This window comes from Notolabrus celidotus, chromosome 17, assembly GCF_009762535.1.
Source record: "Notolabrus celidotus isolate fNotCel1 chromosome 17, fNotCel1.pri, whole genome shotgun sequence".
Lineage (NCBI taxonomy): Eukaryota > Metazoa > Chordata > Actinopteri > Labriformes > Labridae > Notolabrus > Notolabrus celidotus.
Genome location: NC_048288.1, coordinates 6699552 through 6770401, shown reverse-complemented (window position 1 = coordinate 6770401; position 70850 = coordinate 6699552). Strand labels below are relative to the sequence as shown.

At 40.7% G+C, this 70850-nt stretch overlaps 5 protein-coding genes across 7 annotated transcripts in view; 2 read left to right on the top strand and 3 right to left on the bottom strand.

Annotated features, from left to right (window-relative positions):
- arxa (aristaless related homeobox a) overlaps window positions 1-7468 on the bottom strand; it is a 7479-nt gene extending 11 nt beyond the window's left edge. Inside the window, exons 1-5 of one of the 3 annotated variants that reach the window (XM_034706802.1) lie at window positions 6805-7468; window positions 5958-6519; window positions 4516-4561; window positions 2721-3052; window positions 1-2045 (exon numbers count right to left, since the gene is read on the bottom strand). The exon at window positions 1-2045 is cut by the window's left edge and continues 11 nt beyond it. In XM_034706802.1, coding sequence (XP_034562693.1) covers window positions 1784-2045; window positions 2721-3052; window positions 4516-4561; window positions 5958-6519; window positions 6805-6994 — 1392 coding nt within the window. In that variant the 5' untranslated portion in view covers window positions 6995-7468 and the 3' untranslated portion in view covers window positions 1-1783. Of the gene's footprint in view, window positions 2046-2705; window positions 3053-4515; window positions 4562-5957; window positions 6520-6804 lie in introns of all 3 variants that reach the window. The other 2 variants (XM_034706803.1, XM_034706804.1) reach the window with 2 other exon arrangements.
- A 16150-nt stretch (window positions 7469-23618) lies between these two features.
- hgd (homogentisate 1,2-dioxygenase) lies at window positions 23619-32233 on the top strand. Its single transcript, XM_034706805.1, has 14 exons — window positions 23619-23961; window positions 25209-25280; window positions 25596-25684; window positions 25787-25892; window positions 26440-26499; window positions 26587-26678; window positions 26812-26846; window positions 26970-27049; window positions 27326-27425; window positions 28562-28686; window positions 30409-30513; window positions 30618-30744; window positions 31155-31336; window positions 31418-32233. The coding sequence occupies exons 1-14, from the start codon at window positions 23947-23949 to the stop codon at window positions 31559-31561; spliced, it is 1332 nt and encodes a 443-aa protein (XP_034562696.1). The 5' UTR covers window positions 23619-23946; the 3' UTR covers window positions 31562-32233.
- Window positions 32234-32250: 17 nt separating this feature from the next.
- Window positions 32251-37895, bottom strand: ndufb4 (NADH:ubiquinone oxidoreductase subunit B4). The gene is made up of 3 exons (XM_034706806.1): window positions 37673-37895; window positions 34884-35027; window positions 32251-32385 (listed from the first exon to the last, which is right to left on the bottom strand). The coding sequence occupies exons 1-3, from the start codon at window positions 37847-37849 to the stop codon at window positions 32323-32325; spliced, it is 384 nt and encodes a 127-aa protein (XP_034562697.1). The 5' UTR covers window positions 37850-37895; the 3' UTR covers window positions 32251-32322.
- Window positions 37896-45320: 7425 nt separating this feature from the next.
- LOC117829223 (sialic acid-binding Ig-like lectin 14) lies at window positions 45321-48371 on the top strand. The gene is made up of 6 exons (XM_034706821.1): window positions 45321-45390; window positions 45661-46041; window positions 46169-46474; window positions 46558-46818; window positions 47069-47156; window positions 47989-48371. The coding sequence occupies exons 1-6, from the start codon at window positions 45321-45323 to the stop codon at window positions 48038-48040; spliced, it is 1158 nt and encodes a 385-aa protein (XP_034562712.1). The 3' UTR covers window positions 48041-48371.
- A 2955-nt stretch (window positions 48372-51326) lies between these two features.
- On the bottom strand, window positions 51327-57548 carry LOC117829188 (sialic acid-binding Ig-like lectin 12). Its single transcript, XM_034706779.1, has 7 exons — window positions 57479-57548; window positions 56828-57208; window positions 54704-55009; window positions 54360-54620; window positions 53756-53840; window positions 52370-52406; window positions 51327-51671 (listed from the first exon to the last, which is right to left on the bottom strand). Exons 1-7 carry the CDS (start codon window positions 57546-57548, stop codon window positions 51513-51515), a joined length of 1299 nt encoding a protein of 432 aa, XP_034562670.1. The 3' UTR covers window positions 51327-51512.
- Window positions 57549-70850: the final 13302 nt, after the last annotated feature.

The following is a 70850-nucleotide window of genomic DNA, read 5'->3' as shown; positions in this document are numbered from 1 at the left end:
CACCTTTTATTAATATTTCTATAGTATTCTATTTCACATTGTTTTATTTCCTGGTTTAGGCCTATGTGAGTCCTAAAGGAATTTGAAATAATAATAAAAATTAACTCATTTAACCAGTGTAATTTATTCAAATTAGCATTGTTAAACCAGGAAACTTACAAACACTTAAAAAGAAAAAAATAACTTTCCTTCACTCAGTTCCTCCAGGGGCAAATTTGACATAAATAATCATCTAAAAAGCTAATAATTCATAAACACAGGTGAAAGTCTACACAGGGCAACATTCATTAAACACTACACTGAGTGCAAATGATCTCCTGAAATATACACGACCTTATTTTCAAAATCATCCCTTTTTCTTGTACTTTTTTTTCTTTTTACACAGTATGTACAGTTTTCTTTCACACAGTCAGGTCATTAGAGACACACAGCTCAGATCCAAACTCTGCTCGCATGTCTGAGGAGTCAGACTTGGCTGAAATGCCACTGCTGTCAAAATAAAAAAGGATAGGATGGGTCTTAAATTGCAGCAAATGTACAAAAATCTAAATTGACTCTGGTTTGATTCAGAGATTAAAAAAACATACGGGCTAAAACAGTGGCATCGCCGAGTGTGTCTGGTAGACAGGCGAGCATGCAGAGGAGTCTGGCTTGTGGAGAAGGCTATGGAAGGTCTATGGACAGTTTTTCCTTTGGTTCTGGGGGGGTTTGTGGGGAGGGGACCTCCTCCAACGCGCCTTTATTACAGATGCAGACCGGCTCAGCCCACATCAATGCATACAGATTAAGCAGAGTTAATGTTGAGCACTCGAGTTGTCCACATTTTGAAGTAGCACAAGAATCCTTTCTGAGAGTCCGGGTTCCCCTGCAGTTCTTCTGCTTTTGTGCATGTGTGTGTGTGTGTGTTTGTATTTATGTGTGTGTGTGTGTGTGTGTGTATGCGCTTGTGTAGACCTACAGATCCCTTACTAAAATAAAAGCTGCTGAAATATTCTGTTGCAAGCTAAAAATTCTGTTTTTGAAATATTACTGCAATGTAAAATTGATCTGGGATCCAAAATACTTCCAAATAAATAACTGTCATTAGAACTGATGTATTATCGTTTGGGTGGCATCTAAACTTTTATAACTGTCACATCTGAAATCTTTAGTAGAAAGAGACTAAAATCTGATAAATTATCAAAGAGAACAATATTTCCTTTTTAATGGAGCAAAGCAGAAGCTCAAAGTGGCATCACATAAAAACACTGAAGTGCAATCACATCATCTGTACTCCAGTAAATGGTTTTCCTTATTGACAGTGTACTGAGTGATTTGTATTGTAGGTAGTCTTTGATAGTTAATATGAATTAAATGGGGCAAAATTCAAGCTCAAAAAATGTTTAAAATAGATATTTTCAAATATTAATTTTGTGTACGAGTAGTTCAAGTATTTAAAAATAATTTGTCCTCTGATTCAGAAAAGGTGTGTGTGAAGTGTAAAGCAGTGTAACAATGGCTGTAGTTAACTCTCTCACACACACACACACACACACACACACACACACACACACACACACACACACACACACACATTGTTTTATGTTGAAGCCAGTGCGCTTTTCAATTTGGTCGTGCTATTTTGTCGGGGAAACATGAGGTAACAGGGACGTTGGACATGGGAAAAGGGGACATCAGCCTCCAGAGGTATGAGTGGGTTTTGGGAAGGAGGAGGGGGGTGTGTGGGTGTCATGGAATGGGACGTGGGCCCGGGACAGGGAGGCCTACAGCTGGTGTCGAGTGTTCAGCACACCTCCTTCCCTGCGGCTCCAGTAGGCAAGATGTTCAGCTGGGTGAGCTGAGCCGAGTGTTCCTTGGCCTTGAGGCGCAGCGCGGCGATACTGGAGGCCCTGCGGTCTGCTGAGGAAGAGGAGGAAGAGGAAGTTGATGAAGGGTCAGGAAGGACAGGTCCCGCGTGGGAGGGGTTCTCTACAGGTGGGGCGGGCTGACGAAGGAGAGCTGCGGCGGTGGAAGCACTGGTCAGGGGTCCCATACTTGAGAAGAGCCTGAGAGGAGATCGGTATTTAAAAATCTGTAACACTTTTGGATGATTGGCATGTCTGCGATCACCTGTGTTTAATTATTTCTTGAAAGAAAGCCAGATTTGTTTTTCCTTTCTTAAGTCTGGACCATTTTTTGGAGCTGCAATGACTCAGGTATTTTCTGTATAGAAGAGGAAAGCCACTTCCTTTTACTGCCTCTGAAGCTGTCTCAGCTCATCGATTGCATGCTGACTTTCCTCATATAAAAGATAACTCTGAGTTAATGTTGCTGCAGAACACAGAGAAGGGGAGTTGGCTGTAGCATAAGGAGGGTGCAGTGCCACTCCTCACAGCTTGTCTTGCAGAGTCACACGTTTGCTTAATGTGCTAAGATATTTCACAGTGTGATAACAGACCACTGTGAATGTTTAGCAGTGTCATATTAATAATTGGACTCTGTGAGATAAACAGCATTTGCCACAGAGTTATTGGACTTGCAGGGTGTGTTTGTAGTTTAGTATAAGCTTGGCTGCTTCTGTGCATTTTTCATACATACATGAGCTTAAAGGTAAAACTGTCACACTGAGTAGAAAATAAGGCTGAATGTGGAGGTGTACAGGTATAAAAGTAGTTCTGTTGCAGTGTACATAAAAGAACATATTGAAGGATAGAGGCATTCTGTACCTGGGTGTAGCTTACCTGCCAAAGGTGGGTCCAATAAAGGCAGGGTGGCGAAACATGGCCGCTGTACCAAGGAAAGTGCCCAAGCCTAGTGGGGTGGCCAAAGATGGAGCCGCGCCATTATGAGGTGGAGGGGCCAGACCTGGGAAGGCGGCAGCTGCAGCTGCAGCCGCTGTCCAGGCGGACTCAAGGGCGGGGTGAGGGTGATGAGGGAAGGGCCCTCCCTCCAGGTAGTGGCTGAGAGGGTGGCCTGCTGCCAGGGCGCCAGGGAAGGGGAGGCCTGACGGGTGGGCCTGCACACCGGCCTTCTCACGCTTCCTCCACTTGGCTCTGCGGTTCTGAAACCAGACCTGAGGAAAGAAGGAAGGTTGAGTAGGAGCAAAAGTTTCACATTTTCTTTTATGTAATTAAATTACATTAATTAATTATGGTTATTTAAATAAAATATTACAATAAGGTTTAAAGGCGAATTCAATATGTAAGTCTGCTTTTTTGTGTGCAAAAGGAGACCTTTCATCTCCTCAACTCTGCTGCATGTTGTGTCAGAGCAGTCTACTAGTTGTCTGCTTCAGGTGGTGGCCAACAGGCGGAAAGTCAACGGTAATTACACGCGAGGTAAACCCTGCCGCTCACGGTCCTTTAAATCTACTTTCTGTCTAATTAACACCCCTCCACCCCCTCACTCCTCCACCCTCCGTGTCCCAGTGGACGGGCTTCAGGGTTGGGGGGGAGAGATAATTAAGAGCCGTGTTAACAAAAGATCCAGAAAATTACCGCTGAACTGGCTCCAATAACAATTAATGCGCTTTAAATTAAATTCTTAAGAGATGTAGAACAAGTGACTTCCATCCCGGAGAGTATTTAACTTTCCCACGCATCCTCTGCTGGCCAGTTTGCTCTGCAGACGCACAATGAGCAAAATGTCAACATGAGGAAAGTGATTGAACAGGGCGAGCTTGAGCGACACACATTATTCCCAGAGGACTGTTTAGCATTACACAGCCCCTCGGGAATTTATGAGTTTTTATCACCTCCCTGATGGCGCCCGTTAAGTGATTTGTTCACCTACGGCCCCCTTAAAGAGACATCTGTTGTTTTACCGTGGGCCATAACCCTCGCGGAGCTTTCCACCGTGTTTGAACTGTCTCTCTGGTTATGAGGCCGAGCTTTCGACATGCAAGACACGCTTTCAGAGCAGAGCAGAAAAAAAGAGGGGGGAGGAAAGGGGGGAGCAAACACCTTTAATGGTCTCTCATTCGCTCCCAAGTGCAAAGCATCGGATCAATGCAGGTCTATTGCAATCACATAATGGGAAATCAAATAGCATTATCCCTCCCCTCTTTCTTTCTTGCCCTCCCCTCCCTCCTTTCCTCCATCTCTCACATGTTTTTACGCACACACACACACCTCTTCCTCGCCCCCCTCTCTCTGTGTCTGATGGGAATTCAAACACCATCTCATCACCAGGAACATACAGTGTTTGCTCCTGCACTAAGTGAGCTTTTTATGAATCGCCAGCCTCGCCTTAATTGCCACTAAAACGTCCCACGTCCGCGCGTAATAACATTCAATAACAGGAAAGACCTTCCCCGCGCGGCGCACGAGGCCATTTAACACATTTTAACTGTAATAAATTACTGCCTCAAATTGGCCTGTAATCGTTGATCCTCAATCAGTGACGCATATCACCGGTTATTATCCAGCAGGGACTTTTTATAGACGACATAAAACATTAAAAGGTTCTTGCTTTCCTCCCAAATTTGATTTACTAGCTCCCTTTTTTAAAATCTCAGATAAATAGAGAGGCACTTACTTGCACGCGGGCCTCAGTGAGATCCAGCCGCATCGCGAGCTCTTCTCTGAAAAGAATACAAAATAAAAGAGAGGAAGAAAAGATTTAAGGTTACAGGCCACAGTTTGGAAGCAAAGCAGAATAGTTGTTTGTCCCCTCCGGTTGTTCACTGTCAACAAAAGACGACAGAAATAGGCTTGATTTTTTTTCATGTGCTGCAGAAAGACGCCATATAGCCATATTCTATTTTCCCTGTCACAGATGGGTAGAAATAGGCCCTAGTGATTGTTAGATTTTTTTTTCCATAGCACAGGCCTGTCACTGTAACAACATAATGGGGGAAATAATGACATCTAAACTAGCCTGCCACAAAGCAATCGACGCTGCCTTCAGCTGCAAGATGGGCCTGCAGTGGAAATTAGACCTACAAGTCGCCTAAAGGTAAATCGATTGGAAAATATTAATAATCTCGATGGTGAAAAAATGTGTATGAGGCAAGGTCATACTTCAACAAAAAATATGTATTAATTATTAAAAAATAATTTGCTTTAATTCTATCTAAATAGGAATTTTATTCAATGTCCTATTGCAAGAAAAAAACCTCAAAATGTAAGCTTTTTTTTTTTTAAATGTTTCCACCTGCTTTAAAAGCATCTGCATTTTTTCCTTCTCTCACTCTGTTTTTCTTCACGTGTTTACACCTGCCCTTGGGCTGGAAAATGTTGTTTTCAGTATTCAGTTGAGTGTATTCAGTTTCATGTTCAGCATGTAACTTGATCCGCGTTGGTTAATTTTTCCTCCTGGAATAACTCCGCAGTCCTCAGTTTCTACTGCAGCGGATACAGGTAACAAAACGTCTCCATTGTTAGCACTTACAGGCCTTTTGTGTTCACTAATGCACGGCACGGCTGCAGCTGTAGTGTTGGGGCATTTCTGACGTGTGATGCACTGTGTGTCCATAAAGAAGTGTGGAATTACTGCAAGTGATTCTGGAAAATTTTAACGGGGTCGGGAAGTGGGTCCTTCAAAAATAATTGCAAATTATAAATAAAATGATTTAAATCACCACTTCAATGTGGAGTTCGCAGATTGAACCTTACATGCTTAATCGGGTTCTGAGTCTACTTTTAATGTTCTGCAATGATCACGATGATAAAGTTAATTGCTTAAAAACAGGCCTATAATATTTATAATAATGTGGCCTGATTGAAAAATAGCTAAATTAGCAATGAAGTGCATGTAAATTAAAATTAAAGGCCTCGTTGTTGTGCTTGCATTTATTTAAAAAAAAGTATAATTATTATAATAAAAGAAGGAAAGTATTTCGATAATGATATCTCAAGTTAAGCACAATGTATACAAGGTAAAGTAACAGAAAATGAAGAAATATGTATCAGCTGTAATAAATAAATAAAGGTCATTAAATGTGGAACAATAATTGAAATAGTGAGAATAGTTCATACCTGGTGAAGACGTCGGGGTAGTGTGTCTTCTGGAAAGCTCTCTCCAGCTCTTCCAGTTGATAACTGGTGAATGTAGTCCTGTATCTTCTCTGCTTCCGTTTCAGCATCCCTTCCTCCGAGTCACTGCCCGCCGACAGACACACGCTGTCCTCCCCGTCCCTCACGTCCCCATCCCCGGCGTTCAAGCTCTCCCTCTCCTCGTCCTTCGGGGACAGAGCGGCCGCGTCCCCGCAGCTCTCCTCCTTCCCCGCGTCCTCCTCGAACTTCAGCGGGCCGAGCTCCACCAGCCCCAGGCTGCCGTCCTCCGAGCCTTCCCCGGGGCTCTGGTCGCCTTCTCCCCTGCTCAGCGACGCGTTCTCCCGGTAGGACTTGCTGCGGCTGATGCTCACCTGTGGAGCCTGGCTGATTTTGAGGCTTTCGCTGGCTTGCTCCAGGAGGAGCCGCTCCCTGTCCAGAGTCTCTGCGTGCTCGTGGAGGTACTTCCCGCCGGGTCCGTACAGCCGGCGGAGCTTTGGTGGCAGGTGCATGTCGGCGCTGAGGGCGAGGGGGTCTTTGGTTGGCCCTGAAGAAGAAGCATCACAAACATGTCAAAATAATGGATAACAAAACCGACCGAGTGAGTACAAATACATTTAAAATATAGATAAATACCCTAAACGTTCTCCACATTTACACTACCTGTGAAGTTTAAAAAATCTCAACTATGAAAATCCACATTATTCCACATGAGAGAGGCTGCTGTTAGCAACAAGACTTTCAGCTCAAAATTACTTGTGTTTTTCTCTCATAATGTCCCGCAAATACAAACCCAGACTTACAGTTTAATAAGACTTCAGAGAGAACTTACTGTCAGCCGTCTTGTCGAGCTCCCCTCTGCCGGGCAGACCCGTCAAACTTTGCGCCCCTATCAGCCGGACCTTACAGGGACTCCGGCGGCCCAGTATGCTGTCTATGCAGTAAGAAGAGAGCAGCGTCGGGGATTTACTGCTCTTCCTCTCGGCCCGGTCGTGGATATCTTCCTCAAACTGACCGCTCATGTCGACGCTTCGGTTCGTCTACTTTCGGTTACGCCTGTCAGTCTCCCACTCTCACCCTCGCGCTCTCTCTCACTCTCTCTCTCTCTGGCGCAGGGTCCGGTGCTCTCTTCTACTCCTTCTTCTTCTCTTCTTCTTCTTGTTCTTCTTCTTCTCCTTCTTCTTTCTTCTCTCCCTTCAGGCCGGTGTGACCACTCACCACCTCCTCCTCCTCTCTCCCTCTCTTCCTCTCTTCTTTCACTCCTCTGTCACACTCCACTCTCAGCTAATGACAGACAGCGGTTTGACTGCCTCGCGCTACGCTCCGGTGTGCCAGGCGCTTCTCAGCTCCACGCGCTCGCTCCGCGTCGTGTGGGTTGTTGTTTCTCCGCCTGATTGGCTCGTGTGTGTGTATGTGGGGAGAGAGGCTGCGCGGAGCTGCTTTATATATTTTACGATTAAAGTTAATTTGAGGGAAAGGTAACAAAACCCGACATGGAGTAGTTATTTTTCTCGGTGGAACGAACTCTGATGTTAAGAAAGCAGAGCACCTTTTAATCAGGTTTTTTTTTGTGGCAGGTTTAATTTTCACCTTTCTTGACGTTTAAGGCCTGTGTTTACAACTATTTTATAGCTCTAAGTGGGACGAGCAAAAATCCGTCAGCACTGCACTGAAAAGCTATGATATTAAAGAGATTTTGGGGTATTTCTCCACAAGCACCGGTTTTCTTTACTGCACTAATGAAGTGAAACACTGTAACCATAATGCAATAACCATCACAATGACTTCTGGGCACTCCGAACATAATAGAAGAAAACGACAATGTTTTATTATAAACACTTTGACGGATGACAAGTGGGGAAAATAAACAAGTTATGGTTGAACAACAATTTGCTACTTTACTTTCAGGGCCATTTTCAGTGCCCATTGCACTGCCAGACTGTTCTGGCTAACTGGACATGGGACAGTTAAAGTGGGGCTGGTATATGTTTGTTGTAGACCTTGTATTTGTTCTTTTATGACTGCTGTAGCAACATGCCCTTCGTACTGCAACAAGTCAGAGTGTCTGCTGTTCAGTGTGGCAGTCTTCATTCACACTTATGACATTAACAGTGCTGTAATGTCTCTATTTCCACAGGATGTTCATTCTTTATCTAAACCCTCTTTTTAAGGACACACGTAATAATTTAATATAATTTATTCTGTTCGGATAATACAAAAAGATAACACTGTCGTTATAATATTGTTAGTCCTATAGTGCCTAACATCTATAGTATAGTATCCTAGCGTTATAAGCAATTCTAGCATATTATTGTTATTATTTATCTTATATAAAGTGCGTTTACTAATAATGATAGTAATTATAGTAATATTACTATAAAAAATATAGTGAATATTTTTTAAATAAAATATATTACCAGAACGACTTAATTTTGAACTGTAAACAAATATTTTATTAATAAATGCAAATAATAATCGACATTTTGAAAGAAAATGTGATCACCATTATCTAAACGATTTTTATTTCAGTACCTACAAAGTGTTTCGATGGTGTACATTTTTTTCTATTTTTCAGAACGTTAAAAACTATCCCTGGAATCCAAATACCAAGTTAAAAAAAGAAATCTGGCACGGAGTTTGTGTTCAACCCAAAACAGCACCTGCAAGAGCCAAGCATGTCAGAGACTGAGTCACACAGAAACATCAACATTTTTAACCAAGACTGTTTGCAGCATTAAATAAATATATTTATACTTTAACAGAAAAAGTTGATCTATCTATCTATCTATCTATCTATCTATCTATCTATCTATCTATCTATCTATCTATCTATCTATCTATCTATCTATCTATCTATCTATCTATCTGTCTGTCTGTCTGTCTGTCTGTCTGTTTATCTGTTTATCTGTCTGTCCGTCCCTCTGTCTGTCTCTCTGTCTGTCTTCCGTCCATCATATTGCTGCTCTCTGTTGGAGTTACAGATGGACTTAAAAAAGTGCTGGTGGCGCGCCGGTGATGAGACTGCGCGCGGGAGAGCCGGTGGATGGCACGCGGGGGACTCCTGCGGGGAGAGGGGGAGAGATGGAGCGATGGATCGAGAATGTAATTTTAAATGAAAGTCTATTTAACCCGCTGTGAATGGCATGACCCTTATCCTCGCCTCAGAGCCCATCACTGTTAAAAGGATCATTTTCAGAATTCAATCCAAAAACTTCAGCAAGCTGCAATTTACTCTCTCCTTCCCCCCCAGCCCTCTCTCTCCCCCTCACTCTCTCTTCCTCCCCACTCCGTTATGTATCTGCCCTGGCTGGAGCATCGCAGAAACCGTGAAATAACAATAAAATATAAGTCCAGAAAATTGTACAAGTTATTTTTCTTCTTTTATGTGTTTTTTTTTTTTTTAAAGGTATAGCTTTATGACCTTTTGGTGATTGAAACTGGAATAAGAGCGCCATTGATCTGTTTAGTTAAGGTGCAGGCCGCTTATAGATTTACCTCAGTTTTCAACTCTTCTCAATCGAACAGCCTCACAAAAATAACCAATAGAGACACTATGTGATGTCTGCAGAAGTAGCACTTAAGTATAGATTTAACACTGTTCTGACTGTATTAACCCGTCTGGTAAGTCTCTCTTCGTTGAGCTGTTTTAATTCAGGTGCAATAATCTGTCATGTTTGTCTTCTGTCTATATAAAACATGCTCTCACATTATTATGGGCAGGCTGTCGGTGTCAGATTTAATCCATCCGCAACTTTCCTCGGTGTCACAAACTTCCGAGCTTGTTTATTTGCACGCAAATCAATGTAATGAGCGTAATAACAATATAAAATGTTCTGCCTTTTCCTGCGCGGTCACAAACAGACGTGCGTAATACAGACGGGTATTTAGAGTCGCTCTGTAATTTGGGGGCCACAATTTGATTCATTTATCCGCACTCTGTTATTAACCCTGTGGAAAAAGAGATGTCAGCCGCCATTTCAGCCAGCAGGACATCCGCGCTTTGTTTAAATGCACTAATTACGCGCATACATTAGAGGAGGGGGGGACGGAATAGTCAGAGCGCAATTTTCACATTTTCAATTTTCCGTCTGTTTGACGTGCAGGTGAAGAGATGGCGGAGAGAGGCCGCCTTCATGTTTCTGCACAACTTACACCGCCTACTCTGTATTTGCATAACATCCAGGGTTGATGATATCCTGGGGAAACACCAGGATGGAAGCTGTTTGTGTGTTTCCAGCTCACGTACTGCTGAAGAGTACGACAAAAAAACAACAACAACAGGCCTTTGAGGGCTTTTTGGTTTCATGCACCTTGTCCTCCTACTTAAAACAAATCCAAATTAACAGGATGGCTTTTGCATTAAGAAATATGCTAGAATACTGTGATTTGAAGCTTAATCTTTAGTGATACAAATTGTCTGATCTGACTTTGCAATCCATAGCTCAGCCTCTTCAGTAAAGGCCAGGAAAGTGATCCAGATGAAGTCCATCATTTTGGAGCAGCAGACTGTATTTTGCCTTAAGGGTCATTCAACTGGCGCCATCTGCTGGAGGAAACAGAAAACTGCTCTGCTCTGATCAGGTAAGGACTAATATATGAGACAGAAAACACATCTGACTGCAAGGCTGTTTGGATGTATTTACTTCTTTGTAGTTTAACTTAAATCATCATGTAAAGAACATTATATTCTTTGTGCATGCTCAGATATGCCTGTTGTGACTTAAATCTTTGTTGTCCTACAAGTGTGCCCCCATGCAACATGTGCAACTGCTGATCCACAACGTGAATAAACTGGCTTGTGGCCTTGGTGACTAACCCACATCTTCCATCCGTCTATCCATCCATCCGCGCGCCCTGCTTAATTGGACACTTGCTCTCCTTAAGAGGCCGAGCAGGAAAAGAAGGAAACAAGTAAGGAAGGAAGATAGAGAGGAGGAGAGAGAGAGAGAGTGTGTGTGTGTGTGTGTGTTGGAAGGGGTGGGAGGCTTTTAAGGCGCGCGTAAGCAAAGTTAATTAGCGGTTATTAACAGCCCGCATAATGAGAGCGAGAGGGAGTCAATTTAATGACTTTGTTAGCGCGGGTTCAGAGCGACAGGCGATGATCGAAACAACAAAGGCGAGCGCGCACGCAGCCATCAGCCGTAATTTCCAGCGGTAATGCGGTCTGATCAGAAACAAAGGGTTCTAATTTCGTTCAACTGACTCGATAATTTGTCCTTATGTAAGGAAAATAATTAATGACTTAATGCTTCAACAGAAGGAGCTTTCTTTTTGGGGAGGGGGGCTCTTTCGGATGCCTCGTTTGCTGGAGAAGGTCGTAAGGGAAATCAATTTCGAGGCCTGTAATTATTTACATCATGAATTTAAAACGTGGACGTGTGCAGACGAGTGAGAGTCTATTAGGAGAGGAGAGGAGTCTCCAAATCTTCCTCCATCCAACAAATTGTGTGTCGCAACAAATAAGCCACTTCTATGATGGTGTATTGCACATTTTTACATTAAAACTCAAAGGAGTAGAAGTAAAAAAACAATGAATGTTTTCAGCTGTGTGTGGGACAAACTTGAATCAAACTAAATGTCATATTTTCCATCAATCATCAGACCAACTCAGGGACTTTGGTGTCAGACGATTATACTTTAGAGCACCCGTGGCTGTACCTATTCCCAACAATATGCTAGGTTATTGTGGCCACTGCATTGCAAAATTATCCTTGGCGCGCGCGTCTTTACGCATGATTTCATCATTCCACAGATGGTTAGAGTCGGAGGAAAGATGTGAGCGCTATTATCGATTGCGAAAGCATGAGCCGCCTGCGGGCCACTCTTGGATTCATGGCAGGTGGAGAGGTCACCCACACCAAGAGCGGCAATTTCACGGCCCCTATTGTCTCCACTGATTACTGCTTTGATCACAGGAATCAAGATCCAGAGACTCTCGTAAAACCTACTACGGAGTGCGGGAGCTCGCGAGCTGAAGAGGTCATCATCATCATCTGCCACATCATCATCATCATCATCATCATCATCATAACCGTCGTCATCATCGTTGCTAGTTGACCATACAAACCTGGGGTGCCGTGTTTTCACAGCCGCGTTGCCCTTTTATTGATTGCGTGCCTTAATTTTAATTCGATTGCGCGAGTGTCAAAAATTCCGCAAGAATCATCCTAGTAATGAGATAATCAAAGTAATATATGCAAATCAGTTATGTTGCCAGCTTATCAAAAGCGGAGTGCCCCCCCTTGAGTCTGAAGAAGTCCATTTATTCAGTTAGTGGCAATACCTTGCGCAAATGGCGCGATGCAAATGACAGTTGATTAGACTAAATTAAGAAGCTCGTTCCTCCCTGACCTTGTCTGAGTTTTATGTAAATTCGTTTTTTCTTGCTTTAATGTGATAAAAGTGCATTTTATTTAACACCATGGCCTTTATGAAGCAGAACAATATTTTCCCTTTGAGAAACAATGGTCAGCCTCAGATAACTCACTGTGTCAATAGCTTGGATGGTCCTCTCTGTTTTCTGTCTGTCTGTCTCTCACAAATCTCAGAGTATCTTGACCCCGAGCAGCTCCCACAGGGACACAAAGTGTGCTGCTCTAACTTCCTTGCTGTGGGGGAGTGTGCCTAGAAGATAGACTTGGTTTGTGTGCCTCCGAGTGTGTGTGTTTACACGATTATGTGTGCTCATGTGTGTACCATAACATATTGTCTTAGGGGGACAGAGAGAGTGCAGTTGAGACTTCCTCTCGGTGGGGTGTGTGGGGCCTGTAGATGGGAAAGGAATAAATCCAATATAGATTGCAGGGCTGCGCTGCCTCCCGCTGGGGACCCTCAGACTTGCAGGCCAGGATCGAAGTGCTTTTCTCCCCCTAAATTGGCCTGAGAGGCCGCAGAGGCAGCCGAGCTACACCCCCAACGCTGGGGCTGCCTACGACCTAATGACGGTGCTGGGGACAGACACACATCTACACATCTATACACACCAAAAACTCACATACAATCATCCCCAGATTGAAATAACATCAGTAACACTCTTGCACACACTTGGAAGAGAAAACCACACAGATATAAACACACCCTCCTCGTTCTCTGATGTTGAACACACTCATTCCTTGTCCAAAGACCATTCACCTCAAGTTTGCCTCTTCACACCTCAGACCACCCCTCAAAACTACCGAGCTAAACTGCAGATTTAGAAGAGTCATCCTCACTACCTGTCCACACTCCTGAGGGGAGGGAGGGGTGAATGGTATAACTGGCACCACACTAAGAGTCTGGACTGATACACACTTCTGCCCTTTGGTTCCCCTACGAGGGAAACACCACCAGCACCCCAAAGCCATTACGCTTCCTGCCAAACATGCAGCCACTGTCATTTTGTTTCTGTCCAGGGAGCTAATTCTATTTGTGATGAGCTGTCTGATGTGTTGTTGGGCCGGGGGCTCAGATGGTGTGACAGAATATTCTACAGCTGGACATTTGGAGCTTACTTTGGCTTATTACTCACTCAGTCACTCAGAGGGCATTTTATACTAACTGCTGCAAGTAAACTGCAACGTAAATCTGTCAAGTGCAACAGGTTGCAGAGTTAATCTCAAAATACAAACGAGTGCAAAGAATGAATCACCACTCCGTCCTATATTTTTACAGAATGCCAGAAGTGCTTTATTATTAAACGTGTTCATGGTGTGAATATTAAATTTTTGCAGTGTGCAAAGCATAAAATCACAAGTTCCAACTAATAACCTCATGAATCATGCTCTGTAATAATCTTTCATAAATAAAACATCAACACAAAATGTAAATTAAATCAAGATAATATAGTATATTTATGACCTACTTGTGTGAGGTATTTCTGTTTTGCTTGATGCCATTCTGTCCATCTACTTTACCCCCCAGTACATGTACTCTAACCATGCGCTGGAGGGTAGAGTACATGAAGTGGGGTGTAGAGTACATGTAGTGGAGGGTAGAGTGCATGTAGTGGAGGGTAGAGTACATGTAGTGGAGGGTAGAGTAAATGTAGTGGAGGATACAGTTCACGTACTGGAGGGAAGAGTACATGTAGTGGAGAGTAGAGTATGTGTACTGGAGGGTAAAGTACATGTACTCAAGGATAGAGTATGTGTGCTGGAGGGTGGTCTACAACCAGTGGAGGGTGGAGTACATGTAGTGAATGATAGAGTGTGTGGTCTGGAGGATGGAGTACACGTACTGGAGGGTAAAGTACATGTAGTTGAGAGTAGAGTATGTGTACTGGAGGTCAGAATACATCTTGTGGACGGAAGAGTACATGAAGTGGAGGGTAGAGTAAATGTACTGCAGGGTAGATTGCATGTAGTGGGGGTAGAATACATCAAGTGGAGGTGAGGGTAAATGTACTGAAGGGTAGGGTACATGTATTTGAGGGTAGAGTTTGTGTTCTGGAGGATGGAGTACATGTAGTGGAGGGTAGAGTATGTGTACTGGAGGGTAAAGTACATGTAGTTGAGAGTAGAGAATGTGTACTGGAGGTCAGAATACATCTTGTGGACGGAAGAGTACATGAAGTGGAGGGTACAGTACATGTGCTGGAGGGCGGGGTACATGTGGTGGAGGGTGAAGTACGTGTAGTGGAGGGTAGAGTGTGTGTACTGGAGGGTAAAGTACATGTAGTGAATGATAGAGTGTGAACTAGAGGGCAGAGCACATGTACTGCAGGGTAGAAATCATCAAGTTGAAGTGAGGGTAAATATACTGAAGGGTAGAGTACATAGTTGAGGGTAGAGTGTGTGTAATGGAGGTTAGAGTACAGCTTGTGAAAGGGAGAGTACATCTTGTGGAGGGTAGAGTATGTGTACTGCAGGGTAGAGAACATGTCCAATTCCTGACCTTCAGCCTGACATTGGGACAAACATCTTTGCCACAATGTTTACCGATTGAATGCAGACAGAAACTACAGTTTGCAGGCCAGTGTCATCAGGTCTTCTAATGTTTTACATCCCTTCCTGCAGATTGATCTGGTATGAAGTTACATGATCAGTTTGCCCTTGGGTCATTTTTGCTCATGAGAATAAATCCCTGTTATTATGGAGTTTTGACTAAATTAAATTAGCTTCTCTGTGACTCAGACATGATATGAAATATGAGTTTATTAATATTAATTCACGTAACTGCTAATGCCGTCACAGCCTCTCTGGTGATAAGTTAGTTTTTGCTTTGGATGAAGGTTATTCAACATTTAGCTGTTTGAGTCCCCATGACATTAGTTAGCAAGAGGGACATTTATTAAACTACAAATTAAAAAAAAGCAGAAACATGAATAAGTAAAACAAGTGAGAGCTTTGGCTAGTTGGAGCTATCTCTTTATTTAATTTTGACCTTGCTATGGCAGAGGATATAGTTGTCCTTTTTTTGCTAGATATGGCAAAACTAAGAGCTGCTTTCACATTAATATGTCATGTCTATGCTTCCCTGCATATCCAAAACACACATAGATTTCAAGTACAGAGCTCTGATCATATATTTGTTCACTTATTTCGATCTATCAGTGGGCTCTATTACGCCTTCTAACTATTCTAATGTGATCTATGACTGTTTGTTGTAATTTTTTGTAACCTTAATGCACATATTTAACCTCTGTTCTTTTTATATTTCTACAAAGGTTATTGTATGCATGCTATTTTATGTCATCTTGATATCTTTCTTTCTTCTTTTAATGTTCTAAAAGCCTAATAGGGGACAGGAGAGCTATAATCTCTATATGAGAATCATCAGTTAACACAGCTGTTTGGAACCGTGTTGTTGTACTATGTCATTTATATTGTCCCTATCAAATAAACTATATAAATAAATAAATAGAAAAATGTAAGGAGCACCTCCAGTCAAACATAAATCATATCTTGTATTTGATGTGGTAAAAAAAAACTAAACTGAAGCTTTACACATAAATGTCCTCAGATGTGATCAACTTTTGGTTCATTAAGAGCTGATAGAAGAAAGCTTCTCAATGTCCCACAACCAGTTGAAACCTGCTGAAGTGGACCATCTGAGGTCTCACAGGGGGGTTCGTTTCAGGACACGTATCTGATGTTTGAACAGTAATAGACAATCTGATCTTTCAAATAGCTACTTTTTTCCGACGGCTAAGAAGCTTTATTGCTGCATCCTGTAATCATCTAATAGCTTCACCACCTCTACCTGAAACAGAACGATTGATCTCTGAGGAGTGTCATAGGGAAGCTTGTATGAATTAGTTTCTAACTCATCTGAATCCTGTTGAGCTGCTGGGTGCTTTGAAGGAAGATCATTTATGCACATGTGGTTATGCCCTGATACAATACAACGTCATCTTCACTACATCCTTCCCACTGCAGCGAAGATGTTAATACTTCAACCAGCAAATAGCAACATGTCAAAAAGACACCTGAACTTCTTTGCAGTATTTTTGCCATTAAGGCCTAAACATTACAGGAGCATTTGCAGTAGGGAAGTGGCAACACCCCTGGCTAGGACATGAAAAGACGAGGGCTTCCAAACAGAACAAAAACAGAACCATCCCCCATGTGGATGGCTCAAAAGACACGTACTAAAAATCGACACTCAGCTTAGATTTCATTTTAGTTGATCCTTTATAAATACAACTCCCTCTTCTTAGCATTAATCTAAAAAATGTCCACTGTTGTCTCCGCTGTTTTTCTCCATCGTTGGCAGTCTTACCCTCAGTCCCATACAGAGCAATCTGCTCTCGTCCCCATTGTTGTTATCAATCCTTGTCCACTCTGACTTGTCTCTGCAGTACCATCATGTATGTTCCCTTTCTTCTCTACTATTTTCCACTTTGTATTTTCTCTCTTTCATCTCCGTCACGCCTCTCTTGTCTGTTGACGCTGATACACCTCTCACCTTGTTGTCTTAGATTGTCCACTTGTGTCTCTGCTGCGGTGCGTTACATTATGTTTCTCTTACATATACCTTACATGTCTTATGTTGTTTAACATCTCCTCCCTTTGGCTTTAAGACATTACAACTAATTTCCAGATTGCAAATCTAGTGTAGAGTGTATGTTCTATGACAATACAGCACATGCTTCTATTTAAGGAAGATGCATATTAAATACCCGGAAAGCAAGGACACAAACAGATACACAACAAAATCCTTTTGACATCAATAATTGGTAAATCCTCTGATTAACTTGTAGGAATTGTCCTTAGAGTGCTTAAGTAATTGTGTTTGTGTGTGTCCTTTTTTTATTGCATGCACCCCCCTCTCTTTAAAGCACATCTTTATAACCAAGCAATTCCAAAGCAATTTTCTCTGTGGGAGGAGAGTGTAATTTTCTATTCTGTGACACTGTGATGTGTAAGAAACTGGGAGCCGGCGCTAAAAGGCGTCTGTAGTGTGTGTCTCGGTGTGGGTGTGAGCAGCTTTAATGGCCAACGCGGGGCGGGTGGCGGCGGTGGTGAGCGGGTGCGTGTCAGGAAGGCCATCATTTAATGACTCCCAAATAGTGCCCTCCTCGTTAGAGCTATCGTCCTGGAAACGCGAGGCTGTGAACCAGGAGAGCGCCACATGCTGCAACACTCTTTTATCTTCATATTAAACCATTTGCATAACATTAGCGCGATGGATAGGATTCAGGAGATACTCAACCTACTCAGGGAGAGACAGAGAGGGTATACTACATGTCCTTGCAAATCTAATCAGCGGTAAATGGAGCTGTCAAACGTGTGTGTGCAGCTCATGTCAGGAGTCATTTAACATTAAGCTGCAATGGTGTGTAACAGGGCTGTAATTACAAAATACAAGGAATCCAAGCTATCTCTTGTTAGAAGTGACATCCAAATACAGCAGTTAGCCACCAGTGATACACAAGATGAGGCCTTGGATGTCATGTGCACCTTATGTCCTTCACAAAGTTAAGTTTCAAGGTTTGTTCCTTGACAAATCGATCATTGTAAGCCGTTGAATCGACTAGAATTAAAGGATGAAGACGTTAGAGGGAACGGTGCACAACAACATTTCTGCATTGCTTCTTTGATGGAATGGTTGAATTTATGGACATCAGCAAGCTAACAAAAGACTCAATTTCATCTTTTGTGGAGATTCCTACGCGCTCGTCTATACTGCCTTAAATTTGCTTTGTGTCAAAATGAGACGCTGCCCCCTCCCCCCCAAGACAAATGAAGAGAAGATGAATGAATCTCATTACTGTCGAGAAGCAAGAGCAGGAAAGTGTGTAAGCACACACTAATTAGTTGTTGCTACTTGCTACTGCCTGATTAATTTAATCAAAAGTACACTTGATCTTTATATAACTACCTGTGTGGATGTAGTAAATATGACATATTGGTAGAAACAGTACAATCCAATGCTCGAAGCTTGAAGGAGCATTTTTCAGTCACCCAGACCATCAAATGAGACATGTATTTAAATAAACTGTGTGTGTTTATGACTTTGTGACAGCTACAGTGAAAGATGGAAGCTGCATAATGATTTGATAACATATAATTAAATACAATCCAACCAGTGTGACTGTTGGCTGAGTCTTTTCTGACAGAACATGTGATGTCGAAAATAATGCACAGTGTTTTAGGAAGGGTCAAATCATGTAGTTTGTCCAGCAGAGAGCGCTCTGACTCCTTATTTTGAAATATTTTCAGCATCGTCTTCAGCACATGTAGCAGAGCATCTGACCTGAGAGGGGGAGAGTCTGTTAAAGAGCTATTATTCTTTGAGTAATGTGTTTAAGAAGCAGCCTTTTAACTACCTTTATATTGAGATATTGGTGCACAGTTGTTGCACAGTGTAAACAGAAAGAGCCTGTTCTCAATAGAGCTCAAGTATACAGGTTTGGCCCTGTGGTTAGAGCCCTGGCCCCATTCACAGGGGCTGTAGTCATTGCTGCAGTGACCCTAGGATTAGACTGCTGTTTTAGTATCATTTTGCAGCTCTTGTTTCGTTTGAGTCCTTCTCACTGAAGGTAAACCCAAACAAGGGATTACAATTATTTTGCCTCTTCATGATTACATGAATGTGCAATTTAAGCAGTGCTAACAAAGTTCCTTTTAAACCTGTTGTGTTTGGGTGTTGATTCAGGATGTGGGCGATCAAATGTTTTCTACCTCGCTACCTGGCACCAGAGTTACTCGTTGGTTAAACAGATTATTTATATTTTCAAAACTGTAGGCCTGAAATACCGCTCATCTGTTGTGTCTAAAGCCTGGCGCAGCCTACGTGTGTAGGTCCATGTAGGACCTGTCCTATACGTAGCCCACGTGCATCTCCTCAGAAATGTAACTAAGCGTCGAATCCTCATGATTGGTCCGCCCGGCAGCATTGTATTTCCTGCATTTACAGCACTTCCGGGATTGCGGCACATCGGCCGTGTATTTAATCTCCTCTGACGTCTCCTCTCTATTCTTCCCTGGAATCATTGCTGTATGATGAACAGCAACATGTATCAGCTGTAAATTAACATAATACGTTCTGAATCGCTGTGAAAAAGTCAACAGAGATCGTAGCGGGGCCGGAAACGTACGATCCGACCATCAGAGAGACCACACTGCCCTCAAGCGTTTCATGGGAGTATTGGTGCGCAACACAGACACATCGACGCACAAGTATGTGGTGCTCAAGTCTGCGTCGACCATTGCTGTGTAGGGCAGCATTGTTTGTCAGTATTTTGATCTCAGAAATGGAGATTATGAAGATTGTTAGACTGTGTCTGCTTAAACTTGCATACAACAACTTGATCGGAGCAATGAGTGACCAGCACAGGCATGTCGACTTTAACCTGCTGGGAGGACTGAAGGCTGGGGGTGCTAGCTCTGCTTTTGTTAGCCATCCTTTGTGATCTATGTGATCCTGTTTTAATCAATGTTACATACATTTTGCTCAATTTTGACTATTTTCTGAATGATTCCTTAACTTTAGACTCATCAGTTAATCAGACCAGGAGATTAATCACCTCTGAACATCCCCTAGTGTTATCAGAAGTCTGCAGATTAACATTTGAAGACGCCTGCCAATAACAACCCCAACAAATCTCCATTGGCTGGATGTACCAGAGAGTGGATGGGATACTATTAGTGTATGATTTTATGGTAAAGTGGCCCTTTCAGTGCAGTCAAAGTAAAACGGCACATGTATTGTAGGTAGGATTTAAAACTTGTGCTATGAACAGCCAAAGATTTCAAATCCTAGAATAGGCTTATACCTGTATGTGTGAGAGAGGGGGAGATGGGTAGAAATTGGCTGTTTATGCATACAGGGGTAGACTGTGCCAGGTGAGTGTACCATTTACCATCAAACCATTGAGTTCAGCAGGCATCTAATAACAAAGCATTTATGGCCCACTTACGCATGCATAGATATAACTGTCAGTAGGCAACAACAGCCTCCTCTCTGCTATCTCCAGCGATTCCTGCTTCTCTTAAAACACACACACAGGCACCATCCGGATTGGACCCAAATACTCTAGAATTCTATCATCAGACTCGGGGATGAAATTAAAATCGCTCATTTTCTTTCTCCATGCAAGGAGCAGATCAATTTCCGGAGACTGGGACGTGGTATTTTCCTGCCATTGGGCTTTCTCGTCTTCGGCACAGCACCCTGACTGGCTGCCAGCGGGGGGCCCGGGCCTGACTGCACGCCTCGCCGGAGAACAGTTACTTCTGCCGCGGCGAGTTTATTTGCGCCTCGCTATGAGAATTGCCATCATTTACCCTTCCCCAACACCTCCCAAAAAGAAAAGAAATAGACAAGAGAGGAAGCGAGGCAAGCATGAGAGAGGCGAAATTGATTCTTTTTGATACATGCTGCACGGGGGACATTAGGTACCCCTCGTTTGAGCATCTATTTCAAGAAATGAACTGAATAAATTTGGCGTAAAGTAATGTATAGGCCTTTTGGAGGCCTTTCGCTTCTGTTCATGAATGATTGAATTGCTCGCTGCAGCACGCAGAGGTTACCCCAAGTATACACTGGTTTTAAAGAAACCAATTAATAATGAAGCTGAACAGGAATATAAAACTTACTCAACATTTGTTAAGCATGACAAAATTAAGAACAACACAATAAACTGTTTCTAAGCAGATGGCTGTCTCCTGATAAGTCTGGCTCTGCTCGAGGTTGCTGCCTGTTCTCAGGAAACCTTCCTTGCCAATCTTGCTGAGTGCTTACTCATAGATAAATAATCATTCAGGCTCTATTGAAGGATCACTGCCTGAGAATAGTACATGAGTACACAGTTATTAGATCACTTCTGTTGTGATTTGGCAGCACATGAATAAAGACTGATTGATTAACTTGAACCAGTGACGATGGTAGCCCCAGCATTGGTGGCAGACTCATCTTTATTACTTCATAAATACTCAGAGGTGGAAAGAGAGCTACAATATTCTCCTCAAGTAAAGGTACAGCGGTTTAAGCACGTGCCTCATATGTGAGATAAGCACAAGGTATTAGAAAGGATGAGCGCTCAGTGAAGAAACCCACCCCATGCCCTCTACTGATATGTTTAGTACCCTACCCCAGGGCTCCTGATGTCCCCCAAAGCCTGAGATAGAAAGGACAGATGGATAGTGAGAGCCAGATCATCACTAGGGTTATCAAGTGGGCTCCTCCCTTCACTGATGCTTCCTTTAGTTCGGCCTACGATGCTTGGAGAGGCTAAACAGTTAACTCTGGCGTCCCAGAGCAACCCCCCCTCCATGCCAGCTCCCACTGTTCATCATATCCACCTGCAGAACAGCCCAATTTAACAACCCAACCCATACAGTACTGCCGAGCTCAACGGACCCAGGCTCGGTACATGCAAGCTCCAGGTGGTGACAACACCTATACTACCTAATCTACCACCTGGCCCCTAGCAGCCCCCACCAACAAGAATAGTCTGTAGCTAGATATTGAAAGACAGGGGAGGCAGAGCCAAGATGAGATGCTGGTCATATACAGAGGCTGCAGCCGCTGGTCTGACTTCCGGCCTCGACCCTTTGCTGCATGTCTTCCCCCCACTCTACTCCCCACATTTCCTGTCTTTCTTCAGCTGTCTTAGCCAATCAAACATTACTTTGATCAAATCTGACTTAAGTGGACTTATCTGTCTGTAAATATTGAAAAATAACTTAAAGTCCAGACTGTACCTGCGTTGATTCTTCGGAAGCGAAAAAATAAGCTATGAACCCTAATATATGTGAAAGCATATTTTCCCAATAGGAAGCCAGTATGTGTGAAGTGATTTTGTTGACTCTGCATCCATCCAGATAATCTTTCAGTACTGCACTTTGTAGATGGTCCCTCTGCACACTCGGCTGTTCATGGAGGATAATTCACGTTAACTCAGGAATGACAAAATTGCAGATCTGCTCTTAATAATAAAATCAGACTCGACGTCGACCTTACAGTGGCTGAAAGTAAGACTTGGATTTGTAAAAGCAATGTTGATGAGTTATTGACCCAGGATGTTCAAGTCTGTGAATATATTTCAAATTTCCCCTCAACAAATCATTCTTGTTGTGGTTTTAGTGTGAACATAGGTGTCCCTCTCTTGCGCTACATGCTAGTTCACCTGACCGTCAGGTGTTAGATGTTATCCAATCAGCTGCAAGTCATGCAATAGATGAAAAGCTTGTATCTCTTTTTTCTCTTTTGCTCTCACTACCCATATGTAAGATGTAGTAAAGCTGGATACTTTATGCAAACAATAACTTACGTAAACATGTATTATTTTAAAACTTTTCAAAGAAGTTAAAACACCATAAAGCAACTCAATTCATATAATTTGTTACTTCTATTTTAAGCTACTTCTACTGTCTGCAGAACAAACTCCCAGCACATTTTGAAATTTAAAACCTTTTTTTTTTGTACGTTTGTTTTGCCGGACGTGAGGATGTGCATGGCACAATTGTTTGCACAATGAGTTTCACATGAGGTCACTACAATTTACCAACCATGACGGGGCTGTTATCAGAGGTATTGTGTCTGCTGCACCATCACATGGGCTGTTTATTCTTCCTCACTCCTCTGTTATCTACATACACTACCAGTCAAAAGTTTGGACACACCTTCTCATTCAATGGTTTTTATTTATGTTCATATTTTAAACAGTATAGATTAATACTGAAGATATCAAAACTATGAAAGAACATATGTGAAATTATTTAATTAACAAAAACGTGTTAAACAAAGCAGAATATGTTTTATATTTTAGATTCTGTAAAGTAGCCCCCTTTTTCCTTCATGACAGCTTTACACACTCTTGGTTTTCTCTCAGTCTGCTTCATGAAGTGGTCTCCTGGAATGGTTTCTAATTAACATGAGCCTTGTCAAGAGTTCATTTGTAGAATGACTTGCCTTCTTAATGTGTTTGAGACCATCAGTTGTGTTGTTCAGAGGTAGGGTTAGTACACAATGGAGAGCCCTATTTGACTACTGTTGTAATCCATATTATGGCAAAACCAGATTATTTTGATTGAAATTATTTTCCTGAAAATAGCAATATCAAGTTAACAATGACGGAGAAGAATCATGAGTTTTCATTAAGCTTAAGGTTCATATCTGTATCACTGATTCTGTGATGCTAGCCGTGGATTCAGCCTCCCCTTCCCCTTAAGCTGTACTTACAGAGTGTTATTTGTTACCTGTTGTTGCACACAAACCTTTAAAAGTGCAGTCTTCAGTCTTGTTTGTCTTGGCAGTGACACTGGTCCTTGTTTGCGCACATTTCGTCCTCCTGACCCGTCATTTCGCCTCAGCATGAGACCCTGCCGCTGTTACGTCACGGAGCCAGTCCAGGCCTAATTGAACCCAGATTGAGAAAGAGTACAGATCCAGCCCACTCTCCCTCACTTCATATAACGGCATGCACGCTCCCTGTAGTGGGTTTTGACTGAAGGGGGACGCATTAAGTCAGACGAGGATAGCTGCAAGTTAATTTGTAACCACTGAGACACTTTGAACCGCTACGAGGAGAGTTTTAACAGACTGCACCATGGCTGGACTCAAGGTAAGGCAACGTTTAATGTTGTCATCATCACTGCTGAAACCATACTGCCACTAAAATATCAGAATAATGCAGCGCCGGAGAAGTTAGCTTTAATGTGCAGAGGTTTTACAACAGTAGATTACTCAGGGAATGAAGAGTATAGGCAGATCCTCTAAATCCTCTTGAAATATGCAAAGTTAAACTCTCCATCTTTAACTTTAGCAGAAACAGTCCGGCTGACTGACTGAAGGGCGGCGTAGCCTCCAACCAATCACAGCGCTTCATTCAGCAGCTGCCCAGATGTGGTCTGAGAAGCTAAACAGCTTCACAGAATGATAATAGTTCAGAGGAAAAGCCTGTTTTTTTAATGTGTTTTTGCAATAACCATTGAAAGTGAAGTACCTCTCAGTGCTCTATTCATCCCAGTACTACTCGGCTGCTCATGTTAGTTAAACTTTTCATAAAAGCTTTTATTTTTCGACACAAGCATTGTTTTCTTGACAGTGTGAGATTGTATCGTCTACAAAGTGATTCGGACGGGACACGTGGATTTTTGTCACTGTGCTGTCAGAGGTTTTAACTCACAAGTATTTAAACAATGAAGGTGACAAAGTGACTCATTATTAGTGACAGTTCATGCGGTGTTTTACTTTGTGAAACGTGTTGGAGTTCAAGCTTTTTCAGCCTGCTTTGCTGCAGTGACAACCTGAAGAAAACCTTACTTGTACATCATTCCTTCAAGAGGCACAAACTGTAGCCTCAAATGTTTTACGCACGTACTTTGCGCACTCGCGACCGCGCACATATGGAAACGATCAATGCTTGAGTGCGCTTTTTGCACACTAACAATGAGTCAGCAAGATTTCTTCACACTGCTCAAGCACGTCTAGGGTGGAAATATAGTGTTAAATAAAAGCAGAGAAGAAGGAAAGTAGAGTAATAACCCTGTTGGAATATTGATCAAAAAGCACTGTGGAGGATGTTTGTGTAATTAGTCAGTCTCTGTAACACAAAAATAATAGATGACTGCGAGGGGGGAAATTTGGCATAACTGCAGTTTGTTTTATCATGGATCTAATGTGAATCAATGTGATAACAATTAACAAAAAGACAAGGCTTAATGACAAGCCTTCAGATTTAATTATAACCAGCGTGAACACATTTATCCTGCATTACAATGAAGCCGCATGGTGTTTACATGTGTATTTGTTGTTTTTTAACTTTAACTTTCTCAAATGGAGAGTTGAATATCTGCTCTTTGATCATAGTACATGAGCGGCTTTCAGAATGAGTTCTCCTCTGAAGACCCTCGCTGTCCAGGGTCTTTACCTGAGGGACAGGTAACTAACACACACACACACACATACACACACACACACACACACACACACACACACACACACACACACACACACACACACACACACACACACACACACACACACACTTTCACTCAAGCTCATTTTGGCTTCCATTTATTCAAATAATTAACTGCTTTACTTTTTTCGTGCTTAAATGAATCACATGAATACTTGATGTGGCACCACAGGAGTTAAGAGATGTGACATTTTCATGAAAAGCAGATCCCAAGAGTTCTGGCTATCTTCATGACATACTTACACACAGTCAGAACCTGCTGCGCTGTGTCTCCTCAGAACAATCCTCAGGTCTGTCCCTATGGCCTCTATGCGGAGCAGCTCTCCGGCTCTGCCTTCACCTGCCCCCGACCAGCCAATAAAAGGAGGTATTCACCCGTTTCTGATCAGCCTCCTTTCTCACAGTAACACCTAATGCAGCTTTTACAAAAATAATGACTTAACTGTGGTTATTTTCTTTCTGTCTCCAGCTGGTTTTACCGCATCTTGCCGTCTGTCAAACACAAGCCCTTCAGCCCTGAGCCCTGTGGAAACCTGACAGAGAACTGGAACGAAGTGGAGCCAGATCCAAACCAGGTACAGAGAGGTGGAAAAGTTCCTGCCTGTTCCTGTCTTTGGGAAAAAGCTGAGAAACTGTGACTCTTGCTTAAACTTACCGGAGCTGTTTACATTTTTAAATCATTCACAGAAATAAGAATGTGACTTGAAGAGGAAAATGTTAAAGTATGAGTTACTAGATTTTGACAGATGTGCCGTCTTGCCAAAAGTTAGCTGTGAAGCATTGTATAGCTGTACAGTTAGCCTGTTAAAACACAGTGGCAAGCAGCTGGTGAGCTTATCCTACCTAAGTAAGTGAATAAGCATATTTCACAAATTGAACAAATGCCATCTAGGAATAACTGACAGATTTTGCTGATGGTTCTGGTAAAGTCAGAGAAAAGCTTCCACACCGATCATCAGATGCTGCTACACTCTGAAAGCTGCACAGGCAAACAGGGCATCACCTTTTAAACTAAGCCACATCAACTTTTCCAGGGCCTTTAATACGTCTCTGTAACAAATAATTCCTTAAGTGATCATGTTCACATTGAATAAGCTGAGTCTGAATCTATTTGTCCCACAGCTGCGATGGCTGCCATTCACCATCCCCAAGTCTACAGTGAAGAAGGTGGACTTTGTGGCGGTGAGTTCAACTTATGTTTTCTGCTTTGCTTTATGATTTTAGATTGATTTTAGACACAGAATGATTTTGTTCATCTCCATGTTGCAGGGTCTGCACACTCTCTGCGGGGCTGGAGACGCCAAATCCCGCAACGGCATTGGCATCCACATGTACACCTGCAACACCTCCATGGTTGACAGGTGTGTGTTTATTTGTGTGCAAATGTGTCCCATTATGTGACAAATGGATGCATTTTCTCATATCAAACAGCTATGAAATCTTTGGTTACACTTTGACAATCATTTCGATGCTCACTTTTTTTTCTTGTTTCAGGTGCTTCAACAACTCAGACGGGGACTTTTTGATCGGTGTGGAAAACGGATGTTGATGTTTTCACTGTCATCTATCACAAGAACAAAGATAGCCCCATCCTCGGTACTTACTCTTCCTCATATTTTTCTTCTTCTCTTCTGGTCTGTTTGTCTCTGTAGTCCCCCAGCAGGGTGAGATTTTGATCACCACAGAGTTTGGGAAGATGATGGTCGAGCCCAACGAGATCTGTGTGATTCAGGTGAGGTCTATATTTATATCTCCCTATTTTTTTTCATTGTGTCTACTACACTTACGCCCCACTTCCATGTTTAGACAGACGCACTGTTGTACTTTTCAAAAGTGACCTTGGAATATGAATAATAGCTGAAAGAGGTTTGTGCTGCAAAAAGCCTGACCACAATATTAGAGCCTTCGTTTTTCTGAACACATCAGTCTTTTAGCATCAGTACATCCCTCAGTTTATGCATAACAGCCCTAAATTTACTTTTACCATCACTTTCTCTGTTTTGTCCAGCAAGGGATGCGCTTCTGTGTGGATGTTTTTGGAGAAACCAGAGGCTACATACTGGAGGTGTACGGAGCCCATTATGAACTCCCTGATCTGGGACCCATAGGTGTGTATATGATTCTACATGCCAGTCTCATTACTCTGTGCCATGTATTGGGTATCTTATCTCTATGGTATTGTATTGTAACATACAATTCTAATCCATAACATTCCATTCAATACTATACTATACCATAAAGTGTCTTGTCGTGTTGTGTTGCATCGTGTCGTATGATAAAGTATCATAACGTAATGTATCATAACGTAATGTAACATAACGCAACGTAACAATGCAACGTAACAATGCAATGTAACAATGCAACGTAAGAACAACTAACATACAGTGTTGTATTGTGTTGTACTGTAGCATGTTGTATCATTAAGTGACATATTGTATCGTATCATATCTTGTATGATATGGTTTGGTATTGTATGATATCTAATTACATCATAACGTAACGTAAAGTAACGTAAAGTAACGTAACGTACCTTAGCGCGTAGAGTGACGTATTCTGTCCTATCATATATTGTATGGTTTGGTATGGTACCTTATCACATCATATCTTTTTGCATCGTAACGCAACGTAATGCAACGTAATACAATGCATCTTACTACAAAGTAACGCAACATAACGCAACATGACGCAACGCAACAGAACTAAATGTGACGTGACGTAAATTAGCGTAACATAATGTTGTCCTGTATTGTCTGGTATGTTGTGGTGTGGTGTCGTACTGTGTCATGAATGTCTATCAGTTATTAAGTCCAGTGCTTTGGTCCTGACTGAATTATCTCTTGAATACTGAACAGATTATCATTTAATTTTTCTACATTTATTCATGCTCCCCAGAGAATGCATCCTAAAGTGCACAGTGATCTTTTGACTTCTTTGTAGTGCATGACGAGGTTCAGCTATGTGCTTCCAAAATGTTTCAGCATCTCTTGGATTTAAGTATCCTAAGAACCAACCTTTCTATCCTTTGATCTATCATGAAGGCGATTAATTGTGTAAATGAAACTGCATCACTCAGTGATTTACTTTATGCCTGAAACCCTGACTTCAGGGGCTGGTTTGGATAAAATAATCAGTATACCTGCTAACACCAACATGTTGTTCTGAGCATGTTATGTCCACATTAACACTACTATGGTAAACATCTGCACCAAACTAACAAATCTAATTATGCATGAATGTTTTGCAGGAGCCAATGGTCTGGCCAACCCAAGAGACTTCCTGTGTCCGGTTGCTTGGTATGAAGACCGCACAGTGGCCACAGGTTACACCGTCATCAACAAATACCAAGGAAAGCTCTTCTCCTGCCAACAGGTGTTTTTTGGTGACATTTCACTCTCTGTACAGACACACACACTCAGTGAATGAGGCAGAGATGTATACCATATTTGCACTATTACCCTATTTAGGTTAGGGTTTGCTACATTAAACACCATCCAACCGCAACAGTGACTAGCTGTCCAAGTGAAGCATGTGATCCATTAGCTGCTTCTGAATGCCGATTGAACTGCCGTCCCTGATGATTTAATCTGGAAGCGTTAGCTGTTATCCGTTCAGCAGGTTTCCGCCTCGCCTCCTTTATGAGCCTTAATCACTTGTAATTAGTTAAGGCATGTAATGGAGGTGCAGACAGCGTACCTGTGAAGCTTTGCTTTGTAGAAAAACCTTTCCCAAGTTAAGCATTAATTTCACAGTATTTCACTCCAGAAATGATCCTGCCCCTCCTGAAATGTCCTGTTGGGTGCATAATTGGATCGACACATAATGTCTGACAGGAGGTTTTTCTCTGAGACAGGAGGAGGTGGGAGGAGAGCTTTGTCAGGGCGGGGGTTGTGGGGTTGTAACCATAGAAACCATGTCAAACCACACAGTTATTATTCATCATGCACAGAAGTACACAAGGGCGAGATACTGTCATTTTCAAACCAAACAAACATGTTCGATCACTGCCTCTATTTGAGCATCCGCCCCGTTATGTGTCAGAGGTGGAGGCTCCTGGATGCACCAAAGACCCTTTTCCTGGTGTCCCCCCTCCCCTGAGCTGTGAGGGTGAGGCAACAGGGGTAAGAAAAATAAGGTGGTGGGGGGGACTCAGGGCCTCATCCTCATGGAAGATGCTGCTGCTCCCGTCTGGTCCTGCTGTTTTGTTCCCCCGCAGAGCGCTGAAATTGCTCAAATTAACTTATTATTTGCTTGACTGGGCCAATATGTTTGTGTTTTGTGTGCATGTGTGTGCCAGCGCTCACTCTCCTCCCTTTTTCCTTTCGTTTTAATCGAATGTAGTGGAGTTACCACGGATGAGTGTCCAAGAGAGTACCTGCACCGGGTTTCCTGAAGGCCTTTTTGTACGCTAACTGTTGTAATTGTGTGTGGTTATGGTTTCTCTTGGTGTTTATGTACATAAATCGACTTAAGAACATGCTTGTGTATGCATATGTGTGTGGGAGGTTTGATATGTGTGTATCAGCTGTTGGTGTGTTGGAGTGTTGGTGCACATGTGTGTAAGGAGCACACAGGTCACGCAGGAGGTAGCTTGAGTTGTAATGAACTATATTGATTTTTGAACTGCTGTTGAATGTCTTTTTTTGCAGGGACATTATCAGAACAGAGAAACTATATAAAATTGCTGCGGTTTTAACAATCAAGATAAAGAAATATCTCTGCACCCACTGTTACAGCTGCTCCCCCCCCCCCCCATAACTGCGCTACAACAAGCGTCGAAATGCTCAAAGTTTGGGAAAGTTTGATTGTGAAGCCAATTACCCCATAATACCTGGAGCCTCGCTTCACAAAGAACAGGGGGAATGAAAGAGACGAAAGAATGAAAGAAGCACACCCTCTTTCACAATCAACCCTTTTCATTATTACCAGTTTTTTTCATCTCTTTATGTCAAGAAGTACTCTCTCTTGGAATTTAAGATTACAAAGACATTATTCATTATTCCTTTTTGCTGTGAAAAGCTCAATTTAAAGTCTTTTGTGTTTGTTGCTGGGGTAGACTCGTCTTATTTGTTTCGTTCTGTGCTCTGCATGTAGGATTTCTCTCCGTTCAATGTGGTGGCGTGGCACGGAAATTACACGCCGTACAAATACAACCTGAAGAACTTCATGGTTATCAACTGCGTGGCCTTCGACCATGCGGTGAGAGTTTGAAGACCCAGACAGATTCATTCATTCATCTCTCTTTGGTTTCTGCCTTTGTAAAGATCTGACCCCAACCTTCATTCATTCATTCATTCCTTTAGGATCCGTCTATCTTCACCGTGCTGACTGCCAAATCCACACGACCTGGTGTGGCCATTGCCGATTTTGTCATCTTCCCCCCTCGGTGGGGTGTGGCTGACCACACCTTCCGACCTCCATACTATCACCGTAAGACCTCAGAGCCTTTCTTCACTTCTGTGGTTGCTAGTCTACATTTTCAAGCAGAAGCCCTCGAAGAATTGTAATCACAAGGATGTTTAGACGAGTCCTAATTAGAATTATGGATTTAACAGGAATGTCACATTTTGTCTAGTGAGGCTGATTTCTGTCTTATGTGAAATGAAACAAGCCAGTCAGAAGCTAACATCCCTATTAACCCAACACAGTGGTTGAGTAAATGATAGTAGTGATAACAATCCATCCGCTCTGTCACTGTTTCCTCCACAGCACCTTTTGTCTGTTTCCACCACAGCTCTCTTACACCACCTAGTGGACATGACTGTTACAGCTTGATATTCAGAAAGCAAAGTGTACCTGGCACAGTGTTGTGTTACAGCTCCACCTGTTTATCACTTTAGGTAACTGCATGAGTGAATTCATGGGTCTGATCAAAGGCCACTATGAAGCAAAAGAGGGGGGTTTCCAGCCAGGAGGGGCCAGCCTGCACAGCGTGATGACCCCACATGGACCGGACGCTGAATGCTTTGAGAAGTGCAGTACTGGAGAGCTCAAACCTGAGAGGGTGGCTGAGGGAACCATGGTAAAAAATGAATCTATATTAACCTCAAATGGGAAGTAAAGTAGTGATGTTTGAGGATTAAGTGGCTTTTCTTTCCCTCAGGCGTTCATGTTTGAGTCCTCCTTCAGTATGGCGGTGACCAAGTGGGGTCTGCAAACATGCCAGAGACTTGACAAGAGCTACTACAAGTGCTGGGAACCTCTGCGCAGCCACTTCAATCCAAACTGGAAGCCCAGCAAACAGTAGAAACCATCCATCCATCCATTATCTTGACCGCTTATCCCGTCAGGGGTCACGGGGGGCTGGAGCCTATCCCAGCTGGACAGGTCGCCAACCTATCACAGGGCACAGTAGAAACCTCGAGACAATAATGGAATCAAATAAAAGTAATAAGATTTCAGTTTGATTAGGTCTGCATATTTGTTTCTGGCAAGTCATGCTCAGAAGTATTCATGTTGAATGCATCTCCTTACTCTGGACAATAAATACACCATGAAATGTCAACTTTAATGTCCTGCAAAAAATAAAGCTGTGGTGGAACTCTGAATGTGACTTCCACTGCACCTCGCAGATTAAGTGAGTACTTCATCAGCACTATATGTAAAAAATTCTCAAATGCACTCAATGTATCTGATACGCAGGGTTGGCATGACCGGTTGCCTCTGGTGGCTAATGTTAGCAAACCTAAGATTTTAATGTAGAACAGATATAATCAGTCATGTAACTGAATTTAATTTTCTCCTTTACTGTCATGTAAGTTTGATACATACCAAATCCAGGTTCAGTATATCCTAACAAACATCTTTTCTATTGTAGATCATTACATAATACTGCATTCCATACCTCTGTCACTGGATGTGTAAATTGTGCACAAGCACATATGATATAAAATAAAATAATGCCCATCTGTGTCTCAATAATCAAACCCACTTGACTGTTTTTGACAATAGCATTTTATTTCATATATAGTAATTACATGGACTGGCAGCACTCAAACATAAAGGAGCTCATGATGACAAACTGAACTTGCGATCCAGGGTTCCAGCCTTGATCATCGCCTCCTTCCTATCCTGTAACACAAACAACAAACACGATGGGTTGATATGGTTTCATGGTACAGAAATGTTAACCCTGAGATCATGGAGACGTCAGAGTGAAGGAGGCAAACATAAGAGCTTGTCAGTGTGACGATCACACACAGCAGTCTCTTTTGGGCAGGGTGTAGAAGCTGAATCTTCATGACATTAGCGAGGAAAATGAGAGCAGGCAGCATTTCAAGTCGGGGATCAATTTCAAACATGAATGGAACTGAGAAAATAAAAAAAACAGATTAACTGTGCTCCTACAAATAATTAAGTCCCCTCCTTAGGCCTTTCTGATATGTGTTCGGTACACAAATTTTTTTTAAGCTTCCGTTAGTGAAAAACAACAAATGAAAGTTATTTTCCTTTATTAGGAAGTTATAAAACAACCTACAAAATAATAGATGAAATCATAAAATCATGCAGAACACCCTCCAAGCATTGAATGTGTGCAGATTTCCTGTTTGGTGAGTAAATGTCAGAGATCTATTCACCACATAACCACTACATATCTGTACTAGGGATGTACACAATTAATCGATTATCGATTAATTGATTGTTACGACTTTACTCGAAACACTCATTTTTGTTTTCAGTTTTCCGTCACATGGAACAAACATCATGTGGTCTCATATTACACTCAGCTATCAGGGAGGTGTTTTAAGTTTGAAGCATGTTTCGATGTGAATCAGCTGTTAAAGGACAACGACATGAAGGACATTTCTCCATCTTTAGATACAAAGCCAACAGACTGTTGGGAATTGCTAGTACGCTATGTTTGCAGAGCAGCAACATCAGAGCCGTCTGGACCGATTCTGACCCGGTTACGCTCCCGGCTGACACTTGACCGCGCACACGTGCTCATTTTTCTCAATAAGAACAAGTAGACAGAAAACTGGACACTGTGAATCTGAAGAACTTCTCTGTTAGTATTATGATCCTTCACTTTATAAGACTATGTCAACGGAGAATATTTTTATGAACCTGATCGTTGATAATCAGCATGTTAAACATGTTACCCGTATTCAATACCGTCAGTTACATGCATTTTGTTGCTGTGAAAATATAATTTAGAGGGAAAAAACGTATTTGGCCTGTTTTTGACATAAGAATAATGTTTTTCAGGGTTACCACTCTTTTCCAGAGATCATTTTCCAGGACATTTCCAGTGATGATCAAGCTGGTATGACTATCTAAATTGAGTTCCTCATTTAGTTCCTAAATAGTCTAATATGTTTCTCTCAGTGGAAGTCTACATTGAAAGACGTGCAGTCTATGGCTATCTATGAAATCATCTCTTACATACTTAAAAAATATGGCAAATTAATTATAGAACAATGCAACCACAGATGTAGTGCACTTCACTTTATAAGTGCAACCAAGTAACAATGATGGCCAACTCTCATCTCACCTTTCTCTTCCTTCAAAAAATATTAAATGATCTAAGTAAAAAACAAAAGAGCCTGCAAAGGAATCTGGAAGCTGCCTTACTGAAATAAATAAATAATAATAATCAGAGGATCAGTGCATAAACTGACCTAAATAGAACTTAATGACAAAAATGGCCACAAATGTTGAATGGGGATGTGTTTTTTTAACATTGTCAGGTCGCACACAGTCATGTTGGAATAATTTTTCAGGACAATTTGTGATTTTCCAGGACATTTGACTTTTTCTCCCATTTTCCAGGTGTTTTCCAGTACTGGAAAACTGGTCAACTGTTTTCCAGGTTTTCCAGGACGCGTGCGAACCCTGTTTTTTTTTAATTGATTAATCGATAATTGATCGTTAACATTTCCAAAAAGGAATGCCCAACGCCACTGTTTACTACTTTGAACATCCAGCGACTCTGATGAAACCGGGTTTTAAGGACTTTATGACAAAACTAAAGTGAGCCTTCAGCTTACACGTCTGCACCAAACAGAACGGGCCGAAACGGTTCAGTGCGAATACATGTCCTATTAAACCTCTCCAATACAGTAATAACTACATTCATATGTACAGTTGCTGATACTTTGAACACCAGTATGACACTGGTGTTCAAATGGTAGATACAGATCCAATCACAGGAAGCAGTAGGGGTTGGGGGAAAAATCCTCAGGCATTTGTTCTTTATGAGAGAGAATTTTAAGCAGCAGCAATAAGAGAGCATGTAATGTCTTGTTTAAAGTCAGTTTTTGGTGATCCTATTTTGGTTTAAGTCCATTAAGCCTGCTCTTCATTACGCCTAAAGAACCTTAGTGGACCAAAACTGACAAAACACTTGTATCAAATGGACGATATTAGAGTCAGTGCTTGAGGCATTTTTAAATCTGTTAACAGATGTTAACCTCTGTCCCTCTATCTGTAATAATAGGACTTTAGTTAAACACAACAGATGATGTAGTCATTGAATCTGCTGCTTAAAGAACCAAAAGTGAAGCCCTGTCATCCATAATTATGTTATGATCATTGAGCTTAAAGAGTTAGTGCATCTAATCTCATACCCTGTCCGTCTTGAAAAGAAAGTAGAGGCCGAAGAGCGGTACGACTCCACACAGTGCGCCCAGCAGGGATGTCTTGAATGTGGGCCTGAAGTTTGGGTAGGGGTTGGTGCGTGCATACACCCAGCGTGTCAGGGCTGGATCTTCCTGTAATGACAGAATGATGCAATTCAATTAACTGACTGTGTGCTATAACAAAAACAGGAAGACAACATGAACACAGCGTTTCAATGTAGCACAAAAGATAATTAATGAGGACAACATGATAAGATGAGCAGGGCTCTCTCACTCTGATGGAAAGCTTCACTGAAGCCTCGTCTGTTTCATTTCTATAGGACAATATAATCACATATTTATTCCATTTCATTATCATAGGTGATGTGAATCAGTGAATATGTTTTGATTATGGTCTAGTTTTTACAACTGAGCCATTTCTAAAACGTATCTCTAAAGTGTCTCATCCCTTATTGGAAAATAACGTTCTACCTGTTTTTTTCTCTCATGTTTTTAGTGATTGTATTGTACTTGCAGGTTCAGTGAAAGCCGTCAAAATTAATCTCCTCTCCGCTTTACAGTGGAATACTTCTTGTAACACATTTAGACATTTTTCTTGCGCTGCAGAAATATATATACGTCCCACTTTGTCTGTAATTTCCCAGGTTAATTTAACTGACTGAGTTTCAGGTAAAGACGTCACTTGAATAAGGTTGTTACCTGGCTTGTATGACCAAGTGATAATCACATTACTCTTTGGCTACTGCAGTGTTAAAAATGGATTGATCGCGTTTAAAACCATATAATATTTTGCCCCAAGCCCTTCACAAAATTCCATCAAAGATTTCAGCCTCACTGTCAACAACTCAACCATATTTCTCTCACCTCACATCCGCAACCTTGGTATAATTTTTGACAGCATCACGACACCCAGCTCACTAAATCTGCGTTCCTCCACCTCAAGAAAATCGCCTGCCTCCGTCCACTTCTTCCATTCTCTGCCGCTGAAATAATGAATCCACGCCTTCATCACATCCTGCCTTGATTACTGGGACAGCATCATCTATGGAGGGGTTCCCAAACTGTTCAGCCCGTGACCCCCAAAATATAGGTGCCAAAGACTCACGACCTCCACTGTCCCTCTAAGCGATTTAATGTGTCTTCATTTAGCTGGCCTGCAGAAAATAAGCCTACCTATATGAGCATGTGTCTGTGTTTCCTGTGCCGTTATGAATTAACCTACTGCAACTGATGCTTTTGATAATTAACCGTTCACTAACCCTAAACTTAGGAGTCATCTGGGAACAAAGAAAGGCAGAAAACTCATTACATTTTATATTTTCAAGGTTTTATTTCAAGTTTAGCTACTATTTTTGTCAATATTACTTACTGTAATGGGTAAAATGTACTATTTTTAGATAACTTTAAAAAAACTAAAAACATTCTGGAAGACATCTCAGGACCCACCATTTGTGTCTCGTGACCTCCCAGGGGGTCCGACCCACATTTTGGGAACCCCTGCCCTACTACATCCATTCTAAAATCCTGCTCCTCACCCACATCCCTCCACCACCAACCCCCTTCCTACCTCACTGACCTCCTCCACATCCCCTCCCTCTGGAACTCACTCCCCACACACATTCAAGATTGTATGTAGGCCCAGTACAAAAGATTATCAAGGATCCTCATGAATGGACTGTTGGTATGATTACGCATCCACCTGACACACGCTGTAAGGCTCAGGGAGAGTTGCATCCCGGGGGCCGTTAGAGCAAAAAAAACAGTAGGAAGAGGAAAACACACCATGAAAGACCATAAACACCCCTATTATTCCAAACTTACAATACACATGACACTTTACTGGTACTTTTCACTTTAACCATGCTAACCTGAAAGACATTCAACACATTTAACACCCACTTCTACTTCTGCCACTTTACATCTTAAGAACACAGATTTCAATTTGACTTACATACATCACACTGTAAATGCACTTTATTCTATTTCTTGATCTTGTTTTGATCGCACTGCCTTTTAAGTGTAAGGTCATATATTTTTGAGTTAATTTGATCTCAAGTCCTCTTTACCTTGTCTTGTATTCCTGCATTGTCTCAGAGTTGACTCTCTTTGTACGGATTTGTCATCTTTTGTCTTAACTATTTGTCAGTGTCCTTGAGTTCCTGAAAAGAGCTTTATGGAATACATGTATTTTTTACATTATTATTATTATTATTATTATCATTATTATCATTTATTCTTCTTTAGCTGTTTGACTATAACCAGTTGACCGCAAAGCAACTCATAGGATTGTATTGTTAAATAAATTAAAATATCCTGAATGTTTACATCGCTTTAAGTTACATTACAATTGAGTGAACATTTCATATCCTAATCAATACTCTCTTCATGAATCTGCAACACCTGACTAAACGTACGAAGAAGAAACTCTCTCCTACATCATGTTTAACATTTAAAACAACCTCACACTCCTTTTTGACTTAAAGTTACTTACATGGACCCTCATATAAAGATTCTGTGACTGAACAGGCAGGTATAAGTCCAAACATTAACTGGGCTCCAGGTCTTCTGCTAGTTTAGAATGCCCCCAAAAAGGCACATTATTCCCTCCACACCTGAACACATGTAATCAACCTACTTTAGCAAGCTAGCTAACCTTTGTGTCACAGTTAACTAAAGTAAAACACAAGTGTTCGTGTGGCTTCATGACATGCTAACATTAACAACCAGCCTGGACTGTCTTCAAGGGTGACATTGCTAGCTAACAGTTATCCACTTACAACGAGCTCCTTCCTGTGCGGGTTATTCAGCTGAGTTTGATACTGTCTCTTCAGGTTGGCTCTCAGTGCTGCCCTGTCTTCTTCGGCACGACGCTTCTCCGTGGAAAGGTTGAAATACTCGTTGGCGTCCAGTGTTTTTGGCCGAGTGGCCAAGGGCGCCTCTCGGTAGTCCGCCATGATTGTTTGGTGACTGTTCTTCTTCTTCGTGAGTTTTTACTGGCGGTTGGCAAACAACTTCTAGGTGCATTACCGCCCCCTACTGGTGTGGAGTGTGGACCGGGAACTATTAACTCTCATCTCTAAGAAATAATAATAATGATGATAATACAAATAAATAAACAAAGAAATACAAAGAAATAAAAATGATACTAATGTTTCTAATAACAAATTTAAGTAATACTATCAAAACTATCCTCTGTATCAACTTAGTTCTATTAAAAAACTCAAGCAAAAATCTATAGCAGCCATCCATTGAATTTCTTTGTAAAATATGTTCAATGTCATCTTGTTCTCTCTCAGCCTCCTTATCATTTCTCTTATTTCCATACCTTTGACAGTTCTTGACTATGTGTTCCATTGTTTCTTCTTCTTTACAAAGAAGGATGTTGGATGTTTCCTTATTCCGACTGCACTACTATTCAATCTCGAGTGACCAAAATGTAGTCTAGATAGTATTATCCTCTCTATGCGATCTGTAGGTACTCTTCATTTTAACAGTTTTCCTTTGGATTCTGTACAACATGTATCCACTGTTCCCACATCTTTTGCCATTTCTCCATTATCTCATGTTTAATAATGGTCTTAAGTTCAGCTTTACTGTATGGCACAGTTATTTAAACACTAGTTATTTCTGTAGCATCCTATGCATACTTGTCCGCAACTTCATTTCCTTTAATTCCTATGAGCAGGCACCCACAGAAATATTGCTGTCAGTCCCATCATTTGAATTCTAAAATATTGGGTCTGCTTTCTGAGATGTTATGTTTAATGCTCATCAGTGATGAACTGGAGTCAGAACACATTACTGCTCTCAGTGGTCTTACTTCCTCTATCAATTGTATCGCTAGCAGAATTGCTACCAACTCCGCCGTGTACACAGGCAATCCATCCAGCGTCGTAGTGGGGGGAAAGTGGGACTGACTACCTAGGGCCCAAGTTGGGATTGGGGCCCTTAATGGGCCTGAAATATTATGTGTTTTGTACTACACTTTTGTTTTGTTTTGTTATAACTGCAATACGATAACCAAAATTGTCTGAATAAATAAACAAACATTCAGAATTCCTTTATGGAAATAAGGGGAGTCCCCATCTCATGCCTAAAGTGGGGAATTGTCATATTTTCACAGCATCAACAGTGGCTGAATCTGATTGAAAGTAAACTATAGGTTTTTAGAGTTGGTTTGAATTCATGAGGTTAGATTATACCAAATAATGCCCCCTTGTTGTTATTCAACCAGTCACTTGGCTTCAAATAATCTTGTTTGAATGGGTGCACAGTAAATATCTTGCAGAAACATTTGGAGAAATTGTAAATATATATATATAGTTAACCAGGATAGTTTAAACATATATTTCTGTTTAATGCAAATAAACCAGTAATATAACAGCAATGTTATATTGTGTAGGGTTGGCTGTGGTGATGGGGCTCACTGAGATATCTTTTCAGGGGGGCCAGAATTCCTGGTAACACCCCTGAATCCATCACTCACTCTTTTACTGTTTTAGATGTTGAATTCTGGGACAATGGACGCCACTCCTATTTTATTGCTTATGTTCTTTGAGGCATCAGTATAAACCTGAATAAAACCATGGTAATTATTATTTATATACTTCTGCACTGTTTTTGATGACTGCTGGACGAGGTATCGCGTAATCTCGTGAAGTATCGCGTTGAACGGATACTTCGTTGCTATAGCAACGTGAAGCTTTCTCTCGCCGTGTCTCAGAGGAAACAATGAGCGGAGTTAACAAACACCGAGAAAAAGAGGACAGTGAGGATGACTTTCGCTATGAGGAAGTTTTTCTGGAAGATGACTGCAGTCTGACAGAAGGTGAAGAGGATTTGGAGGCAACAGTTAAAGCCATTAAAGACCGGGCCGAAGCGAGCGCGGCTGCAAGATCCAACACGACCTCCTCCACACACGCCCCCGAGGCCGTGGATGACTTTTTACGCAACTTTCTGTCTCAAATGTGCATGACAGAAACACTGGACTGTTTCCAGACTGAATGGACCGAGGTGTTACAGACAGGGCAGGCGAATACAGAGCGGGCTGGTGTTGTACCGGAGGTGTACACCAAAAACAAGCATCTGGAAAGTGCGCTGAAAAACGCGCAGAGGGAGCAAGAGGAGTACAGACAGGCTGGATGTGCCGCAGCTGAGACCCTGCAGAGGGTCCAGAGAGCCAGAGACTTCCACAGACTGCAACATAAGCGTCTTGCCCAGGAGAAAAACAGGCTCATCGAGGAGATGAGGAAACTTAAAACGCAGTGTCACAGCTACGAACCTGAAGTGAAGAGGATGAATGAGAAATACAAAGCAGTTTTAAAGCAGACCATGCTGATGAGCTTGAAGAGAGACATGGTGAAGTCAGCTAAGCAAAGGATGCCATACTGTGAGGATACAGGTGAAGAAGGAGCAGTGGACACAGCAGGAGGGACAAGTGTCAAAGGGACAACTCATCACATGATCCAACCCAGACCGCCTTCATCTGCTAAATCCCACAGAGCCAGTCCCAGAAGGGCGAACAGACCCACTTCATAACTTACACTAAGTCACGTTGTTGTGTGATGTTAAGCTTCATTATGCAGCACAGATTTTGGGCACCAACACTTTACTGAATTATTTAAATGTTGACCTTCAAGCTCCTATGGTGAATTTTTTTCTTCTGTCAGACCATTTGCAGCAAGACTGATTGTTTCTGTCAGTATTAAACCACTACTGCAATGTGTAGAATTTAACTGCATTTAGCAAAAAATATTAAAATATGAATGAGTATGTTTAATCACCTGAATATGAAAGTGTTTTGATTTTTATTAGCTTGGTTTTGATGATATTCAATTCTGAATAAATTACTTTCTTGAGTAATTCAGTATTAAATATTTTGCAGTTCACTAGAGGACCCCCCTGCTATAAGAAAGACTGCAAGTTTTGCGTATAAAACTCTTAGATTTGATGGATTTTTGTCAACCGAATGGCTCCCCCTGCTGGATATATGAAAGAATACATGTTGAACTCATAGACTGAATAAGTTTGTTGAACTATATAATAATTTACGGTGGCCCTGAAGTGCAAATCACAACGGCAAATCAGAAAACACAACAGCACCAGAAGAAGTAGGTACACTCAGTCATGTCCCTGGAGGGTACCTTCTTCTTCCAGTTTGGTTAATGCCGTTGTGTTTTCTGATTTGCCGTTGTGTTTTCTGATTTGCTGTAGTGTTTTCTGATATGCAGTTGTGATTTGCACTTCAGGGCCACAGTAATAATTAGTTATTCTTCTTCTCGTAGTTTGGGCGCCTCCAGCTGGATGTTAAAAATAATCTACTTTAAGTGGAATATAAATTGATTTAGGCAAACACGATGGCTCCTCCTGCTGACCACTGGAAAGAATTGAGGTTAAAGTACATCAGAGTGAGATGTTTTGCAAAATCGTTTTTAAGCATTCGAAAAAAAACGGTAAACAGTGTAAAACACCAGAACACCTGGTAACTCATCCTTCTAAAAGTCGTGCCTACTTTTGATTTTATATCACATACAGCAGCTGTCTTTTAGAAAAGGTCAGTATAAATAAAGTCATCTTTGATTTCAAATCATTTTGATGTGCTTAGTGTTACAGTTTTTTTCAATTGCGTAAACACGATTTTGAAAACAGGTCCCATTTTATCAGAATGAACACACAAATCACACAACCACACACACAAGTAGCAGAACACTTCAGATCCTTTGCAAAATGAAACACTCTTCTAAAAACTAAACACTGATTTATCAAAACCATATTTTGTTACCATTTGAAACACATGTTTCATATGACTTCATTCTGTTTGAACCAATTACAAACTGCTGTTGTTAACCTAAAGCACTTATCAATTCTACTTCTCTGTGTACTTCACTTACAGTACTCTTATCACTGAGAAAGTGCAAATATACAATAAATTCACCAAACACTACACAAGACCAATGCTGCAGACTGATGAAAATATAATTTATTTCTCTCTATAGACCCAAATCAGTCAACATACCAACATGGAGAATCACAACAAAACATGTTCCAGTTTTCATGCCACTACAGTAATGTGAATAACACTGTAAGCTCAGCAAATATCAAACAAACATGAAATACTGTATCCAGCACAGGTTCAGTAAAAAATAGACTGTCAAATTAACTCTTAGAGAGTTGAATTTAACTCAGTTTCAGATAACATTTGGTCCCACTCTAAAAATATAGTAAAATTTACTCTATGGCCAGTGTTAACTTTTAATCATAACTTTAACCCTAATCATAACCTTTACCCTAATCATAACCTTTACCCTAATCATATCCCTAACCCTAATCATAACTTTAACCCTAATCATAACTTTAACCCTAATCATAACCTTTAACCTAATCATAACCTTTAACCTAATCATAACTTTAAGCCTAACCCTAATCATAACTTTAACCCTAATCATAACCCTAACCCTATTCATAACCTTAAGCCTAACCCTAATCATAACCTTGAGCCTAACCCTAATCATAAACCTAACCCTATTCATAACCCTAACCATAATCACAACTATAACCCTAATAATAACCATAATCATAGCTATAACCCTAATCATAACCATAATAATAACCTAGACCTTAATCATAACCTTAACCCTAACCCCAATAGTAACCCTAACCCCAATCATAACCCATAACAGTAACCCCAACCCTAATCATAACCCTAACCCTTTTCATAACCCTAACCCTAATCACAACCCTAATCATAACCTTAACCCTAATCATAACACTAACCCTAACTCTAATATTAACCCTTACCCTAATCATAACCTTAAGCCTAACCCTATTTATAACCCTAACTCTAATTATAACCCTAATGTAATCATAACCGTTACCCAGGGGTGGAGCTAGACTCTCAGCTCAAAGGGGATGGAGCATCCTCAAGGGGCCCTTCTGATAGTCAATTTCACAACTGTGGAACAGCTGATATAATTTTCCCTTACTTATCAATACAAAACACACATTCTCACTTATTGATCCAAGACAGCCTATAAAAGGCAACAGGTTGCTTATTGAGTTCAAATGTTTCAGCTGCACCGAGGACAGCACACAGCACTCTACTGCATTGATTAATGAATGGTTCATTCCTGATACCTATGACACTGATCTGTACGGGATAGCATGCTTGATTGGGTGAGAATAGAGGCGGGAGGTGTATGTGTGTGTGTGTGAGTCCAGTGAGAAGGTAAAATGCTCATGAATGAGACAGAGAAGCCACTGCAGTGTTTGTTGTTTAGGTGTTGGCTACGGCCCACAGTAGCCTGTGTTAGGTGGTGACACCCATGCCCATGCAAACCGGACCAGTTTGTCTCGTAGCTTCAACATGCAGTACGCTACAGTTTTATAAGTTATCAGATATACAAGTGTAACACCTGGGCACACATAATAATGCTGAAACTAAATTCAACCATGAAAATGTTCTTTGTGTGGTCCGGTAAACTTGGATCTCACAGCCCTCTTCATGAAGCTGCTCCTCATCTTCAGTACTTTTTTCAGGATCATCTGAAGTTGTTTTCCTGACATTTTGAGCTGCTATGAACCTAAAAAGATTTAAAGGCCAGCTGAGGCATCACTGCTACACTGGTCCTGCTAAATAGGAGAGTCCACCTTTAATAACCAGGTGAGATTTAATCACCACCTTAAGAAGATTTAACACTTCAAAAGCAATTTTCAGAATTACAGTAAGTATTAGTAAGTTTATATTTATATCATATCAGGCTATATGAGACATGATTTATACGGAAACAGGAAAATGATATAGAATTAGACATTGAGCATCCCCATAGTTTGAATGGAATGATCTGCGTTTCATATGCAGGATTTCCACTATGTGATTGGCAGTCGAATAAGTGTCACAGTTCAGGAAGGACCCAAGAGCAGATTTAAGGAAGAAGGTGGATTTATCCAAGACAGGCAAATCCAAAAACAGGCCAACAGGCAGTGGTCGAATTTCCAAGGAGATAACAGAACACACAGCAGGCCAAAACACACAGCAGGCAAGAGCACACATAACAATCTGGCAACCAGCAATGGAACTGGCTGGCTTATATACCAGAGGTGATTACCAACAGGTTGCAGGTGTGTGTGATCAGGAGAGAGCAGAGGGGGTGGGGCTAGGAGGAGCAGGCTGCTCCAGCAGTGTCCATGACAATAAGGCTCTCTAGAACAAATTGTTGAATATTCGACTATTTTGGATTTATATGAATACATGAACTATGTTTGGTGATATCTATATACCTGTTCTTATAAGCATCTCACACTCTCATAATTATTGTTGTTTTGTTGTTATCATTGTTTCATTTTTATTTGTTATCTTGTCCGGTCGGAGGGTAACAAAAGTAAAAAAAAACATGTTAAAATGGTTTGAACCTATAAGACATGTATCCTATAAATGAAGAATATTGACACAATAAAGTAAATAAATTAAGGTTGAAGCGTTTAAATAAAAGTAGAAACTAAACTACATCTGTGAGTGGCTGATAAGGCTGCATGAGAGTGGTTAATGTGAACTGATGAATAATTGGGAAAGTACATTTAACAGGAGAAGTATTTTTAAGTTTAACATTCATATGATCTCAGTTTTTTATTATTGTTATAATGATTTTATTTTATCTCACATGTTCCTCATATTCTCCTAAAACACCTCAGAGTCCACCAGGCCATCAGGTTTGGTGTCAGGACTGGGTTCAGTTCTAGTCTAAACCAATAGCTGGTTGTCACCTCCTAATCTCAGCACTCTATCTAACACTGCCACCTTCTCACAAAAGGAAGAAGCATCAGAGTGGACTTCCTGGTTCTCAGGATGCCAGCACAAAGGATGGGTGTAACTCTGAGTCTGAACAGAGAGGTGATGACTCATTTGAGGAAGACTTCTCTCTGATCCAGCTTCAGCTGACTTGTTTGGTGAGGAGGACTGGTTCTGCTGCTGAGGTTTGATCTTAATATTTGGTTGTTTATGATGAAGTCAGAAACATGAGGTGTTTTGGTAAATGGACTTGTACTTATATAGTGCTTTTCTAGTCTGTTTGACCACTCAAAGCACTTTTACACTACTTGTCACATTCACCCATTCATACCCATTCACTCACTGATGGTAGAGACTGCTATGTAGTGAGGGACCATCAGTGTTAGCTAATCTCATTCATTCACATTCACACACCTCTGAACAACAGAGTGAGCAATTTGGGGTTCAGTGTCTTGCTCAAGGACACTTCGGCATCTGACTGCTGGAGCTGGGATTGAACCGCCAACCTTCTGATTGATAGACGACCGACTCTACCCACTGAGCCATGTTCTTGAAGAAAAAATGAGCACTTTGTTGAGCACAGATGATTTGATGGAGACAATTCAGAAATGATGATCAGGCTCCTTTTTTTAATTCAGGTGATGAGTGTCATGTCATTCCTGTCAGTGAGCATGTCAGCCAACATGTTTCTGATTGTCCTCTTTGTGCCAGGTGAGCTGTTTATTCACTCAATTTCATTTAAAGCTGTTTATTATTTAGAGTTTGAACTTCATGTAAACAAAGCAGAAAGAGGGGTGCAGATAAGTTTCTTCTTCCACATGTTCATGTCCTGACTGCAAAATGAAATGATTGATACTGATGTTGTTAACAGGACTGGGAGAAAGAGCAGCATTTAACATACTACTTCTTAGTTTATCAGAAATACAAACTCTATGCTTTTATTTTACACAACATGATATTAACCATAACTCTGGTTTACAGGGGCTCTGACTAAATGTCCTGAAGATTCAAATGTCTTCATCTCTTCACCTAAAGAGATGGAAGCTCTGAGTAGATCTTGTTTGCTGATCCTGTGTAACTTCAGCCCTAGATATGAAAATGACTTTGACAGCACAAGAGAAATATTTGGACTGTGGAAAAAAGAAAAAGAAATTACAGACAGTCCACACAATGTGGTTTTTAACAGTAGTGGGACAGTTCTCAAATATCCAATCAGCATAACTGGAGACCTGAAGGAGAAAAACTGCACGACTCTGTTCTCCAACGTAGATGCAACATTTAAAGGCATTTACTACTTCAGGATTATGAACGAGCCATTCAGAGCAACAGCTGTCTGTGATCCTCTGAACATAACAGTGAGAGGTAAGATCATTTTGCTTTTCTAAAAACAATTATCAACTTTAATTTCAGTGTTTGAAATGACAAACTCAGATCGTTGAGTATTTAAAAAGATGTTTTCATGTAAACCTTTGTTTCATCTAACCCACAGATTCTCCTCGGAGCCCCAGAATAGAGATCTCAGGAGACCTGAAGGAGGAGGAGTCTGTCACTATAACCTGCTCAGCTCTCACTCCCTGTCCACACTCTCCTCCTACACTCACCTGGAGTCTCCAAAGAAACTCTCTCAACAACACAGAGGAAAACACAGATGGAACCTTTACAACTAAAATCCAGGAGAGCATCACTCTGTCAGACCACCATGACAGATACAACATCACCTGTTCTGCCACATATCGTGTGAATGAAGGCGGAGCTGTGAGGACAGCAGAGGAGACAAAGACTCTCAGTGTTTCATGTGAGACAACCAGAGTTTGATATTGACTCCAGGCAGAATATGATGATTTATGGGATGTCAGTTTATCTTTCTTTTTCCCTCAGATGCTCCTAAACACACCTCAGTGTCCATCAGTCCATCAGGTTTGGTGTCAGCAGGTACCCTGGTTAACCTGACTTGCTCCAGCAGAGCCAATCCTCCTGTCAGCAGGTTCATCTGGTTCAGGATCCGCAACAACAGACTTGTGATCGTATCTGAAGGAGAGTTTTACAGCTTTAATGTGACTGAAGGAGAAGTTTATTACTACATGGCCACCCATGCTCTTGGTATTCAGATGTCTTCAAGGATTCATTTGAGTATTTCAGGTAAATAAAGAACTGTACTGAATATTTGTATATAAGTCAGCCCAGTACTCCACTCTCATCTGTTAATGTGTATTATGTATTTAATTGTGCCTTAGTAATGGCCTCCTGTTAATAAAGCTCATTAGCTGTATTTGTTTATGCAAAATAATCCTCTGAAAGTAAAACATTAACATGTGAAGGAACAAAGAGTATATTACAGTGCATGATGTTTCAGACACATTACATTATAAAGCATGTTGTGTTGTTACAGATCCTTCACAGTTCAGGGTTGTTGTCTACATCACAGTCAAGGTCCTGGGAATAGTTCTTCTCTACAGTACAATCGTCATCTTTGATTGGTGAGACAAACTTTCAGTGAAATGATTTTTAGCAGCCAAACACTTAATAAAGTTTGACATCATGCAGAGTAAGGTCAGTGTTCACTAACGCCGTTTTTTTTTTGTGCGGGCAGCGCTTATTTTCTATTCAAACCAAATATTAGTCAGCGTTTCAAGCACTCAGCGTCCTCAGTTAAAAACAGTTCAGCTTTATGAACACCACTGTCCATCAATGTCACTTCCTGATCACCAACCATCAGAATCAAGAAGGGGCGGGGCTTCTGATATCAGCCTTGTCAACAACAATGGCAGAGGTCTGTACACAGGAGAAAAGTTATCACACTTTTGAGGTATAATTTCAAAGAGCTGATGCTCTGACATCATTTATATCAATAGTTTTACAGTTTCTAGTTAAAATGTCGTTGAATGAAAGCAAATATGAAGCACACAGAGCATTTAAAACAGACATAACGTCACTATTGAAGGAAACAGTAGTCATGCGGGACATCTTTCGTGACCTAGCACCAGTAACCCCTGGTGAGAAGCGCTCTGAACTTGAGGTCGTGGGCACTGCCAGCACAAAAACATGACTGAGTGGATACGGCCCCTAAAGGATTCTGGGTAGCCATCTTTGAAGATTGAACAACACAGTAAATCAAAAGTTCCTTCAGTGTGAACTTAGATATCCATGATGCCTCCATCCACAGCAGTGACAGGAGACCAGAATGTTTGGAGCCAAATGACATAAAGGAAACCTGATCTCTCATGAACTCTGATTTACTGAGATCAGCTCAAAGTGCTGCTGCTGTTTGTCTTTCTGACTCCACTCTGTCTGTGTGTTTGCTTCTCTCAGGAAGGTGTACGCTGACACTGTCAACAGAGCGCATGAGATTCAAGCTTCATGAAGGAGAAGAGGATGATGTTGACCTCAGTATCATTTTGACCTAATATAGAATATAGCTGTATTTCTTTGTCCTGTTATTCTTACATATTTAATGTTGTTAGCTTGCAGCAGATTGATCAGATATAATCAGTAGGAAATAAGACACATGTTTTTGTTGCATGGCACATAATTGAATGATAATATTCTGCAGCTTCACCTTTACATGGTGCAGAAGTGTGCTGGTTTATGGATGTGTTTGTGTTATCATGTGTGTTTCTCTAAGTGATGTTTTCTTTGTGAATGAAACTGTTTCTTTTCAATGAGAATGAAAGATGAATGAAGTGAGACAAGAGATGAAGAAGAAACTTCAGAACTTTGATTCCAACAAAGTCAACCTTTGAGGGTATTAATGTATTATTTGAAGTTTTCACCAAAGCCTGTTTTCCTTATTCAATAAATAAAAAAAGAGTGTTGAACTTAATACGCTCATTTTCTTTGATTGGCTCTATTTACAGCTTCTTTAGAAACACTCCTGGTATAGGTGACTCACTTTGTTTCACATTATCTAAAGCTTGTAAAGATGCAGGACAGGAAAAGTAGTCTGCAACATGTTCCCTACTTCCCCCTGAAAGCATCTGGATTCATCCAATCAGGGCTTAACTCCTTCATACAATAAAGCTGTCATATAACCTCTACATGTGCTAACACATCTTCACAAACATGACTCAGTCAGCACTGTGGAGCAAACTTTGAGGTAAAGTCACATTCATTGAAAGACATGTGAAAGGGAACAAACTGCAGCCTGTGTGTGTTTGTTCTTGAAAGTGTACTCACGGAGAAGGTATCTCTGTAGGTGTGTTTGGTTTGCATGATCAGCATGAGGCTGATCCCAGTGCAGCTAATGAACTGAATTTAGTGAAAGAGAAGAGGTTAAAGGTGAGCTGACCATGTTCTGAGCAAAGCTTAGAGAGAACATGTAGAGAACTTTATGAACAGAGAGGAAGACGTTCATTTTCTCAGTATTTTCATATCATATATGTCATATATTTATTATATATGAAGCTTATGGGTTTGTAATTAATACAGTGACAAATGTACAAACTTAATATTAATATAAATACATTGAAAATTAAGTCCACTTTAAGGAACTTAAGATGCAGCTAAAGCTTAGAGCATCCATATGTCATCATATAGAGCGTGTTCTCCAAATGAGCAGCTAATGAGCTCAAACTACTCAATATACTGGTTCCAATAAGACATAGACTATTGTAGTGACTACAAAGAGCCTCAGCCTCTCAGGCTGAGGTTGGGCCTAGAAAAGTGTCTGACGCGCTAAGAGCAAAAATCACTGATGTACAAAAAGTATGTTTAACTTTTTATTAACGAAAAAGGAAAATCAACTCATGATAAAGTCCACAAACAGACAATTTAAATGATCAAAAGAATATAGCTAAAATAGCGGTTAACAAAAAGTAGGTAGACCCAGCTCACCCCCTCTCTTCCACCTGCAAACAAAAGAAAACAGGTGGCCTAAATGAATAGAATATCCCCGCCCCTAACACATGACCTGTAAATAACATAATTAACTGACCCCACAATAAACCATATTGTAAACAAACAAAAACAAAAAACACCACAACAAATCTACAAACAATAAACTACCCTAAACCTCAAAGTAAGATACTATAAACACTCAAATCTGTTGTAATGTTTGTGATTAAATTCCTTAATTTTAGGAGATGTTTAAACACAATATGTGGAAATGTTGGACCAATAAATGCAGCTGAGATTATTATGTATTTTTAGGAGCCAAGGTTTATTACTCAGCAATGAATAAATATCTTCAAGACAAAAACTTTGTCTCATTGAAGTACAAAATAAAATGTGGAACACTAGATCAGTATGAACATTGGTACACAATAGGTTAATGAGATTTTAAAAGCCTTGTCAAACATTGGAGCATATTAAGATATACACAATTTAAATGAAACTCCAGTCAACCCTGGTAATGTGACTGCAGAGCCGCCTCTGCTGTCAAACTCACTGTAATGTATGATCACTGACTGATATATGTTTTACAACTCTTCATCAGACACATTTGATTTATACAGATTCCTACATACATCATAAAAAGGTTAGAACAAATATGAACTGATCATGTGATCAGTAATCGATGACTGATTTTGGAGTCTGGCTATAAACATGACCCAACCCTCGTGTAGTTATTCACATTAACTGAAAGTCAACCAAAACAATCCAAGAGACTGCAGGTGTAGATTAGCTTTAAGCTAACTCTGGTACCATGCATCACATGGGAACATTAATGAAGCAGACAAAACTGCAATCTGTTCTAGAGTGTAGAGTGTAAACAACTAACAACTTTATTCCAAAGGTGTCACATACCAAATATTTGATAGACGATGCTGGATTTCAAACTAAAAAGATAGCATAACACAACATGTGTGACTCCACAGCTAGTCCAGCCTCCACTGACTCCACCTACTGTCTGTGAACAACACACAACTCTATCTTAAAGGGACAGTGACTCAAAACCTCTTCACCAAAAAAGGAACTAATTTCCTACGCTTTACCATAAGCATTTCTTCATCAGCACTAACGTTAATTAAATCAATAAACAGTCATTAATAAACAGTAACTCAACTTTGCCTCATGCAGACAATATTGAATATTGTACATGGTCCCTTTATAAATAAATCACATGAGATCTAAATATTCCAGGAGCTCAGCCAGCCCAGGCAAGCAGTGATAATAAAGCTAGGCAAACACACAGGTCCACCACTAAACTGTCATCATGTGAAGGTAGATCAGGGTTTGTGTGTAAATGAGATGTTGGATGGATGATAAAGAGATCTGCTCTTTTTGTGAAGTGTCTTCAGATAACTTGGCTCATGATTTGACTCTTTAAAAATAGAAATGGATCATTTACTGGTTTCTAGGGTCTCTTTGTGCTGCCATGAACAGATCCTCATTGTTTCTCAACTTGAGCGTAGAGATCCTCTGGGCTGCTGTCTTCAGTCTGTGTTACGCTGCTTGCTGGCTGGGACACTTTGACCTGTGCGTACTGTTGTATCTTGACCGCCCGTGATGTGTAGATGCAGAAGGAATCTTCGTGACACTGGCTTGCTTGCATAGTAATACGTTTATTACAAGAAAACAATACCAGTATCGAACAAGCACCCGGAATGCTTGGGAGAACAGCTCTGCAAATCTGCTGACTCCCAGAATGCTGTTGACCAGCACCTTTTATAGGTCTGTCAACCAATGACATAGCCTACTGCAAAGCCCAAACTTATCTTGATCTCTAGTTATCTATTTTACCCTCCTGGGCTCTGCTAGCCTTAGGGTTACAAAACTTATCCATGCATGTCGCTAAATTGGAAGGGGGTCTCAATCTAATTTCCTTGAAAGTCTGGGAGAACATAGGTTTCTCCTTGACTTGTTTTACGTCAGTTACTTATTAACTATCAGATACTTCAGTACACTGAGTCCTGTTCCTGTTCCTGTCCACTGTCCTGCACCAAGACAGAGAGAGGTTCAGGTCTCCTCACAGAGAAGTGGATCTCTCCATAATGGATGGTGTCCTCTGATTGGCTTGCTGGCTGTTGAAGAGTCAGCATATCATCTCTTTGACTCTGAAAAATACATAGAAGAAGAAACTTTCAGGAGGGTGGGTGCTGTGTTGTTTCCCAAAGTGATATTTATTCTGAGTGGAGACCCCCAGGGTGAGATTCATGGCCCTTCTTTGTTCAACCTGTATATGCCTTCACATGTCCATATCAGACACAAACACTGTGTATAAGAACTATAACAGCCAAACCCAATGACAGTGACCCAGAGACTCACCTTATCATTACTCACAGTAAATACTATGAATGCAACTCTCCTCTGTCTAAACTAGAATGTAAAAATCACAACTTAATTTTCCAGCTTAATTCAAGAACTACAGAATAAAAACTCAAAGACTGAGCAAGGATTCATTCAGTCCTTTGGTCAGTTCTGAGTTAAACTCTTTAAACTACTCCTTCACACTGGTGTCAAGTTACAGATTTTAAAGTGCTGTTGTTCCTCCTTTATCTAAACCCTTTAAACAGATTCAACCAACAAGAAGTTGTGTTCTGCTCACAGTTTCTAACCACAGTGTTAGAGTGATGCAACAAGCTGCTTCTACACTCTGGATGGATTTCTAAATGTGCCACAAAACAGAGAACCTCTAAAATGTCCTCTACCTCAAGTCAAAGCTCTGGCTTTCACACATCAGAACACAATAAACAGATCTGAAGACCTCAAACACACAGTTCAGCTCTGTGAATACACTTTAATAATATCTCACCTGAGTCTGTGGAGGATGATGCTTTGACTTAATCCGCCTGGAAGACAGAGATATCATATTTATACTGAGGCAGATTAATGAGGCAGATCTCACTGGGTCTCATTCACCAACATCCTCTTCAGATTGTTCTTACATTTATTCTGAAGAACGTTTCTCACAGAAGTCTACGGCACATTCATGAACGCCTCTTAAACTGCAAGTTTGAAGCTTGTGCTCGATGGTCCTAATTAGCAAAGTTGTACTCCCCTTAAATGCCCATATAAGGGCATGACACTGCAGGGCCACACAGAAATCACACAGGCGCGTGAGAGGAAGAGAGAGACATCGGGAGTGCAAATTAAACTATAAACCAATTAAACTAGATAATTTTGTTAATCCGAAACGGAGGCAGAGCTGCTGGAAGTGAAACACAAACAGGTTAGCTTTGTTATTATACTTTGTGGCCTCAGTAGTGAATATAAACTAATATAAACGTTTTAACAAGAAAATAACGCACAGCAGATGAAGGGAAATAAAAAGTTTGATCTCAAATCTGAAGGAAACATTTCCTGAGACAGAAGACACTCATCTCGACTTCCTCAAAAGTTATTGATACGTTTTGACTGATTGTGTTCTGAAAGCTTTAAAATGATTGATATGTGACAGATCAGTCATTAATAACCTGTGTATAAATGTAAGTCATGTATGGGTGGGAATTTCACTAAACCATATATTTGTATTTAAACTGTAGCTTATGTTATTGTCTTATGCAATCTTAGCATATATTACTTTAACATTTAATGTTTCATGTTTCTAAGTCTAGGTATCTGAACAGTTAATTCTGATCTGATATTTTAATAATTCTTCACATATTCATAAATAACATTTTGCAGTTTAAAGCAAACATTGCATGACTGAAATAACATTTCAACAATTAATTACACTTTTAAATCATGTATTCAGAAAAGTATTTAATGATATAAAGGTGCTAAATGAAGGAAAAAATCCAACAGGTTCACTCATGTCAGCACTCAGATGTGTGTCACAGTGCTCTAGACTGTTCTTAGATTGTGTTAAGAACAAATCCCAGATAAGGAAACTTTGGTGAATGTCAGAATCTTCTTAAAACATACTATGTGGGTTTTAAGAACTAATATGTTCTTAAGAAGGGTTGGTGAATGAGGCCCAATGTGTGCAAAAAACAACAACATCCAAATCCTGACGTAGTCTAGAAGAAGCTTCTTAAAGCTGCTTCAGAAAGAAACTTCATGAAACTCAGAGAAAATAAGAGTTCGGTCAAAGACAAGAATGTGAAGAAAGCTTCTTTTTGTTGGTGCTGAATGAAAAAGAGAAAACATAATTTTATACTCATCTGTTCCCTGGATAACTTAGTTTAGTGAAACTTACCACACACACACAGCAAGGCAGATGAGGAGAACAACGATCCCTCCGACAGCTGAACCCCACAGAAGAGAGCGAAAAGAGCTCACTGCTAGAATAGAAAAACACATTGAAGTGAGTGAAGGAAGCAAGGGGAGGAATTACAATATTTAAAAGCTCTACTGAAGCCAACTGTATGAGAACCATTTAAACTAAAATAAGAGACAAACAAACAAACAAACAAACGAGAAGAGCTACTCAGCAGCAGTTTAGGATAAAAGACAAAAGATAACACTGCTGACACCGAACCTGATGGACTGATTGACACTAAGGTGTTTTTAGGAGCATCTGAGGAACAAAGATAGACAACATAAAAGTCCTTCAGAGAAGCTTTAAGCAGTACAATAATGAATCTGTAACTCTCAGGAGAAGTCTTCAAGTCTCACTTTTACTCATTGATTCTTGTGGTTTCAGCCCTTTTTTAAGGTTCTACATTTTAGTGAGTTTTCCTCTGTCCAACACTTTCTCTCACTAAATTATTTCTCATCCTGCATATAAACACTATTGCTTAAAATACTTCATCCAAAGATAACTGGAACTCTTTCCAACTTTATCACAGTTATGTGCTTACCTTTGATATGCAGGTGGATATCTGAGGACTTTCCTTCACCAAGATAATTTGTGGCCACACAGTAATAAACTCCTCCTTCAGTCACATTAAAGCTGTAAAACTCTCCTTCAGATACGATCACAGTTCTGTTGTTGCTGATCCTGAACCAGGTGAACCTGCTGACAGGAGGCTTGGCTCTGCTGGAGCAGGTCAGGTCAACCAGGGTACCTGCTGACACCAAATCTGATGGACTGATGGACACTGAGGTGTTTTTAGGAGCATCTGAGGAAAAAAGAAAGATAAACTGACATCTCATAAATCATCATATTCTGCCAGGAGTCAATATCAAACTCTGGTTGTCTCACATGAAACACTGAGAGTCTTTGTCTCCTCTGGTGTCCTCACAGCTCCGCCTTCATTACCAGGATATGTGGCAGAACAGGTGATGTTGTATCCATCATGGTGGTCTGACAGAGTGATGCTCTCCTGGATTTTAGTTGTAAAGGTTCCATCTGTGTTTTCCTCTGTGTTGCTGAAAGAGTCTCTTTGGAGACTCAGGGTGAGTTTAGGAGGAGAGTGTGGACAGGGAGTGAGAGCTGAGCAGGTTATAGTGACAGACTCCTCCTCCTTCAGGTCTCCTGGGATCTCTATTCTGGGGCTCCGAGGAGAATCTGTGGGTTAAGATTTATCATAGAGACAAACATTCTGAGAATAAACTAAGGATATAAATGTAAATACATACATCAACAGTAAAACATGTGTTTTTCTGCTTCTCCATGAATGATACTGGACACTTTAATTCTGACATTACATTTAATGTGGTTTATTGAATATTAGATCACCTGCTTATAAAGCTGTTTTAATAAATGAGATTATTTCAGATTATCACATTGATTTATTCTCACTCACTGAAACCTGGCTGTGTGAGAATGAATACCTTAGTTTAAATGAAGCTACTCCTCATTGTCACCTTAATGCTCATAACCCTTGAGTAACTGGCCGAGGTGGTGGAGTGGCAGCAATTTTTAATTCTAGTTTTCAAATTAACCCTAGACCCAAACTAAGCTATAGCTCTTTTGAAGGCCTTGTTCTCAGCTTTCCCCATCCAGCTTCTAGAACTGTACGACCAGTTTTATTTGTTATACTTTCCCGCCCTCCTGACCCGTACTCTGGATTTTTATCTGAATTTTCAGAGTTTTTATCTAGTCCTCAGCTCAGATAAAACAGTCATTGTGGGTGACTTTAATATTCATGTAGACGTTAATGTTGTATTCATAATGACAGCCTTAGCATTGCGTTCATGTCCCTGCTAGACTCAATTGGCTTCTCACAGGTTGTAAACAAACCTACTTACCGTTTCAATCACACCCTCCGTCTTGTTCTGGCTTATGGCTTTGAAATAGAGGACTTTTCAGTCTTCCCACAGAATCCTCTTCTATCAGATCACTTTTTAGTAACTTTTGATTTCCTCCTATCAGCTTCTACTCCAGGTAACAAAGACATACTAACCAGAAACTTGTCTGATAGTGCCGTAGCTAAGTTCAAAGAGGCTATCCCTGCTGCTTTAAATTCCGGATTTTGTCGAACCTTAGCTGAAAGTTTGTATGCTAGCACCAGTCCCTCTCAGCTGGATCAGTTTGTAGATGATACTACAGGTTCTCTGCAGGTTACCCTGGACCTGATCGCTCCCCTTAAACAGAAGACTATTAGACAGATGCTAGCTCTGTGGTATAATGCTCAAACCCGTGAACTGAAACAAACTAGAAAACTTGAAAGATTATGGCGCTCCAATAAAACAACTGAAACCTGCTCACTTTGGAAAGATAGTCTTAATAAATATAGGAAGGCCCTGTAGCATGCTCGAGCTGCCTACTCCTCCTCTCTATTAGAAGAGAATAAAAACAACCCTGGATTCCTCTTCATCACTGTAGCCAGGCTGACAGACAGTCATAGCTCCATTGAGCCGTGTATTCCTTTAGCCGTCAGCAGTGATGACTTCATGAGCTTCTTTAATGATCTAATCTTAAAGATTAGAGATCAAATTAGTAACCTCTTACCCTTAACTTTAGGACCCTTTACTAACAGTGAGATCATGGAAACGACTTTAAAACCAGATATATACCTAGACTGTTTTTCACTCATTTACCTACCTGAATTGGTTTCAGCAGTTTCTTCAGCTAAACCATCGTCCTAACTATTAAGCTTATAGTTAGAGCTGGATCAGGCTCGGACCAGCTCTTAGTTATGATGCTAACGGCTTAGACTGCTGGGGGGATTAACACACTGGGATCCTGTCTTTCCCTCTCTCTCCTCTCTCTGCATGTCACTTACTTGAACTCTTCCTGTCCCATTAAAGTTACTAGCAGCTGAATGTTCAATGAAAAATAGCCCCAAGTTAAACAGGGTCTTGCTCAGACAAAGCATAAATTGATCTCACTTCTGTCACAATAAAGTCACAGCCTGAGGGAAAGACAACAAAATGATCTTACCTCTCACTGTTATGTTCAGAGGATCACATATAGCTGCTGCCATGAATGGCCAGTTCATGATTCTGAAGTAGTAAATGCCGTTAAATGTTGCATTTACGTTGGAGAACAGAGTGGTGCAGTCATTCTCCTTCAGGTCTCCAGTTATGCTGATTGGATATTTGAGAACTGTCCCACTACTGTTAAAAACCACATTGCTTGGTCTGAATGTAGGATGGTTTTCTTTATACCACTGTCCAAATATTTCTCTTGTTTTGACAAACTCAGTATTCCCACTACTGCTGAAGTTACACGGGATCAGCAAACAAGATCCACTCAGAGCTTCCATCCTCTGAGGTGTAGAGATGAAGAGATGTGTCCATTTAGGACATTCAGTCACAGCACCTGTAAACCAGAGTCATGGTTAATATCATGTTGTGTAAAATAAAAGCATAGAGTTTGTATTTCTGATAAACTAACAAGTAGTATGTTAAATGCTGCTCTTTCTCCCAGTCCTGTTAACATCATCAGTATAAATCATTTCATTTTGCAGTGAGGACATGAACATGTGGAAGAAGAAACTTATCTGCACCCCTCTTTCTGCTTTGTTTACATGAAGTTCAAACTATAAATAATAAACAGCTTTAAATGAAAGTGAGTGAATAAACAGCTCACCTGGCACAAAGAGGACAATCAGAAACATGTTGGCTGACATGCTCACTGACAGGAATGACGTGACACTCATCACCTGAATTAAAAAGTCATCATTAATCTTAATTTTTAAATTATCTTGATCAAATCATCTGCTGAAAAAAAATGTATTCATCATGAACAACCAAATATTAAGATCAAACCTCAGCAGCAGAACCGGTCCTCCTCGCCAAACAAGTCAGCTGAAGCTGGATCAGAGAGAAGTCCACCTCAAATGAGTCTTCACCTCTGTGTTCAGATTCAGAGTTACACCCAGTCTTCATCCTTTATGTTGGCACACTGAGAACCAGGAAGTCAACTCTGATGTTTTTTCCCTTTTAGTGGAAGTGTCAGACAGACAAACAGAAAGTTGAGGTGAGGTGATAACAACCAGTTAATGGTTTAGACTGGAACTCAGCCCAGTCCTCTGTGAGAATGACTGATATTTAAGTAACACACACTACAACAGTTGAGGCCCCCAAGCTTTAGTTATTTCTCTGATTATTGTTTACTCTCAATTCTTTTTACTGACACCAAACCTGATGGCCTGATGAACTCTGAGGTGTTTTATGAGAATATGAGGAAAATGTGAGATAAAATAAAGTCATTATAATAATAATAATAAAAAACTGAGTGTGAAATGAATGTTAAACATGATTGTTAAACTTAAAGATACTTCCCCTGTTAAATGTACTTTCCCACTTCTTCATCAGTTCACATCCAACCACTTCTCTGAAGAAGCCTTATCAGCCACTCACAGATGTAGTTTAGTTTCTACTTTTATTTAAACAGACATCTGAAACTGTTTGTCTTCATTAAAATAGGAAAGTAAGACATCTGTCAAATGTCTCGTAATGAACTTTGTGATAAATGCTTCAACATTATTTTATTCATACATGTCTTATCGGTTAAAACCATAGACTGTATATAGAATCTTTACACGTGTCCTGAGTTTGAAATAATGAAAGCTTTGACGCAGCTGGGCTTTGTGCCTAAATGATCTCTTTCCATTTGGACAGTCACATTGGTTTTTAGCATACAGAGGAATTGTTTCAGAGGATAGAACCTGAATCCAGGCACTATTGCACTTTGCGTCATGCATTCTAGACCGTGCTCTGTGATCCGTTATCGTCTTTTTCTGTTTGTCTTTGATGAAGTCCTTCCATAGACCTGCATGTAGAATGATGACGTTATTTTTGATGTCATAAAGCTTTTCAACCGAGGTTATAAATAGGACCCGTGTGAGCTATGACAGTCAGTCCACACTCCCTCCGGGAGTCGTGGAGAGCTCTTCTCCCTGTGGAACCTGGAGTTCCCGGGTTGAGACTGTGTGTGTGTGTCAGACGGAGATCTCGGGTTCCGGGTCTGTGCATCACGCTGACACCCTCCTGTCGGTGCCCTGCTTCCACCGTCAAGCATGGCCTCTGCTGGACAGGGGTTCTGGATCCGGGACCTCACCGGCAGGGCAAGCTCCCATTTCGATGGTTGAAGCTCAGAGCTCTTAGTTAGTTGGGTGGGTGGTTAGTTAGTTAGTTAGTTAGTTAGTTAGTGGGGGTACTTCCTCACCTTAGCTAGCTTACAAACTGACTATTTAGTTTATTAGTAACTTAGTTACTAATGAGCTAACCAGCAAACACACTGACTCTTAAGTTTGTCAGTTTTTGGATATCACCAAGCACTCTGTCTTACGCAGTGTTTGATGCGCACTGTTTCAAGTGTGTGTTCTTCTTCCTCTATAGTGAGACCTTTAACTCTCCTGTTGTTTTAATTGTTCCTTATACATTCAGCCAAGGGTTCTACACAGTGCAAAGATTTGTGGGGATAATACATCCCTCTGTTTTGTTCCTCTTTTTAGTGTAAAGGTCCTTGAAAGCGTTCTGTTTACCCTTACTCTTGTTTTTGTTCTTTATGTATTCCCTTGATCAGTTTAACAAATGTTTGATGAAATCCAACTTTCTCACATACTTCATATAAGAAAGGCCATGACACCCTATCAAAGGCTTTTCAGGGTCTAAAGTCAATGTTAACATATGATGCTTTATTTGTATTGAGTGATCAAGTGTATGAGGAGTACAACGCACATTATCACTTAGATTCTGAACTTTTAAGAATTTGTTTGATCTGAGTTAATTAAGCTGGGTCATATGTTTCACAATCTGTTTTCCATAATTGATGAGAATATATTTTGGTCTACAATAAGAAGAAATATTGTTCTATACGATGAACATGCTGCTGGGTCTTTCCCTTCTTGAGTATAACACTGATGATAGGTGAATTCCACGTGTCTTCCCAGTTTCCAGTTTGCAGAACTGCATTTAAAGCTCTGCCAGATGAATGCTTCATCCTTTGTGCCGGCACCCTGAGAACCAGAAAGTCAGCTCTGAGGCATCGTCCCTTTTTGGGAAAGTGTCAGTCTTACACAGACAGTTGAGGTAAGGTTGTGACAAGCAGCTTATGGTTTAGACTAGAACTGAACCCAGACACCAAACCTGATGGCCTGATGGACTCTGAGGTAACATGTGAGATAAAATAAAATCATTATAATAATAATAATAAAAAACTGAGTGTTAAATGAATGTTAAACATGAATGTTAAACTTAAAAATACTTCCCCTGTTAAATGTACCTTCCCACTTCTTCATCAGTTCACATCGGACCACTTCTCTCAAGCAGCCTTATCAGCCACACAAAGATGTAGTTTAGTTTCTACTTTTATTTAAACAGACATCTGAAACTGTTAGTCTTCATTAAAATAGGAAAGTAAGACATCTGTCAAATGTCTCGTAATGAACTTTGAGATCAATGTGTCAACATTATTTTATTTACTTTATTGTCAATATTCTTCATTCATAAGATACATGTCTTATAGGTTCAAACCATAGACTGTATATAGAATCTTTACAAGTGTCCTGAGTTTGAAATAATGAAAGATTTGACGCAGCTGTGCTTTGTGCCTAAATGATCTCTTTCCATTTGGACAGTCACATAGGTTTTTAGCGTGCAGAGGAATTGTTTCAGTAGATAGAAACTGAATCCAGACACTTTCGTGGGTATACTGTCGCCTGTAAATTTGTGTTTTTTTTGTATAACTATTTTCTTTCTTTTTTACAATCCTTATAATTTAAGTGTCTGTATTTTTGTATTCAATGCTGCTCATATGTGCCTTAAATTGCCCCCCGGGGACAAATAAAGTTTTTTGAATTGAATTGAATTGAACTTTTGCACTTTGTGTCATGCGTTCCAGACCGTGCTGTGATGCGTTATCGTCTTTGTCTGTTTGTATTGATCAAGTCCTCCATAGACCGGCATGTAGAATGATGACGTTATTTTTGATGTCATACATTTTTTTAACCGAGGTTATAATAATAATAGGACCCGTGTGAGCTATGACAGTCAGTCAACACTACCTCCAGGAGTCGTAGAGAGCTCTTCTCCCTGTGGAACCTGGAGTTCCCGGGTTGAGACTGTGTGTGTGTGTCAGACTGAGATCTCGGGTTCCTATGGCTTTCCATAGGTTCCGGGTTTGTGCATCACGCTGACACCCTCCTTTCAGTGCCCTGCTTCCACCGTCGAGCATGGCCTCCGCTGGACAGGGGTTCTGGATCTGGGACCTCACTGGCAGTACAAGCTCCCATTTCGATGGTTGAAGCTCAGAGCTCTTAGTTAGTTAGTTGGTTGGGTGGGTGGTTAGGTAGTTAGTTAGTTAGTTAGTTAGTTAGTTAGTTAGTTAGTTAGTTAGTTAGTTAGTTAGTGGGGGTACTTCCTCACCTTAGCTAGCTTATAAACTGACTATTTAGTTGATTAGTAATTAGTTCCTAACAAGCTAACCAGCAAACACACTGACTTATTAGTTTGTTAGTTATTTGGGTACCACCAAGCACTCCGTCTTACGCAGTGTTGGATGCGCACTGTTTCAAGTGTGTTCTTCTTCTTCTATAGTGAGACCTTTAACTCTCTTATTGTTCCTTATATGTTCAGCTAAGGATTCTATACATAGTGCAAACATTTGTGGGGATAATGGATCCCCTTGTTTTGTTCCTCTTTTTAGTGTAAAGGTCTTTGAAAGTGTTCTGTTTACCCTTACTCTTGTTTTTGCTCTTTGTGTTTTCCCTTGATCAGTTTAACAAATGATGAAATCCAACTTTCTCACATCAACTGAACAGTTTGATATTGAAGCCACATACGTTTGTTTTGTCAAGTATTTCATTTCATGATATAGTAAATCTGATTTAACAAGAACAGAAGACATGCAAATATTGTTTCAAGTTAATGCTGTATGGGTTATTAGTCATGTAACAGTGTTTTGATTTAAGTTAAAGTGGATAACAGGTAAAGAAAATAGAAATTTAGTTTCATTTTACACAAATTCATTTAAAATATGTTTATTGTACAGAATTCATTATATTAATGTATGTATATATTATTATAGAAGTTAAAGGGATTAATAATTTCTGATAGATCAGAAATGCAAATGATTAATGAACATTTCTGGCCATGTCAATGCATGCAGGTCAGGTTTTCTGAGACGGTTTAAAATTGATGGCGAGCCAACCCAGAAGAGACCTCTAGATCCCTGGATTGAAGATCCCTGAGATGAGGAGCAAAAAACTGTGAGCCTTTCCCCTCTCCTGCCACAGTGGTAGGGTAAACATCATAACCAGCACCACTCTTGCACTCTTGGAAGGACTGAGTCGTTACCGTCACTGATTTAAGTGAATGGACTGAATAGTGATATTATTCACATGGTGTATTATTGTGTTTATGGTGATTTTCACTAGCAAGGACCACGCCACACGAGAATATAAGTTTGAACATGTAATGATTTATTGTGCGTCGTATAGCCCAGCAGATGGAGACTCAGGATGGGGATTACGTCTCAGCGTTATCCTAGCCGGAGCTGATCTTGATCCCAGGCAGTACCTGGAATTAGACAAGGGCACAAAAGAGCGTTGAGTAGTAAGGGGTAAGAAAAAAGGGCAATTGAAGCAGAGCAAGGTGAGGGAGGGCGGGTTGAAGAGCAACAGACGAACGGTTGAGTAGTCTTGCTACGTTTAAGTAGGCTTGTCAGGTGATTGAGGGTGTGGTTTAGGCGTGGTCCTGCTCCCGAATTTAAGTTAACACCTTAACTTCATTTGTTATTACTGAAATAGTGAACTGTTGAAAAGTTGGAACAGTCTGTGGAGTGATAATATTTAAGAAGGTATTCTGTTGAATGTTGTTACTTACCATACTGTTGGATAAGAATATTGAGAGTTAGAGTCAGAACTATAAGGGTGCACCGTCTCAGATAGAAAGCAGTTAAAATAACTCAGAGGTTTATAACCAAGAAAAAGAGTGACAAAAGAATTACTTTGTTTGTGATTTGAACTGCATAGAGAACTTTTGTTTATTTACTTGATTGAGATTTTTTTCTACTAAAAATACAAGGTACCAGTTCATAATCTCTGGTCTCGTGTGGTCATTGAATGTTGCAAACAGTCTCTTCTGCCTCCTTTTCGAGCCTGATATCCTCTGATTCTGGTCCGGTATAATTATAACTACTACTACAGTACTACATTACTTACACATTGCATTATTATTATTATTATTATTATTATTATTATTATTATTATTATTATTATTATTATTATTATTATTATATTTCTGTTAGTCATTATTATTTTATTTTATTTCTTTGCCTACTGTTTTGATGTTTTTGTTTTACTTTGTTTAATTATTAGTTCTTTTTTTCCTTTATTTTTAATAAAATAAAATATAAAATAAGTTATCTTAAATTTTGCATTCACAAATAAGAACTTCATGGCATATTCCAGCTCAATAACTTCCCTTTATTATGTAGATGTGGCACTTTCAAATATTCAGCTGATCACTCTCCAGTGTCGTTTTTCTTTTCTGATCTGTATATGACTTTTCATGAAGAAGTACGCTCGTTCCATTGCTCTGGTGTTGGAGTAGAGACATAGTACATCATTTCAACCACAAGGGGACAGTCTTCAGCAAGGTTTGGTCAATCTAACGGTGAACAAACTGCAAGTTAGTCCAGAGAACAGCAGGCGAGAGGAATCTGCTGAAGAGGCACTCACACAAACACCAACAAAATATGAGTTTGTGTTTTTTCCTTGGACAGCCACAGCATGCCACCAAGTGTTGGCACATTGTTCGTATTCAAATAAACTACTAGACATAATGGGCAGTATTAGAGCTAATTGCTTTTTCAATTTCCCTTACATGTTTTGAAACTACATTAGAATATTCATAACATTTCAGGAATACAGGATCACTTTCCTTCTTTCTTGTATATTTCTGTTAAAAGCCTGTCTGATGGGACCTCCCTGTTCATAGACCTCAGAGTTATTTCAAACAGTGAACTGAAATGTCACGATGAAGCTCTTTTCTCCCCCTGCTTACACTTCATACTTGAGATGAAGAGAATGTGTTACAGAGATGCTGAGAGAGCTCTTTGATCCAGAGAGGCGCACGTATGACCAAATGATTTATGGTCCTCTCAGGAGCCTTTAAAGCACCACACGCGCTGCCGTTTTGAAACATCCATTTATGACTTCAAAATTCACTGTGAGACCACACTCCAGGGCCAACAGGGCTCCTTCTCTCTCTCCATAATGTTCAGAGAGAGACATAACCTCACATCAAATATTAATATGTTTCTGCCCCGGCAGGCAGCGGACAGAGCTCGTGGACTTTGAGTTCAACTTTGGCAAGTTCAGAATGCCACCAACGTCTTTTTCCCTTCTTTTTCTTTCTTCCATATCCTTTTATCTCTCTCTCTCTCTCTCTCTCTCTCTCTCTCTCTCTCTCTCTTTCTCTCTCTCTCTCTCTCTCTCCATATAACATTTAATATTCTCTTCTTTATCATTCATCAGCAACACTGACTGACGCTTATTTTGATGCACTCACTGTGCAATCTTTGACAGATAGCAGAGAGATATGGATGCAGTACAGACAAAGAGGCAGCAACAGACTGAGGCACAGATAAGGAATGAAAAGGATTTCTATCAGCAGCCTGCTTCAAGACTTAATCACTCCCCGTAATCACAAGCCATTTTGTGCTGTTTTGGTCTTTTTAAATTACTTCTACATGCGAGTCTGGCTTGGAAAGCGGAAGGCAGTTTCTTTTCCGACCACAAGCTAAAAGTACTTTTCTCCTTCTGGTCCCTGAAGTGGTTTGTAAAATCGGAGACAATGACATAATGTGTTATGCTGCTCTTTGGTGCTTCTTCGTAATATTTCCTGGCTCAGAGATGCCATTACTCCGCTGAGGAATGTAACCGAGGAATTTAATGTTCCTTTTCCACAGTTGTTTTCATCTGTAGCGGATAATTGTGCCATTTACAGACTTTATAATTTTCACAAATGGTTACAAAGTCAATGAGGTGGTGGCCGGAGGCAGGCAGGAGGAGTCTGCCCATCCTTTCCCCCCGCTCAGATCAGAGCAGACATCTCTCACTCTCTTTAGAAGAAGTTTTCAGTTCTGTGGCCTCGGCTTGAGCTCCCCAGGCTGATTTGGATTCCTCCCCTGCCTGTGTGACTCCCTGGGCTGCCCTCTCTGCTGACAGGCTGTCCACTTCACAGCCTGCGATGACCTTCGTGTCACACCAAAGAGAAAGAGGAATAAGAGGGAGGATATTTGAATTGAATACTCATTTCAGCGCGCATCTTACTGAATCACTCTGAATCCCCTGCCTTGTTCATGAAGCTGATTTACACCAAGCTTTCAATTAAATCTGATTTACAGAGATAGCTTAGCTGAGTAAACCAACATATTTATGATGCTTTGGATTCTTATTTCTTGAAATATTTACTTTCAAGAATTGCTGCTTTTGCACTTCATCACAGGTTCTCTCTACCTCCGTATTCCAATGTATAAATATTAAATTGATTCCTCCTGCCTGAGCGAGTTCCTTTGTTAATAAATCAGCTTTCTGTGAACCTATATCATGGCCGGTGGGTCAAACTCAGCAATATTTTCTGCTTTAATGCACAGAGCAGGGCAGAGATTGGCCCGTGGCAGTGACTCAGCAGACATCCATCATCTTCAAGGAGAGCTACACGCATGAATTGACCAGATATGGAATAGACAGAATTCTGCATTTTATTCCTCAGCCGTGCTCATCTCAGAGCCTGGCTCTTATGTCAGTGTTCAGATTTCAATATTCACTCCAAACCAAAAGGCATTTTTGTCTGTGAAGGACTTGTGGACGGCTGATGTCTGGGCTGTCGAGATCAGCATCCATCATGGTGATGTTGGCACGTGAAAACCTCTTAAATCCAATTTTGGTCAAGATTATGATGTCTTTACTTTTGTTAAATTAGGGAACATTTTTTGAACTCTTCTCCATGCATGAGATAAACTCAAAATAAATCATGTTCAGATTACAACCCCAACTTATTTGTCTTTATTCCACAAATCTTATGGGGAGTAGTTTTCCAATCATCGCCCATGAGCAACAGGTCAATTATTTCCCCTCGATTCTACGTCATTTTACTAAAGTCTAACATTTCTGGAAACATGCTAGTCCCTTGAGAAAGTTAATATCACTCCATGTCCATTCAGTAAATATGATGCTATAACCAGGAATCTGTTTGCTCAGCTTAGCATGAGACAGAAAAACATTATGCATGGGACTCACCGACCACCAAGAATCTGCTCCCGCTAACGTTAAGTACTACATCCTTCTTAACCAGAAAATACCAGCAGAGGAACATATTCATCTCTTTCTTATAGCTGGAAAAATCTTGCTCCACATCCACAGATGAGGCCCTCCCTCTCTACAAGCAGCTGAGAGGGAATCCCGTTAATCGACAAACAGCAACCTAAAGGTAAATTAAAGCCACAAGCAGCGTTGAATGGGCCCTCGCACACCTGTCGCCACTGCCTGATAGGCAGCGACCGCCTGATGTGCAGCGGGATCTGCCTATGCACCAGCCATTACTGTGCTGCACTTAATGAAGGTTTAATAAACATCTTGGCTGATGCTGCAGGCATTCATTTCTATTTTAAGCACAGAGTACATGGCAGTACTGACTTTCACCAGTAGGTGGGACTATGACTTAAAAGAAGTGATCATCTGCAGGATTGTTTCCCACAGATCAATACAGAAGAAGTTGTGATCTGAAGCATCTTAAAAGCAGTTCATAACAGTAAATACCACTTGTGTTCAATAGGTGGCGCTAATCCTATGACCACAATGTATATGTAGATGAGTTCACGCTGGGTCCATGATCAAACATGTATAATTTGGGACAGATGGAAGATCGTTTGTTAAGGTCAGTATTATGCATTTCCTGTTGGTGGCGCTATGGCTGTAGTAGGTAAATGAGCCCATAAATATGTTGAGGGATGGACCTTGATCATATATATGCAATTTGAAACAGATTGAACACTGTATGAAGGAGCTGTAAATAATTCCTGTTTCATGGCGAGACATCAAAGTTTGAGGTATAGGATGCAGACGAAATAATTAAAGAACAATAACAATCCTTAAGGCGGTGCTAGAGCCCTAAATATGACAAATCATGTAGATATGGTGATAATTAATCTGCAGGGTAAAGTATCAACAGTGACATCAAGAGGTGAAATCGTGAACTACAACACACGGTACATTAATATTTTAGTACTCTAACATTGTGCAGATGTACGGTAATTATCTCCGCTGGAGGGACACAAACATGTGAGTAAAGATCAGTCATCGTACGTTAATGATTTATGTAATCTAACACGGAGAGCGTGTTGTCGACACATCACAGCTGGTTGAACTCAATGCATCTTTGAAAACAATGCGCCATGACAACTGATCTGTTACGGAGGACTTTACACTGACTCAGAGCTAGGTGTAAAATTGAAGATGTAACTTTTGCTAACGTTGGAACTATCTCAGCCGGTGCGACACCCAAAATGTTGTAAGAGTGTAACCTACATCCGCCATTGAGTCGGAGCACTAGATCTTTACTAGGCCTCTCATGGCAAATGTAGCTAGTATGCACTGAGCTACTTTGCTTCTCGCAGGCTTTTCCTTGGTGCTGGGCCTGCAATTTCTTTTCTCAGGAGTTTCCCAGGAGAGAGGCACCATGTAGGTGTGAGGATACTCATAAGCCTCAGCTGAATCCTATTGAGTTAGAGCTCTCCCCAGGGTTTCCTCTTTGCAACTACAACTATAAGTTGCAAAGAGGAAGGCCCTAACTGTGGTTTTTGCTGATGCACCAAACAGCTGAGGTTACACGGTCTTGGAGGCTCTTGGCATAGAGTCAAGCAGCCTGTTGCACCAGCTGTGCATAAGTTGTGTCCTAAGTTAGGGTGTAAAGTCCCCACGAAACCATACGATGAAACTAGTTAGTTTGTAACTTAAGTTGTGTCATTGTTTGGTTTAACCACAGAGACTTAAGGTTCATCTTAACTAGTAGACCTGGGTTCGCTCTTTTAGTTCACGTGCGTTTCGGACTTGGAGAAGGCCAACGACTGTGTACCCAAATCAAGACAGGATGCTACAGGGTCAACATGGTAAGTTGAGTGTTACGGCTACCTTGTCTCCGATATGTGAAAAAGACATGGATGGATGCACTTTGGAAAAGTTTGTGATTGAAAGAAAGATGTGTAGGAATTCAGTTTGTTGTGTAGCAGGTAAGTTTGAGCAAACAAGAACAAGCAATATGCTGTTCAGAGGCTTGTATTCAGAGCAGCAAAGAGGGGGGCCATACGCTCTATCTGCAGAGAAAGCCTCAAGGTAGATTCACCTGAGCAGCAGATAAGTATTTCAATATAGGGGTGCAGCAGGAGAGTTTTGTTTGGATAGGGGGGTGTCACATAAGTTAGAGATATAAATCTGCAGCCTGTTGCACCAGCTGTGCGTAAGTTCAAACGTAGCCTAGTTTGAACGTAATGTCTCATTTAGGATGGAGTTTACTCTCTACTAACGTTTTGGGCGTTGCACCAACTGAGATATTTCCAACGTAAGCCCAAGTTAAAACTTAATTCTTACACTTGGGTTCTAGTAGGTGTAAAGTCCTCCGTACAGTATATCGGCTGCCATGGCGCATCGTTTTGAAAAGTGGGACGATGAGGAGATACAGAGGGTTCTCCCAGCTATATGACGTCTGCAACACGGTATCCGCAAGAGATTACATCCTTTGGAAAAATATGTCCAAGATTTGCCCTCCTGAGTATCAACATATGTTGTAGTAGTAGTTGAACACTCAATGTCACTTTTATTATACACACAGTAGATTAAGGCTTTAGGCTATAGTTATCACTTTACTTTAGTTTGTTTAATCTGTTGGTCAGTTCCGAGAAGATTAGGCAGGAAAGATAACAATACATAAAAATTGGTGCTTTCCTCTGATTGGCTCCTGGAAGTGTAAACATCTTATCTGCAACAATGTTTTGGTTAGTTTGGACGTTACTGCCTACTAGTTAAGATGAACCTTACGTTTCTGTGGTGAAACCAAACTACGACGCAGCTGAAGTTACAAACTAACTAGTTTCAACGTTTGGTTTAGTGAGGACTTTACACCCTAACTTAGGACACAACTTATGCACAGCTGGTGCAAGAGGCTGCTGGGTTTTAAGCAGGTAAGTTTCACAGTATTATGGTGAAAAAATGGAGGACCCATGTGCAGAACAGTGAGATTTAATAAATGAAAGAAGAAACTCTGGGAAGATGTAGTGATCCAACACAGGAGAGGGGAAAAAGAGAAACTAAATACACACAAGATAACAAGGTACAGGTGTGGTTAATCAAGAAGGAGGGAAACACACAAGGGCAGGAAGCAAAACTACCTTTGAGAAAAGAATTTACTGTCTGAGAAATAGGAGTAAAACATTGTATAATATATGGCAGCCCGATCTGGACTACATGAAAAACCTGCCATCTCACATAATTGACTGTGCCATTGCCTTACATCACTGTATTGAGAATGTCTTGATTATATCAGCTTTGAGGTGAGGAGTTGACTTTTTATCTTTCGTTTAATTTTGCAACTTTTTCTTGTTTTTATTTTACATTTAAATGTTATTTTTAGTCTGTAATATTAACTTTTTCATTTAGTATTTTTTTCTTTCCTTTATATATAAATGTCTTTTTTCTGTTTATGTGCTTAGAATTTGAAAAAACAAAATAAAATATTCAAAGGAAGTAAAACTTAACTGAACATGCAGGGATAAAATACTACAAAATAAAACAGGAAACACAACAGACTAGACTAAAACACAAGACATGGATCCCTAATAACACGAGGGAGACAAAAGGTCATGTATAACTAACACAGAATACACACAAGGCATGAAACAACAAGGTACATCTACAAAATAAAACAGGAAATCAATGATTGACAAAACAAGGAGCAACTCATGACAGTAAGTTTAAAACTGGATGACAAGCAGATTAGGTTTTTAATTTAAATCAGGACGTGAAACAATAAATATTACAACAGTAGAATGTTATTGCACTGGATAGTATTACATGTCTGAAAACCTATGCAGTTGGCAGAACTTTGTTCACAGTGTACACCTCAGATTATCCTCAAAGTGGTGTGCCCCTGTGCCACTCATTACAGTGAGTGGACTTAATGCTGTGTGTGAAAATGTTGGGATCATTCACTTTAGTGGATGCAGTTAACTAATATAAGCCATACACCTATGGGACTGAGGGACTATGCAGCACTTGCCAACACCTAAATAAAACACTAGATATGGGATTATCTTTATCTTTTGGAACGGAGGTGTTCAATCCTTCCATCAGAGTCCCAGTAGCTTGTGTAATTAATGCAGAGGCCCTTTACAATTATTTGTCTCATGTCTGCGTGTATAGTCCTTTGGTCCCGAAGTAGACTGAACTATATGACTGGACCATCAGCTATTTGTATTAACAATAGGTAATCAATCTCACTGAACACGGCGTCTTCAGAGGGTTATGTACCTCAGATTAAAGCAGGGTCATAACCTTTTTTCAGTTGTGAGAAATGACAAAGTGACATATTAAATGGATTGCAGATTGTATCTTGCCTCAAAGACGATGGTGTTGTTTATAATAAAACGCTGACAGAGGCTGAAAGAGTCAATAAATTCAGCATTGGCCCATAAACAATCCCTCCCTCTGCCGTACATGTGAAAAGGTTACTGGGCTGATATATCGAGCTGACATCACAATGCTGTTACTGAGGACTTACACATATCTTACATACATCTGTTCTGCCCCTCTCGGTGCCTTCTCTTCATTAGGGATGGAGTGATGTGTCGGGGCCAGGCCGCTCTGTCAGAGGAGGTTTTGACAGGCAGAGTTGGGGAGGCTGTTTGGGGGAGCTGATGTCAGGCCAGAGTGGAGTGACAGGAGGTGAGTGTAGACAGC

Excerpts from the sequence above, each read along its gene's own strand:
- ndufb4 (XM_034706806.1), bottom strand. The coding sequence starts at position 37,849 with ATGGCGGACTACCGAGAGGCGCCCTTGGCCACTCGGCCAAAAACACTG. Across the intron at positions 35,028-37,672 it reads CGCACAGGAAGGAGCTCGTT|GAAGATCCAGCCCTGACACG; the intron begins GTAAGTGGATAA and ends CTGTCATTACAG. Across the intron at positions 32,386-34,883 it reads TTCTTTTCAAGACGGACAGG|GATAGGAAGGAGGCGATGAT; the intron begins GTATGAGATTAG and ends TTTGTGTTACAG.
- hgd (XM_034706805.1), top strand. Across the intron at positions 25,685-25,786 it reads CGACCAGCCAATAAAAGGAG|CTGGTTTTACCGCATCTTGC; the intron begins GTATTCACCCGT and ends TTCTGTCTCCAG. Across the intron at positions 30,745-31,154 it reads CCGACCTCCATACTATCACC|GTAACTGCATGAGTGAATTC; the intron begins GTAAGACCTCAG and ends TTATCACTTTAG.
- LOC117829188 (XM_034706779.1), bottom strand. The coding sequence starts at position 57,548 with ATGAGTGTCACGTCATTCCTGTCAGTGAGCATGTCAGCCAACATGTTT. Across the intron at positions 55,010-56,827 it reads TCTGAACATAACAGTGAGAG|ATTCTCCTCGGAGCCCCAGA; the intron begins GTAAGATCATTT and ends CTTAACCCACAG. Across the intron at positions 54,621-54,703 it reads AAAGACTCTCAGTGTTTCAT|ATGCTCCTAAAAACACCTCA; the intron begins GTGAGACAACCA and ends TTTTTTCCTCAG.
- LOC117829223 (XM_034706821.1), top strand. The coding sequence starts at position 45,321 with ATGAGTGTCATGTCATTCCTGTCAGTGAGCATGTCAGCCAACATGTTT. Across the intron at positions 46,819-47,068 it reads GATTCATTTGAGTATTTCAG|ATCCTTCACAGTTCAGGGTT; the intron begins GTAAATAAAGAA and ends GTGTTGTTACAG. Across the intron at positions 47,157-47,988 it reads ACAATCGTCATCTTTGATTG|GAAGGTGTACGCTGACACTG; the intron begins GTGAGACAAACT and ends TGCTTCTCTCAG.